A 70,848-nucleotide genomic window follows, 5' to 3' on the forward strand; every position below is an offset into this window, starting at 1 on the left:
CCAGGAGCTCTGGGCTTGGATCTTCTTGCTGGGCCAGGTGTTCCCAGCTGTGGTTTCATCCTTCCTGAGGAGAGTGGGGTGTTCCAAAGGTATTTCACAAAAAGAGTAAGGCACAAGTGACTCCACATTCAACCTCCACATGTACCACTGCTGTACAAAGGGCAAATTATCCCTAAAACCTACTGGGAAGAGTTTTACACCCAGGCCCTCATTGGTGACCCTCTAGCTGCTTTTTCCAGCTTTTTGGAAGACCGATTCAGCCCTGAGTGCTCTCCAAGCATTGCCTGATACCAATTAAGTTCATTAAGAGACTGCCCTTAATTTCAGAGCTGCTTGGTTGAGCCTTCACAGAGAGATAAGGCATTTTATGGAGCAGCAAAGTGAAGCTGGGAGTGAGCAACCCTCACCCCCATGTAGGGCACATCTTTTCCCCAGTCCAGTTGTTGGGGTCATTTTTTCCAGCTGAAATGTCCATTCTGGACTGGGGAAACCTTACCAAGTATAGGTCTTCATCAGAGCCAACCCTACTCCACAAAACACACCACTTTCCCCAAAAGCACATTTTTAATAGAACCAAAACATTTTATCAACAGTTAGTAGCCAGCCTTCCCTGTGTGTTTAATGAAGAACCATAAATGCAGATTTAGGGTTTAATTTTCCCTGTATTGTTTTCATTGCCTGGCTTGGCTCTTTTTTTTTTTTTTTTTTTTTTTTTAATGGAGAATAATATTAAAAAGCACAAAAGGCCTGGAAGGTATTTACTGTTGTTCCAACCCATAGCCACTCACAAGTGCATCAAGCCCAGCACAAGGAAGCACGCAGCGCACAAATAAAACGAGGCACAAACAAAGGTAATAAAAGAGACAAGTATCTGTTTCAAAAGCACTGGGAGAGCAGCAGGAGTGTAACTACTTCATGTTCCAGATAATATAGCTGTCTGGAGTCATCCTCAGGAAGCTATACCAGGGAGCAGTTTATAGGTTCCCCTTGGAGAGCTCTTGTAAATATTTGCCTGCAGTGGCCGAGGGCTGCTGGAACGCCAGGGAGGTGTTGGGAACATCCCAGGCTGCCAGCCCCACAACACAGCCACTGCCTGGGGTGTCCAGAGAGCATCCCCAGCAGCCTGCAGGTGTGGATGAGCAGACAGGGCACCACAGCCCAGCTCAGGGTGTGCTGCCATACTCCACAGTGGCTTTTCCACGGCTGAGAGCTGCTGATGCAGAAGCACTGGGGTGTAACAGGTTGTTTCAGAGGCTTCCCTGCGTGTGGCTTTGTGTCAGCACAGTGTCCCCATCCCTGCTGCCTGTCCTGGCTCTCCAGCTGCCAATCCATTGTTTCCCACAGCCAGGGAGGGGTGGATGTCATTCCAGCCAATACAGGATGACACGATGCCTTTTCCTTTGATAAAAGCCAAGAGGAGAGCTGGCTCAGCACCCAGATCCCACAGTGCAGCTCCTTGAGCTCTCAGTGTAGTTCTCAGCCCCCAGGGCAGCACACAGAGCTCTCAATGCAGCACCCAGCTCCCTTTCCAGTAGCTCCAGACCTTCCCATGCAGTTGCTCTCCAGGCTCCCAGCCCTCTGCAGCCAAGCAAGTCCCACCAGTGCCCCATGGAGCCAGCCCAGCCTGCCTGGGGAAGGAGCTCTCTGCCCACTCCTGGGTGTACAGGGCACATCCACGGTGCAGAAAGCCTCCCTTATGTGCCCAGGATGGCTGCTTGTTTGCCTGTGGGGTATGTTGAGGCAGCTAACTTTGTGTTTCAGCTGTTTCATCTCCCAGATGTGGTGCCAGTCCCCTGAGGGCACTGCCTGCACTAAGTGCCTCTGCCTGAGGCCCATGGGCTGCTCCTCCTCTGGCTGGGCACCAGTGGTGGGCTGGGTGCCCTGGGGAGCTCCCTGCTCACCTGGTGGGCTGCAGAAGGAGCTAGGGTGAGCAGGCACCAGTGAGTATCACAGCCAGGCACCAAGACTGCCCTGCCTGGCTCTGCACGTGCCAGCCTGTCCCACCATCACAGCTGGGAGCTGTGGCTTCAGCCAAGATGGTCCTGCTGGCCCCAGGGTCCCCTCCAGCCTTTGGGAAGCACTGCAGCAGCTGCTGGTGTGGCAGGCTGAGCCATCCACGAGCTGACAGCAGGCTCTGCCCTCCTGCCCTCCTCCTGAGCAGGATGGCCACCTTGGGAAGGGCAGGAGCCCATTTCCAGCAGCCAGGCACCATGGCTGGCAGCATGGAGCTCCTGTCATGGCTCTGAGTCCCATTCAGTCTCCTCCTCTTTCTGGTTCTTATTAATTCATGCTCCTGATCCGAGGCCTCCCAGATGTCCTCATGGCTTGTGCCAGCTCTCTAATCAAGTTGGCCCAATCCCAGCTGGGCAGGAGGTATCAGAAACAAGGTGCATTCACTCAGTGCCATGGCCAGGCATCAGGTACAGAGATCTGTGGCCTCCAGCCCCAGCCAAAGCAGGACTCAGATTTCACCACCTTTCTGCTCACAGCTCTGCTTGCTTTTGGGCACAGGCATGGCAAATTATACAATAGACCAAGTAATTTTGTCAGGTCAAGAGAGCGCAGAATATAGTCTCTCCAAACTTTCACTTTTTTGTCTTTTTTCCTGGTCTACATGGTATTTCCTGTGAATACTTTTGTCCTTCCAAAAGAAAAAAATAATATCAAAACCCAAAGCAAAATCTCATCCCTATATTTTTAATGTCTCTGGCTCAATATTTCAAGATACCTTTTCAACAAAGTTGATGATCAGGTTTCCAACATCTCTCCATCACCTGTCCTGTCTGCTTGGACTCTGTTGATGCTCCATGGGGATGCAGCTCCTGTTCCCAGTGCCCTCATGGCCCTGCTGCTGCCCTGAACACCCTCAACATGTGCTGTGCCTAAGGAGGCCCTGCTGGCCCCTAACAGAAAGACCATGATTCCTTTTTTTAATAATTTGACAGTATTTGACTCTGCCAGGCTCTGGGCATCCACACATACTCTGCCCAAAAAATCTCAGTGGATTTGTGTCAGGAAAATTAATCCACAAACACCAGAGGTTTATGTCCAAAACGGAGACAGAGGAGTCCTTTTACTCTATTTGAATAAAGGGAGAGGCCATGGAGCATTCCCCTGGGATCTGTCAGATTTTTGGAGGACACAGCTTCCCTTTTTATCCTGATTTCCCTGCCACATTTCCCTCTCTCTTTCCCCATGGGTTGAGGTACTTCAGAGGCACAGACTTCCCAAACACCTGATACCTGAGATTCCCCTCCAATGTATAACCTTTCCTTTTCATTTTAAATTCTTATGGAATTCATGGTTTTCCCCATTGCTTCTTTCATCTTTCAGTATCCAGTTTCATTTATCAGCAAACCTACAGTTTGTCTGTAAAGGCAAACATCTTTTTCCATTCATCAATCAGTGCAATCAATCCCATTGTTTCTTTTATCTCTCAGTGCTGGTCTTACCTACCAGCAGACCCACAGCTTCTTTGTAAAGACAAATCCAACATTCTTCTCATGTGGAAGCTCCCTTGGGAGTGCTGGGACAAGGGCAGTAGCCAGGGTGCTCCTGCCACCACTGGGGACATCCTGGGGCACAGCAGCAGCTCCCCCCTGGCCTCTCAGGCTGCCCCAGCACACCTCAATGGCTCTCAGAACAATGCGTGTTCCTACAGTCTGAAGGGAAAAAGTCCTTGAACTTTCTGTCTGATTTCAAGGGGGGAAAGCCCAGGAGATTATTGAGATCAATAGAGGATTTGGGTAGAACAGGAGCTGTCATTGCCTCCTCCCTCTCCCCTGGCTCTCAGATCCTTGGCCACTGCTGGCCTGTCCCCATTAGCCATTGTTCCTATTCATTTTAGATGAAGGGGCTTTTGTTGTAGGAGCCTATGTGGGGTCACATCACCCCTGGGTTATCAATCTGTTTCACTCTGCTCTGTCCCATACTCCATCTCCCCAGTACAATGGGATGTTTTCTTCAGCAGCAGCTTCCTGACAGGCAGGGGTTCCCTTTCCCTTCAGACCTTATAATCACTTGTTAAGTTGTGCTAGCCTCGGGCTCCCGGTCCCTTTTCCACCATACTCCCAGTTTAACCCCTGATCCCATCTGTGCTACGGGTCACTGGGAAAGGGGGGAAAATACATCCATAAATACAGCCAAAAATACAGCCAAAATACAGCCATAAATACAGCCAAAAATACAGCCATAAATACAGCAAAAAAAATACATCCATAAATACAGCCAAAAATACAGCCATAAATACAGCCATAAATACAATCCCAGTGGGGCTGGCACGGGTTGTGTATGCACAAAGCATCCGGGGTGAAGCCTTCCCCTTTCCCAGTTGTATGAAAGCACCTGGAAATATCAGATGGTGGAAGAAAAGCCTTCTGCTCTGGTTTGCAGGGGCAGAAGATCTTGGTTGCTCAGTTAAAGCCTCACATGCCAAAGGTCTCTCCTGGTAAGCAGGTCTGTTTCTTCAGTGCCCCCTCGAAGGGCATCCCAAGTCAGCCCATTTGGAGTAGGAAACTTTGCTGCTGAAATGAGGATTTTGGTACCAGCCATGCCAGGAGAGGAGCCCCACTCACCCTCAACAGGAGCACCCAGAATGACTGGAGCAGTGGAGCATTCCTGGGGGGAGGCAGGAGTGCAGTGAGCAATAAAACTTTAAATAGATAAAAGGAGAAAGGAAGGGAGCAGAGGAAGGAGCAAGGGCAAACAGGAGCACAGAGGAGCCTGCCAGCAGCATCCCAGGGCTGAGCCCATGGCAGCAGGGCTGGTGCCAGGTCAGTCACAGCCATGGTGCTCAGCCCTGGGGGTGGCCACAGCGCCCTGCACCTGCCAGCACAGTGGGGACAGTGACAGAGACAGTGACAGTGACAGTGCCCATGGGCCCAGCATGGTGTGCAGAGTTGCCCTGGGCCCCCAGGGATCCAAGAACCCCTGCTGCTGCCAGGTTCCAGGAGATCCATGCTGGATCTGTGCTGGGTGAAATGAAAAGCTCTGGATGGGCAGACAGAAATTTAAGGGGAAAAGAAAGAGGCCGCACTGAAAATGTTAAGTCAGTTGTGCAAGAGACTGAGTAAAGTGAAAAAAGCAACTTTTGCTCCAAGCTCTAAGTCATTAAAAACCCCTTAAGTTATCCCTGAGAAGGGATATTTTTGCAGCAGGGCTTAAATAGATAACAGGAGTAAGTTCTCAGCACTTGATGCCATGATGTCAGCCACATAATTTTTCTGGCTTTATAGTACAGTGTTCATCAAATGGTCTCTGTAGCAAGAAAAACTCATCCAAAAATAAGGTCCAAACCAGTCTGCTGCTAATAAAGAATCTCAAATTTGCAGCTGTACTAACAGAGTCCACAGCAATATGGGTGAAACTATTTCTCTGTATTGCCCTTTCTAAAGCATTAAGACACCTTCCTTCTTGGAGAGCTGCTCCTGGCTCCAGAATTACTGGTGCCTTCAGCCCCAGGAGGCAGAAACCATGAGTCAGGGTCTGTAAAAATATCACAAGTTTGCCTTAAATATCATAGGGCTCTTTTAAATATAGATATATTTAGCTTATTGCTTTCTAGACACTGAAACTTTTTATACAGGCTCTGGTCATATTTTCCCTAGTTAGCTAGTGACTCTTTAAAGGAAAGCTGAGATTCACACAAATATTTCCAGGAAAAATGCTGCAAACATGTCTTGCAATGCAATCCCAGCAGATACAGAAAAGAGCAGATACAGAAAGAGCTCTACACTCTTTCGCACCAATTTCACTTTTCTGTCTTTCTCCACTTGAAACGATCATTTTTTTTTTCAAACAGAAAGTGTAGCACTGCTCTAAGTGTCCAGGAAAAAACTATCATAATGACAATAATAAGAAGTCAAACCACTTTTGCCCTTCTGCAGGGCCCAGTCCAAAGCCCTTTGATGTCAGCAAAGTCTTTTCATTGACTTCAATGAGCTGGATCAGAGCACAGATTTATAAAAGCATTTAGGTTCCTAATGATGTAAGTATTTGCCCAGAGGTGTTGGTGGCCTAACCTGCTTATAGCATTTTGTAAATCTACTTATATATTGGAGCATTGAAATACCTAAAACACTACAGTATCCTGAAGTCACCAAACACACCAAGATCTAGTAGAGTAATTCTATGCAAATAGCATTTGTTATTAATTTTGGTCCATTTACTATTTGGAAACACGTTTTTATTAGCCAGCCAGCTCTGCAGATGGCTGATTGTAATTCAGTGCAATTTTTCTCCCTCCTTTTCATTACATAATTTGTGGATACACCAGCTTTATTTCCAAATAGTAGTTGAAGTTTAAGTCCTCAGCTAGGTCCACACCAAACAGAAGGAAAAAAAAATGTAAGTCAAGTGTTTCATGCGCAAGTTTGTTTGAAAATTCTGTAATCTATGACAAACATTTCAAATTAAGAGGGCATTCCCACAGGCAATGAAATAACGAAGCCCTTACAATCAGGCAGCCGAGCCATGAAGCTGAGAGCTATTTCCACATTTTATGTACTCTCAAAGGACAAGAGCAAATTCCAAGAGCAATATCGTGTTGTGTTTGTAGATATTTCTTACCAACCGTGGGCCAGATTCTGCAGCCAGCCTAGGGGCAGCTTGTGCAAGTTAGAGGGGAAAAGTCAGGTTTTGGCAGTTTCTGAGCTGTGTTCAGCTCGGTGGAACTGTTGTTGTGATGCTGTGAGTGTGCTTTACACCCCTGCCAGGGGCTTCGCTGAGATTAAGGGGACTGTTCTTCCGTGCAAAGGCATTTGTATCTGTCAGGGTGGATTACTGGGCATATCAGGAATTTGTGCTCAGGTCCGGAGGGATGCGGGGGGGTTCAAAAACCTGAGTGCACGGGCAGGCAGGTGGACAGCGCAGTCAGACAAACACCAAAATCGCCCCGCACATGCTGGACATAAAAGTCCTGTGGAGTTGGGCTGCCAAGAGAGGCTCCCCGCGGACAACGGGATGTCCCACGGCGGCTGGACAGCTGTCAGCACCGAGAGAAAAGCTAGGAAAGTGTTCCCAGACCTCCTCCGTGCCCTGCGGGACAGACTCGGGGCATGCCTGCAACCTCCGCGACAGCTCCCGGGGCACCTCCGCACCTCCGGGCACAGCCTCGGGCATTCCCGCATCCTTCTGCTCCGGAACAACCTCCGGCTGCACAGCCCCCGGCGGGTTCCCGCACCTCGGGCACATCCCCGAGCATCCCCGGCACAGCCCCCGGGACAGCTTCCCGTACACCCCGCTCCCCCCGCAGAGCTCGGCAGAGGATCCCGGCTCCCCAGCGGGGTCCGCCCGCTCCGGGGGCGGCTTTGCCCCCCGCCCCCGCCGCGCCATTGGTCCCGCCGCCGCCAGCGCTCCGCCCCGCGCCCGGCGATGCCTCCGCCGAAGTTTTCCGCGGCGGGCTCCGCACGTGGGAGCCCCGCGTCGAGCCCCGGCTCCGCATCCCCTCCGAGCCCGCAGCGGCCGCGGGGGCGGCTCCCCGCTGCCCCCAGCCCTGCCCCCGTCCCCCGCGGGGGATGCCCCCCTGAAGCGCCGGGGATGCGGCAGCGCGCAGCCCCCCGGCACGGCGGAGCGCAGCGCGGAGGGGCCGCGCCGGGGGGCGGCCGCGGAGCATGGCCAGGGCGCCCGGCCGCGCTCTCGGGCTAGCATGGCCGTGAGCGCGGCGGCCGCCCCCGCCGCCGAGCCGCTGCCCCGCAGCATCTTCAAGAAGTTCCTGGTGATGCTCTGCTCCCTGCTCATGTCCCTCTACGTCTTCTACTGCCTGGCCGACCGCTGCCAGACGTTGCCCGGACCCATCATCGCCGCCGGCGCCGCATCCGAGGAGGACGAGGGTGGCGGCGGCGAGTTCCTGGGCGGCTCGGCCGAGCTGCCCCCCTGGCAGGCGGCGGCGGCGCGGCGCAAGCGGCTCCTGCAGCGGCTGAAGCAGCGGCGGCGGCGGCAGGAGGAGGCGCCGGCCGGGGGCGGCGGGAGCCGGGCCGGCGGCTCGGGCGGCGGGGGCGGCTCGGCGGGCACGGCCGGCACCCTGGCCCTGCTGCTGGGCGAGGGCAGCAAGCGGCTGCCGCAGGCCATCATCATCGGCGTGAAGAAGGGGGGCACGCGGGCGCTGCTGGAGTTCCTGCGGGTGCACCCCGACGTGCGCGCCGTCGGCGCCGAGCCCCACTTCTTCGACCGCAACTACGAGCGGGGACTCGCCTGGTACAGGTACGGGGACGGGGATGGGGACGGAGCGGTGCCGAGCCGCCAGTGCCCCCCGCTGGCCGCTGCTCCCCGTCCTGGCTGCCCGAAGCACCCTCCGAGCCTTTCCTCGCCCGCCCCGCCAGCCCTGCCTTCATCGAGCGCTCTGCCCCCAGCCCCTCGCTGCACCCGACCTTCCATCCCCGCTCGCAGCTCCTCCAGCCCTGCTCTCCCCGCTCCCCTCCTGGCTCTCCCGTCCCAGTCCCCGCAGCCCGTGTCCCCAGCGCTGCCCGCGCGGTCCCCAAGCGGTGCCGCCGCTGTCCCCGCGGGCGGGTGGCACACGGAGAGCCAGCGCTGCGTGCCCCGCTGGCCTGAGCGCTGCGCGGGGCTGCTGAGGCACAGCCGAACCCTGCCGTGACAACCCCAGGGCACAATGTCCCGATACTCCCCCAGCTCTTGGCAAAACCTGCGGCTGACCGCTGACTCTCAGCCGAGCTCCCCGCAGCCCCGGCTGCCTCCCCATCGGATATTCACCTCCCGCAGCTCCAGCCGGCGCTGCAGCCGCTAGAATCCACTTTTCCAGTGCGGACAAACCCCCCCAATTCACACCTAGATGTTCCAGCATCCCGGTAAATGACTAACTAAAAATGTCACTTACAGGGGCACACCCCGCGTGCTCACCTTGCCTACAAAATACTAACAAGAGGTCGATCGGGTGCTTCTTTTAATGAATTCGTGTTTTGTTAAGCCAGTAAACGTTAAAGCCGAGAGGGTTCTCGCTGAAGTTGTTCAGGTCTTTTTTCGTTGTGTGTTTTAAAGTTGGTACAGGAGCGCCTTTCCGGCAGATTCCTATAGGAGGGCTCGGTTAGGGCGAGAGTGAAACTGCTGGCTCGAGAATTGTGTCTTGTGTTTGTGGCTTTCTTGAATGAACAAGCAAACGGGAGAGGATTTTGGGTACCCCTGGAGCTTGTTTTAGCCCGGCTATTAGCAGAGAGAAGAGGATTTTGGCTCAGCTTGTGGTGACAGCATTGAAATGTGGAGTAGGGTAGTACTGACAGTCCGAGTGTTTATGTAAAAGTCTTAACACGTGGAAGGGATGAGCTTCCTTGTGTATCCGCCAATCTCAGAAACACGCTGGGTTTCTGCAGGCTGCAAAGTGTGGGTTCTCTTGAGAAGAACGATTTCCTTTTGTGTGGGCTGAAGCTGTCTACAAAATTGTATTTTTAGTCTGTGCTTATCCGATTTCCACATGCTGACCCTGTAGCAGAAAGGAAACGTTAAAAATGAATCTGAAAAACCTCAAGAACTCTAATCAAGTCTTGACTTTGAGAAATAAACACATGGCTGTGGGGTGGCATCTACTGAAATTTATGGTGGATATGCAGAAAAGCTCATTTATCAAAGATGCTCTCAAAGCTTTGAGGAGCAGATGGCAGTGGGATAGACCTGCTTCTGGAAGCAGTCCCTGAGCGAGGAGCGCAGACCTAGACAGAGGAGGAGCCACAGGCATTTAGGGCACGGTGCAGCCCTTGGTGTTGGGGATATAATTTTCCAGAGGTTTGGTCTTGCAGCTCCTACTCATTGGAGGCGCTGCCCTGTGCGCTGTTTGTGTATTCATTATGTTTTAGCAGTTGGCACACGAGCGCTCCCATTAATTGCTGCAGTTTGTTTGTTCTGTTATTTGATGTACTGAGTTGAGTTTCATCTTTTTTTCCTTTCCTTTTTTAAAAAAAAATTTATTAGCCCTGTGGAGACTGAGGTACAGTGAATTCTTTGTGTGGGATTATTCCTTTGAGACCTAATCTTGCTGGCTTTGCTTGTATGAGTAATCTTTAGCTAGCACACGGAGTCCCGGCGTGATGGCAGAGCTGCGGTGCCAGCGTGCTGGTCACCAGCTACCAGCCTGTTACAAATACTCATTTCACAAACTACCTGTCTCTCTGCACGCTTGGTTGTAATCTTTGGTGAGGGTTCGGTGCTGGGGAAATGGCCAGATGTTTGCCAGAGGTCCCGATTCCTTATCTTTGGCATCAGAGGGTTGGGTTTCACCGCTGCTGTTTCCCAGCAGTCAGACTAAACAGCGTCATTACAAGGTATAAACACTGGGGTTTGTTTTCAGTGCCCGCAGGAAGGCAGCACAGGCAGCCAGTGCCCTGGCCCCGGCTACAAAAAGCTGGTGGCAGAAATGGACGAGGCAGGCAGCCTTTGCAGCTGATGCTGCTGGCACTGGAGCACAGAGGGGGGCTGTCACAGGGACAGGGTGGCTGTGGGGTTTGGGGCGTGAGGAGAGCCCTGGTTCCCTCTGGAAACACAGGAGTTCTCCCCTGGCAGCGTGGCTGAGCTGTGGCTGCAGCAGTGGGGTGATGCTCCTGGAGCAGCCAGGCTTGGTGGCATGCAGGTCATGGGCATGGAAACATCATCCAGGAAATCAGATGGAATAATGGTGTAGCTCTTGCAGCCCCTGGGTAAGGGACAGCTGTCCCCCCGAGAAGCTGACTTTGTAAAACCCGTCCGTGGGATTCAATTTGGTGAGTGTGACACCTCTGGTGGGCCTGTGTGTGGGTTGAGTATCAAGGGGAGTTGTGTGCCCAAAGGAGCTTTTTCTGTTTTGGGTTGGAGTCCCCTCATCCAGTGGGGACAAAAGGAGGGAGGGGGCAGCCCACAATGCTCGCATTGACTTCAGTGCTGGGATTGCTGCTCCAGCCCTGAACAAGGCTATTGAGCCAACAGAGTTCAATAGCAGGTGAGCATGGGCTTTGATAGAGTTCAACTGCCAACCCCCACCCAGAAACGGCTGTACAGCCTGGGGAAAACTCCCAAGAACAGGGGCTGAGCTAGTCATGTAAAAAAAAAAAAGGCCTGGGTTAAAAGAAAATATCTGTGTTTGCGGGTGATACTGCGGATCTGCCTCTTTCCCTCTGATCTTTTGTTAGTCTCGCACTGATTGAGCTGCCTGTTGGAATTCCATTATACTGTCAGTCACCCCAGGAACATTTATTTCATATGTTTTAATCTCCCTGCCTCTGTAGCACCAGTGCCACTTTCACTAGAGTGAAGCCACGTTAATGTCATTAGATTACATCTGATCCAGGGGAAGATGAAAGATAATTCAAAGTTCCTCCGTCAGCTTGGGAGTTTAAGTATGGCTCCTCCTCGGTGCTTCCAGAGCTGGGGAGTTCAGACTCCTAATTAATGTCCTCTTGGGATTTCTTTCCAAGGTTTGTTTTCTTTTTTTTTGTTTTTTTTTTTTTCTCCTTTGTAATCTAGGCAACCACTGATATTTCTGAGTGAAAGGGAAGAGAGAAATCTCAGATGCTGGAGAGGTCTGGGATGGAGGAAAAGCAGGATTGTTGGGAGGGGATGTGCTCACAGCAGCTGTGAGCAGCTGCACCCCGCCTCGAGCTGTGTCCCATCCTGTGTGCCTCGAGCAGGGTGAAATCAGAGCCTGGAGGAGGCAGGCTGCTCCTGCAGCAGGGCTTTGAGGTGTTTGAATCCAGCAGTGCATGCTGTGAGTGAGGGTGGGAGGCAGGCTGGGAGTGTGTGGATGATGTCAGGGGACATCAGGGCACTGAATACAATTTATAGAAGGTGGAGCAGGACTGGGGTGGCCTTTAGGAGCACAGACCTTGTTGCAAACCCTCCTGCATGAGGGAGATGCTGTAGTAGTAGTTGCCCACTTTTCTTCAGCCACCCTTGCTGCTTCTACAACAAACACCAGCTCTTTGACTGAGTTCAGGGTGTGCCCAGCCCAGAGCATGGCTTGTTATTGGGCACTGAGTTTAGTTGGGTTTTCCACTCCCTGCTGCATGTGGGAAGGGCTGGTTTAGCAGTACCTTCTTCTTGTCCTGGGAACATCTCGTCTCCCAAACACATTTGAATCACTAATAGCATCAAGCACAGCCTACAGCAGTTTCTCTGGTAATTGCAGCCTTGGACAGCCACATGCTGAAGAGATCAAGGTCCTTGTTTATTTATTAGCTGTGTAATCAAACACCTCCTGTACTGAGCTCACAGGCCAGGTACTGCATAAAAAGGGAACAAAAGGTGGTCTTGGCCCCAACGTGCAGCAAATGCACTGTAAACAACAGGTGGAGATGGGCTGAGCCTGGCTCAGACAGTGCCTGTGGTGGCTGGGCAGTGAGCAGTCCCTGCAGATGGAGGATGAGGAGGGTCTGTGGCTGGCTGAAGGGACCTTTCTTTACTGGGGAAAAGGAAAGCAAGGGGGGAAAGGAGCTGCAATTGCTGGGGAAATCAGGGCTGGAGTCATTGAATCTCTATAAGACAGTAACTGGTTCTGGTGCTCTGATGTTTTGCCACTGCCTGGGCTTGGATACTCCAAGGATTTTCAGTAGAGATGTGAAACAGTCTGGGAGTTGGCACTGACTGCTGGGGAGATGTCATGGTGTGCCTCAGTTTGCCCATGTGCAAAGGGGAAGTCACTGCCCTGTGCAGCAGGGATGGACCCAGCAGGGCTGGGGAGTGACACCTCTGTCCAGCACAGACACCAGGGGTTACATGGAGTCTGGGGGGTTAAATACCACCCCAAGAAGGTGAACCCCAGAGAGTTGCTGGCAGAGCAGCTGTAGCCTTGACACAGCTTTGACTGGCTGCTGTTTCTCACATCTTGCACCTGGATGGACTGTCCAGGGATGGCACTGGACAAACACTCCACGAGATCTCCCTGCAGAGAACCAGGGCTGGACTCTTTCCACTCTTACTCCTCAAATAGTCCTCAAAGGGTTATTACTTTTTGGTGGTTTTTTTTCCCAAGCATTTTATATCTCTACATATCCCTTCTGTTTTCTGTTAATGGAGAAGTTCATGTCTGGGGTTTGTGTCTGTTCCTCATGATAGAGTGAGCTCCTGAGCTGGCATATTAGGAGAAATCAACCACATACCTATCAGAAAGCATCAAAATAAATACCTAAGATTTTACCGGACTCTTCTTTCCATATGCTGTGGTCTGCATAGGGATAAACTGGGGAGGTTCAGAAGTCTGTAGACCCATTCTTCTCTTCAGTACTGCTTCACACCTCAGTTCTGGAGAGAACAGCACCTTTCTCACCCACCTTGTGGCTCTGTCTCAGCCTGAGATGCTTGGAAAGAGAGCTCCCCTGGCCCTGTCTGCTGGTGCTGAGCAACTGTGAAAATATGGCCTTGGCTGTCCAAGATGTTGTCAGTAAAATTCTCAGAGCCAGCTCTCGTGGAGAGCAGCACAAAGCTGCAGCTGGCTGGGGTGAGAGCTCATTTATGGCAAAAATTGGGATAAACTTTAGAGAAGCAGCAGATTGACCTGCTTTAAGCACTCTGGTTGGATTCAGTGAGTCTCCCTCTCTGCACATAGCCTGTCCTGCTGCCTGAGGGGGCTCCTGGAGTCATTCCATCGAGTCTGGGTCCAGGGCCATGCTCTGGCCACCCCATCACCACCAGGATGTCTTTACCACAGCCCAGCTTGGGTTTCACCCTGACCTTTTGAAGTTTATAATAGGAGCAGTGAGGGCTGGGGAGGGGGAAGGGAGCTGGTGCATTTCCAAAGAATTCAGAGCAAACAAGCAGTGATCAGAAAACCTGAGAATAACCCCCCAGGAGCCCCCTGTGTGACGCAGGCATTGAAACTCCTGAGCTGCTAATTATGCTTTTTCCCTGGAGGATTCTGAGGTAACCCAAACTGCTTTCACAGGGAAACAGCAGATGCTGGCCAGGGGCAGCAGGGGCGGGCGTTGTAGCCATAAATCTTTGCAAATTCTCATTACATGCAGGTATTGTGGGAGGGAAGTGAATTAGGTTGCAGTTCAGTCTGTGTTGCTGGGCTTGGATAGTGGGATTTACCCCGTTACAAACCCCAGGTGGGGCAGTGAGGGTGTTCAGGCAAGGTCTGGGGTCATCCCAGGGATTGTGACAGTGGCTGGTGTTTCTGCCTTTCTCCTGCATTACCCACCTCCCAGGAAATTCACTTTTTCATGGTTTGGGGTTAAACGTGTTCAGCTCCCACCTGAGCCCCGTGCCAGGAGCTACATGAGCAGGACAGTGCCCGCAGTGAGAGTATAAATAGAGTTGCTTGAGGAAGTGAATTATTCCTGGCATTTCTTCCATTGAATAATGTGATTCTGCAGGAGGAAATCTTTCAGCAGAAGAAATTGCCGGTTCCCTTCGTGCGTGACAAGACCATCCTTCTTGCTTCCTGGAAGTGAGGAGACTTGTTATGGGCTCTTTCTCTTGCAACACCATCTGTTGCAGGATATGAAGATCCCTGCTCAAACTCCCCCAGGCTGCTGAGTGCGTCTCTGGTGGGAGATGGAGGAGGAACTTCTCTTGCTGCCCCAGGGGAGCTTTGGAAGCCTCGTGTGGTTGCTTTCCCCATGGCCAAGCAGCTGTGCCCAAATGTCCCGTAAGAAACTCCCACTGGGGCAATTTCAGGCATCTGGAGACCTTTCTTGCACCAAACTCCTGCAGATTCAGTGAGATCCTGCCTGGCTCCCAGCTCTAGCCCTGGACTCCAGTTCCTGAGCACAGCTGGTGGCTGCAAGCTGGGATATTAGCAGTTGGATCATTTCTTTCCACAGCCACCCTTCTCATATCATCCCCTGGGGAGAGATGTTCAGGTTCAAGTGCAACACTGTGATGGGAAGCTGGCTATTTATTGATTTAATTATTTATTTCTCTTTCAAGTGAGGTCTTTTTTTGTTAAAAATTGCAAAAAGCCAGGGTGACTTGTTCTGCCATTGCCCGTTGGAAGAGGGCTCCCTGCCATAAACCGAGCTGTCTGGGGAAGCCTTTTATGGAAAATCACCCTATCAATAGTTTTGCCTTCTGTGTTTTTCCATGTGTGGCTCTGTGTGTTCATATCTGCTCTCAGTGTTGCATTTTGTCATTACTATCATTGCATTTCTGCCTTCATGGTCTTGTATTGTAACATAGAGCATCTTTTGACATCGTTTAAACACTTCTGCACAGTCTGAACTGGACTTTATGGGAAGCCTAATTACAGGGAGAAATCTCAAGCATTGGCTCAGTAGAAGAAGTGATGAAACATCTGGATTTTCCCCCTGGGTGATGCTCTGTGTCCTGACTCCTCCAGCACAGAGTTAGTGAATGGAAGGCTGGGGCTGTGATGCCCAGGACAGGTGTTGTGCCAAGGAGGTGCCTGGCTCAGCTGGGACACCCAAAACACCGTGCAGGTCAGTGACCCCACAGTGCTGACATGCTTCAAGCCCCTGTAGCCAGCAGGACATGTTGCTTTTCGCATTTTGGAGCTGCACTTTGGCTCCAGAACTGTTCCCTCTGCTGGAAACTTGCTCCTTAAATCCCATTGGTTTCCAGCATCGCTGGACTCCAGGTTGTACCTTGCCAAGTTTTGGGCTGGGGGAGGTCCCTGGATCTCCAGGTGCAGCAAGGCACAGCTTTCCCTGGCTCCTGGGGAACCTGAGGCCATGGCAGGGTCCCCATGCCTGGATGGGGGAAGCAATTAGTGGGTGCAGTTAGTATGGTGCCATTAACGTGCTGTGACTTGCACAGGTAACAGTGATGGCAGGAGGAGCATGGGTGATGTGCCAGCGCCACAGGTGAGGGGGATCTCCCTTCTGTGAGACACAAGCACTGGGTCCAGTGGCTTCATCTGGGGCGTTTTTCACCTGCCCAAACCTTGCTGGTAGAAAATATTGGCAAAGCCACAGCTCATCCCATCCCAAATCCCATCCCATCCCCTGTGGTTGGCAGATTGGTGCCATACCATGCCCATCAGCAGCACTGGTGGAGTGGAGGATGAGGAAATTTCTCCCCTCTGCCCATGGGGAGAGAGGCAGGAAAGCACCCAGAGCCTCTGGCAGAGTAAGGCTGAGCACATGGGACCTCTTGGCACGTGTTCCCTGATGTCCCCTGGCCATGGTGGGAGGGGAGTTTGGCTGGGACAGGCATCACCCATGGGTGTTCAGCATGTGCTGAGCTTCCCTCGGCACCAGCCACATCCTCCAGGCTGCTTCTCAAGCTGCTGCTTGTGCTCAAGGTCAGGAAAAGTTCCCCTGATACCTCTCACAAAGGTTTAGGGTGCTAATCCCTACGTCTGGGCTAACTTCCATCTTGGGTAATTCTGGTCTCTGCCCCTAAAAATGAACTCTGCTATTTCAGTTGGCTCCAGTTGCCTTTGTTCCCTGTGCATGGACCTGTTGGGCAGAGCCCCACCAGAGGGCTTGGGGTGTTTGGCTTTTAACTGCTGCAAAGTAGTTGTTCTAAAGGACAAAATGGGTTTTTCTGCATGCAAAAGCTGCGTGTCACAGCAAGGCATAAAGTGAATATTGTGCAATAATCCTGTCCTCTTGCACTGAGCTCTGCTGTGTGAATATGAATATTTGTAAATATTTGCCTGGTATTCAGCATTCTTGTAAGTGTGTGGCAAAGGTTGTTACAGCCTTCATCACCTCTAAAGGAGGATAAAGACACAAAAGGGAAATCCCATTGCCTGCAGCAAGCAGAGCTCAGGCAGTGACATGCAGAGCTGGGCCAGAGGAGCCTGGTTTGGGGTTGACAGCTGGGACAGCCACGTCCTGTGCAGGGCTTGGGGAGTGATGGTCATTCCAGGGGTCCCGAAGCCTCTGCGAGGAGATTTCATGGCGTGGTTACTGAGGCAGTGGCTGTCCCTCCTCCCCCTCTCGTGTCTCCATCTGTGCTATCAGCAACAGGTTGGAAAGAAGCAGAATTAGAGACTTTCTCAAACAGTGTGAGATTAAGCTGTGAAATTGGCTGCCACAGGAGGTTTTTAGCTCAGAGTTTAAAAAGGGTTCTGGAAGTGCTTGGCAAAGAACAATGCACCAAGAGCTGCTAAGTGTGATGGACCAGAAACAAAGTCCAGCTGAGAGGGTTGCCAAATCTCATCTGGGAGGGACTCAGGGCTCTGCTCCTGCTGCTGGCACAGGAATTATCTTGTGGATCCCAGGGTGATCCAGGGAGGCTCATCTTCCCATGACTGCCACTGGAGGGGGATTATTGTTGGTGTAGTTTTGTTAAAAATCCAGCTGGTGTGCAGGGATGAATTTTCCGGTTGGCATCACGTGATTGGTAGCAGAGAGGGGAGCATTTGCACTTTGCACCATGGTCTGGGTAATTTGGGTAGACATGACCATCAAACCCCTGCTCCCTGTCAGCTCTTGGGCTGCCTGGAGGTCATTAGCCCAACTCCTCTGCCCTGTGCAGACCTGCCTGGGCTTAAGGGCTGCCAGAGGTTTCTGAGCAGGCACAAAAACCCCAAAACAGTCTGTGGGTGGGTGTGAATGGCTGAGAGTCAATGAGTGTCCTGCAGAGCACCAAATGTTTCTTGTCCAGCTGCTCGGTTGGACCCTCCTGGGGACCAGGGATGGGGTTTTGTTGGGCACCTGCAGGGAGAGAGGTCCAGGGGCCGGCAGGGGCATTGCCATGGCATGGACAGCACATTCTGTGTCATGTCCAGAGCAGCTGAGGAGGCTTTGGGACGCTCTCAGCTGGCTGGTGCTGAGCAAGGGCGTGATGGACTCACAAAACACTGAGCTCATTGCTGAAGGCCCAGCTGGGAGGGCTTGGACTGGGTTTCCTGCAGCCAGTGAGCATGGAACAGAGCCATGATCTGTCCCTCCAGCATTGCCCTGCCCGGCTGTGTTTGCTCTGACCATAGGCAGGCACAGAAAATGCCCAGAGGCTCGGACACAGGCATCACCCTGAGCTGAAACCTTGTTTTTATGTGCCCAGGGTGTGATCCCTGCTCAGCCCAGCACAGGCTGGGGGCTGCCTTTGTCACAAGAGATGCTCTCTGCCTGCTCCTGGCCCTGCACCCTTCCTCCAGGCCGAGCAGGGCAGGCAGGGCTGCCCCAGATGCAGCTCACTCAGCTAATTGAGTTTGACCATTGCCGGTGCCCGGGTCGGGGTCAGGCCCAGCCGGCCCCGCAGCCCCAGCTGTTTGTTGGGTGTGGGACAGGTTGAGCTCTGCCCTGCCTGCACGGGGGGTCGTGGCCCCTGTCACATCCTGGGGACCTGCTGTCCCCACGGGGTGGTGTGACAGGGTCAGGGAGCTGTGAGCTGTGCCCACAGGGGCTGGAATGGAGCTCACAGCTCCATCTGTTCCAGCCCTCCCAGTTGCACTGCAGGGGTTTGGCCCAGTGGCAGCACACCCCTGGCTCACAGCTGGTGCCTGGCTGTGTCCCGTTCTGGTGCTCCCATCCCTGCTGTCAGGCTGTGGGGGATGCAATTTGGAGTTGTTTGTCCCCTCAGCTTCCCCAGGTGCATCAGCCAAGATGTGCAGAGGAAGCTCTGTCCTGGCTGCTCTCCCAGGCACACACTGGGAGGAGGGTGCTCTGTGCACTGGAAGCCATCCCGTGCTCTGTGCACTGGAAGCCATCCCATTCCTGTGCTGTCATCAGGGACAGGGCACTTGCCACCCCTCCAGATGTGGGAGTGGAACCCTGAGATGATCTCACTCCTGCCCTGACCTGCTTTTCCAGCCCACTCCAGCCCAGAGCTGTAAAACAGATTGCAGCAGGGTGCTGGAGATGAGGAGCAGGGAGAGGCCTGGGCACTGTCCTGCTCTGCTCCCCTGGCAGCACCAGTGTGGCAGTGCCAGAGGCTCCGGGCACATCCCGTGCTGGGAGTTACAAGCCATGGTACCTGGGGAAAAGGGCCAGGAGGGAACTTTGGGGAGTGAAAAACAGCCTCAGCTGAGGCAGGGCTGTGGTCAGAGAGGCCGAGTTATTTCCTGGTGGTATTCCTGCTGAGGGACATGGCAGATACAGCTCTACCTGCTCCCCCAGCTGGGGAGCAGAGCAAGGACAGTGGGGACATCCCTGAGCCCTGCTCTGCAGAAGCACTTTCAGGCACAAGCCCGTGGGTCACCCTGACATTGCTGACTCAGCCACGGGCCCTTCCCTCAGCAGAGACTTCCAGGAATGCCGTCCTTAACATCTCCCACTAGGCAAATCATAGCCAGCATATGGTTAGGGAGAAATTTGATTTACCCTGCAATCTAATCAATGTTAAATAACAGTAATTCCAACTCCAAGCTCCGTGTTTAAAGTGCTGTTGGTCTCTGGGGTTCATTGGAGTTATTTAATCTAATGAAATCCCATTACTGTCTCATGAGGGTGCACCACAGGGATGCCTTTCCTAGGAAGGAAAGCAATGGTTAAAGAATTGGCAGCCAGGGACAAATATCCAGTAGGGGAAGGGAGCTGAGTGCAGTATGTTGGGAGTTTCTCCTGGCAGGACCTCAGAGCATTTTGGCTGCATCATTCCAGGGGTGGCTGCCATTGCTCAGGACATGTGGTGGTGGGAAGTACATCACAGTTCCTCCTGTCACCTCCTTGGGCAGGCTGTACCATCTGGGGCCACCTTCTCCTGTTTCCTGGCCCAAACAGGAGTTGTGTTTCTGAACCCATCTCAATACCCAGCATCACCCTTGCTGTGGTTCCTGCAGTGGGTTGTTCTCAGCACTGCCTCTCCCTGTGCTGGTCCTGGCTGTGCTGGCTGCTGGGGTTCCACAGAGTCAGAGAATCACCCATGGTTTGCCTTGGAAGGGGCCTTACAGAGCAGCTCATTCCAAGCCCCCTGCTGTAGCAGGCACTCCTTCCACTAGCCCAGGTTACTGCAACCCCATCCAACCTAACCTTGAACACTTCCAGGGATTTAAGATGGTTTCCCCTAAACCTGCTGTACTTTTCCTGTTTGCATTAAGCAGTTTTTCCTAATCTGCTTTACAGAGGGAGATAGGAACTCTTCCGGGTCGCATTTCCTTCGCTGACTTTGTGACAATTTCTAAACCTTCAATCAATCACATCACAACAGAATCAAGCTGAGCCTATTGCACCAGTTGCTTTCCTACATGCTGAGCATATTGTATTCAAATATCTTGGAATTCTGTCAGCAGAAGGCAGAGACTCTGCTGCTGTCAAATACCAGCAGGGCAGCATCCTGTGTACTGGGGGAGTGTTCCTTCCCCTGGAGTGTGTGCTCCAGTTTCCCATTATTACTTCTTTAATAAGACTGATACTCTGCATCACTCATTTGCTGCTAAAATTGGAACCATTACAGCAGTAAGTGACAATTACCTTTTGAGCAGTGTGGGGTGGGAGCCCAGTGTGGTGCTGCCCCAAAGGAGAGGGATCAAACGTGCCTTTCAGGTGTGAATTCCTGGCTCACACTGGACCAGTTTTCTTGGGACAGTTGGGATGACTGTCAGGGGTGCCCAGCATCCTCTAGAGGAAGGACTGCACCCATAGGTGCTGGGAGAGAGCACATCTGGCTCAATGTCTGTGGATGTGATGGGAGTGAGGGCTTGTGGCTCTGCTGCTGAGTTATCTTGGGACATCTCTGAGCTGCCCATCCCCAAGGAGCAGCTTCTTTCCTCAAAAACCATCTCGGTGCTGAAAAAAACCCAAAACAAACATTAAAAAGGAGTATGTCTGGTAATTTAATCATGTTAAGTGCTCCTAAAATCACGTTTGTGCTGCACAGCAGCACGCCAGAGCTCTCTGGAGGAGCAGATGTGGAAAGGTTAGGTGCAGAGAGATGGGGCAAAGGAGAGATTTCTGCAGGAGGGAGGGCAAGACATGCCTGGTCAAAAACTGCAGGGCCAGCCCTTGCCCCCTGAGGGGTGGCAGTGTGTCCTGAGCAGGCCTGGGTGATGCTGGCAGGGTCCCTGGGTGGCAGTGAGAGCAGGGCTGGGTGATGCTGACAGTCCCTGGGGTGGCAGTGAGAGCAGGGCTGGGTGATGCTAGCAGCCCCTGGGTGCTGTGGAGCAGGGCTGGGTGAGGCTGGCAGGGTCCCTGGGCAGGGCTGGGTGATGCTGGCAGCCCCTGGGGTGGCAGTGGGAGCAGGGCTGGGTGATGCTGGCAGTCCCTGGGCAGGGCTGGGTGAGGCTGGCAGGATCTCTGGGGTGGCAGTGTGTCCTGGGCAGGGCTGGATGATGCTGACAGACCTTGGGTGCCATGGAAGCAGGGCTGGGCAGGCTGGCAGCCCCTGGGGTGGCAGTGGGAGCAGCGCTGGGTGATGCTGGCAGCCCCTGGGTGCTGTGGAGCAGGGCTGGGTGAGGCTGGCAGGCTCCCTGGGCAGGGCTGGGTGGGCTGGCCGCCCCTCAGTGCTGTGGGAGCAGGGCTGATGCTGGCTGTGCTAACGAGAGCCTGCTCATTATGCACGTCCCTTTCACACCGCCTTCATTATTCCCCGGCTATCTAGTGTCATTAAGATATCAAGTTCATTTAGGTACATCCACATTGGCAGTTTAATTATGTCTGGGTACTACTCTGTATTTTATTCATGGACTATCTGGGGGCGGTTGTCAAACACAAGACCGGGAGATAAAGGTTGGGTGGCTGCAGAATGCTAATGTCCTGCTGGCTCCCTTTTGGCAAGTGCACATGCCAGTTATTACCAAACTGATTATTTCATTCATTAACACAACATACATCAGCTCCCTTCACCCACTATTATTGTGAACATTCATCTTTTCATAAACAATTACCTGACAAAGTTGAGAAAGGCAAGTATTGGGAATTAATGCTCTGCTGGGAAGTTGCTGGTGTGGGTTAGTCACAAGGTGCTGGGGGTGTGTAGAACGCTCTGTTAGTGTGATGGCTTCATTAATCACATTAGGGACAATAGCGTGTCACATGTGTGCTGTGGCTCCCAACAACACTGGTGCTGTGCTGGGGCTCGGTGGCTGGGGCTGCCTGGCCACTCTGTGGGGACATGAAATCCAGGGGACCCTGTGGGAAGGCTTGGGAAGCAGCCAGGCCATGATCTCATTCCTCTTTATTATTGTTTTTAGTATTATTATCATTATTATGATGAGGAATATTTGCGTGAAGTCAGGTTCTTTCTGTGCTGTTTCTGTCTTTTTTGCAGCTTGCTCACACTGCTTTTCCCAAGTTGGAACCCAGTGCAATAGGATTAGAAGTGGTGGTAGCAATGATTAGGAGATCACTCATGTAACAGAGGCCCCACCTGTTCTTTTCTACCAGTTTTGACTGTAAAAGCTGGTGATGGAGGGAAAAAAAAAAAAAAAACAGCAGGGAGATGTGAGAAGTGAAGAGTAACCAAAATCATGAAATAAGTGATTCCTGCAGCTTTTCTCGAGATGGTGGTGAGAGCCAGCAGGAAGGACTGGGATGCTGCTTGCCCAGAGGGAGATCATTCTTTGCATTCTCCACACAAACCCCAACACAAACCCCTGTGGAAGGGATCAGAGCTGGGGCTGCTCCCAGCCATCCCCTGCAACGCACAGCCCACGTGTGGTGTCTGGTTTTGTTTCTGCAGGTACTTTGTACCCTCAGCTGTTTCCCCAGGCAGACTCTCCCTGGGATGTGGAGAAGGAGCAGCTGCAGGAGGCCACCAGGACAGCCAGAATCAATTCAGCTTTTCACTCAAGCAGACACACTCCAAAAGTAATGCTTCAGGGGTCACACTGCTGCACTGCTCCAGTGCAGGATTTGCAAACTAAATAAAGGAGCTGAGTGAGTTTTAAGTGCCTAACTCCCTTAGGCCCCTTTGGAAAAAACCTCACTGGAATAACTAAGAAGCTTTCACTGTGCCTTTGCAGAAACATTAATCCTCCTTGCTATGTCAAGTTCTCTTTGATCACACTTCAAAATCTTCATCTCCAGGGGTCCTGCCTGGGCTTTCCAAAGTGGCTTAAGAGCAGAAGACCCAAGACTCAGAATCCTTTTCCAAATCCCTCTGTGGCTCTCCATGTTAGCATGGAGAGATGACACCATGCCAGGGGTCCCTGGTCCCACTCACCATGGGTGAGGGTGACTGTTGTGGTGGGATTTAAATCCCTGCTGCTCTAAAGAGTGTCAGCCTGGGCTTAGCCAGTTCTTCCTGTGGTTCCTTATGTGTTCCCAGGGAATTGTGGTGAAAGAGGAATCACATTGAGCCTGGGTTTTCTCCTCAGGGATGCTGAGAAATGAATGGTGAAGGAGGGTTGGTATTGCTAAGGAAGGCAGCCCTAGCAATGGAGAGGCTGGGAGTCATCATCTGAAGCCTCCAGCCCTTGCTAGTTCAGTGCTGAGTGAGGAAGAGCAGTGTTTATTGACCTGGATCTAAATTACTCAAGTTGACTTATGAACCTGAGGGTTTTTTCCATCCATCCATATTCTGGAGAACAGTTCATCTTTCCTTTTTTTTCTTTTTTTTTTTTCTTTTTTCCCCACGTTATTGAGCTGTATTCACTCTGAACAAGCTCAGTGTCACACTAATGCCCAAGCCCCAGCCTCCACATCCCTTCCCTGTGACCTGGAGGTGAGCATGGCACAAACCTAGAGACCAGCCAGAGCTGAGCAGGCTGCTGTGTCATTTACCCATGAAATACAGACCTGCTGAAAACTAAAACTCCCTGAAATATGTCAGGTACTGGATTAGACAGTGCTGCATTCCCTGGGAGAAGGTGGAATTGCTGAGCACAGGGAAGAGCTCTTGTGAGCAGGGCTAAACTCCCTGCCTTGATGGAGTGTCCATCACTGTGGAGCTCCCTCTGCACTGGCCCTTGCCTTGCCCAGAACTTGCAAATTAGGCCAGGAAGAATCTTTTTCAGCTTTCTGTTTTCTGGAGACTTTTGCACACTTTGCACTTGACTGCTTTGCTCTGGGAATGAAAGTACTGAGCCCTTTCCCAGCCATTAAAGTTTCATTTAACAAAAGGGCAAAGAATTGCCACAGGAAGGATGAAGAAGCACTGCAAGAGTAAACCTGTGTGACTCTATATATTTTAGATCATAGCCTGAGGTCAGGCTTCCTTTTTTGTAATACAGATGGAAGATTTTTTGGCCATGCAGCAGGAGATGTGTAGTGATACATAAAGAAGTCACTTCTCAGCATAATTTAAGGAACAACCTCTGTTCTCAACAGTGAGGGCCTTTGAGGTGTCTGGGGCTTTCATAAAACTCTGCATGCACACATACACACACCAGTGTGCACACACCATCTCCAGCAGTACTGGGATGCCACAGGAATTCCCAAAACTTTATCATAATCTCTGATGAACTGTTTAGGACTCCACAAACAGATCCTTTTACCTCTGCAGATAAGGGAGAAAATCCATCTCCTTGCTCCCAAAACCCTGGCAGCCAGTTCATAATCTCCAGAGACACAAAGGTGTCCAGAACTCCCCAGGTGTGGCTGTAGAGCCCAGTGGGTCCCAGGCTGCCACATCCACTGCCCATTTCCAGTACTGCTCCCTACCTCCAGCTTCAGCTGCCTTAATTTAGCTGATTTTCAGTCTCTGAGATTTGGTGGCAGAGGGAAGGAGAATGGAGGAACACTGTTGGATTTTTTGGTTGGTTTTGTTGTTTGTTTGTTGGTTTTTTGGGTGGTTTTTTTTTTGTTGTTTCACAAATCACCTCCATTCAGTGTTTTTTTCTGTGTCCTTCCAATTTTCAGACAAAATTTTCTTCCTCTTTGTGTTGTCTGCAGCTTCCCCTCTGTCCAGCTGCAGTTCCCATCCTAACTCCTCTCCCATCCTTCTCTTCCCCAGGAGGAGCACATGCACTGCAGTGAGTGTGCATGGCCTTGCACCAGGGGAAAATGAGGCAGCCATGGAAAACGAGCAAATTGCATTATGTATTGCAGGCAATAATGGAGCTCCCAGGAGACAGAGATAATGTAGTGAGAGACAAAGGAACAATAGTTTTTGCTGGCCTGAGCACTCACTTGATTGTGGCCTTTCAGGAATTAGTCCTGATTTCTGTGTGATTGTTTGTGTCACTTTTGACTTTTCACTTTTGTCTGGCTTCTGAATTGAGCCTCAGATCAGGATGTGGGCAGAGGGATCCCCAGCACCAGGGATGGGGATTATGTTCAAGCTGGCTGTGATTTTTGGGGTTTGTCTGTCTGGGGGACTTTATCAGTAGAACTGATGGTTTGGGTTCCCATTTTCCGGTGGGGGTGGATGTGCCATTGGCAGTGGGAGGCAAGCAGGGGAGATTCCCTGAGTTTCAGGTGCAGAAAGAGGCACTAGGATGAAACTGCTGGCAGAGTGTGTGCCCCAGGCCACATCAGGATTTGGGGCTCCTGCAGGAACAAGGGGCTGGTGATCCATGGATTTGCAGGACACTGAACTGTCCCTGGGATGGGGATGGATTTCCTCAGCAGCCTAGGTGGTGAGAAGCTGTCCAAATCAAAGCTCCACCAGCTTTTGGAAAACTCCCACCTGGGATGTTTGCCTGGGGGCTCCCCACGGTCCCTCTAGAGAGACAGACAAGGCTCTAAGATGTGCTTTGGATTCTCTTCTCTCCTCCTCTTCTCTTCTCTCCTCCTCTTCTCTTCTCTTCTCTTCTCTTCTCTTCTCTTCTCTTCTCTTCTCTTCTCTTCTCTTCTCTTCTCTTCTCTTCTCTTCTCTTCTCTTCTCTTCTCTTCTCTTCTCTTCTCTTCTCTTCTCTTCTCTTCTCTTCTCTTCTCTTCTCTTCTCTTCTCTTCTCTTCTCTTCTCTTCTCTTCTCTTCTCTTCTCTTCTCTTCTCTTCTCTTCTCTTCTCTTCTCTTCTCTTCCCTTCCCTTCCCTTCCCTTCCCTTCCCTTCCCTTCCCTTCCCTCCTCTCCTCTCCTCTCCTCTCCTCTCCTCTCCTCTCCTCTCCTCTCCTCTCCTCTCCTCTCCTCTCCTCTCCTCTCCTCTCCTCTCCTCTCCTCTCCTCTCCTCTCCTCTCCTCTCCTCTCCTCTCCCTCTGTCTCATTTTCTTTCTCTCTTCTGCTTTTCCTGTCTTTTCTCTCCATCTTTCTGAGACGTAAGCAAATTCCAGGAAGGCATCAGTTGTCTTTAACACCCAGAGGAAAAATCGAAGGGAAGGGTTCAATTACTCCCATGAAAAATGAGTCTCCTAACGGAGGTCTATCCATTTGCTAGTTGTGCTTGTTTTAAAACTGAATTATAGAGACTGCACATTTTTCCAGAGACAAATGCATTAATTTTTCTCCAAACAGACAAGAGAGAAGCAGAGGGAAAATAAGATAATAAGAGTTTCCACAGTGATTTATATGCCTTTGTGAAAAATAATGGGGGCAGACAGCAGTGTGCTCCAGCAGCTGGAGGAAGGGGCAGGGGGGTGGCAGGGACAACTGCAAGGAAAACTGCCAGAAGTCCAAGTCTGCTTGTTGGTTTTAGATGATATAAGATCACTTTATGTCTCTGACTGGCTTGAAAAATCTCTTTCTCTCTCTCTCTCTATATACACATATAAAATATAGACCATATGATGCACTTAAAACCAGCACAGACTGTGGTGTTTATACAGGAAAGGATTGTGTTTCTGGCCGACCTCTCCCCAGCCCTGCTTCTTCTGACGAAGGATAAACTGGGACCTTTAGAAAACAAAGTGGTGGCTGCAGTTTTTAACAGATTTGCTCTTGTATATATTTATACAGGGCAGGCAAGCCCTTCCCCAGGGCTGTCTGCTTGTGCCTGTGGGCAGAAACCAGGGGGGTTAAGTTTATTTTTTTTTAATCTGTTCACTTTGGTTTGATTTATATGGTAAAAGAGATATTTTTATTATAGTGCATAGTAAATTGGGTTTCTTTATTGCTCATGAGAGCTGTTGCCCAAAATTGGACTATTTATATAGTACACTGATTGCAGTGTATTTCTGATCTTGATGTCTAACTGTAGAAAATAAAAAAAAATTACAGAAAATCAGATGTTTTTTAAGAAAACTTGCAACTTCTCTTGAAATAAGATGGAATGGGTAACTTTTTCTCAAGATGATGATGTGACACTCAGCAGCTCCTAGGAAATCATCTTGGTTTGGTGACTAAAGACTTTTGGTGGGAATTGGAGGCTCTGGGAGGTTTTGAAGCAGTTTTGTGGTTTGTCCATTGATGTAATCCACAGGAAACACATCCGTGGGGCCAAAGGCCACCAGGGCTGTGCTACCTACACTGATGTTTCTCTCCAATTATGGGAATCATTCAATGAATTAATTCCCAGTTGGTTTCCCAGCAGAAAATCCTGCAGGATTCAGATGGATGTGAGAGTGGAGGGAGGCTGGAAGTGATGCTTTAAAGCAAAACTTAAATCTGTTCCAGGGCAGATGGTTAATTGTGTAGTAAAATTTATTTGCCTAATGCAAATCACGTCCCATTTGCCCATGGCACCAGGAGAAGCAGATTCCTGTTTGTTTTGCTAAAAGCTGATGTTTCAGGGGATGTTGTGCAGCTCCCTCCTGCCTGTGCTCCCAGAGGAGGATGCCTTGCACACAGGACAGAAGTGGTTCCCATGGAAAGGTGCTGGCATGGGGACAAACTGCTAACACCACGTTGCTTTGCAGGATACAACCTCTCATGGCTCCAGACCTGAGGTGCTTTAGCATCCTCTTTTCCCCTTCCCAAACACCAGGAAGTGTCTGTGGGGCTGGATTCCTGCCTTGGGCCAGGAGGGTGTTTCTCAGGGACCTTCCCAACTTCCCAAAAGGGCCTAATTGAAGCCTGTAGAGATTTTTCACAGATTCATGGCTTTTCAAAGGAGGAATTTGCATATTAATAAGAAGCTGTTCAGACTGATTGGCTTAATGTGTTTGGGGTAAGTATAATTAAATGTCAAGGGAAATATATCATGAAGTAATGACGCTGGAGTTAATTTATCAAAAAACGAATCCTAAAGAGGGAGACACTTCCAATAACAAACAGTTCTTTAACCCTCCTTAAGATGATTTGCTTAGTCAGGGCTAAAATGTGTGGTCTTGAAGATCCTCGAGTGAGAGAGACATGAGGTTTGGGGATGGAGGTTTTTCCATATTTCCATGTTATAGACCCTTGTGTCCTGGCTGAGCCCATCAGGAGGGTTCCCCCAGGTCCAGGTGGGGAAGGAGCAGTCCTGCTCCCTCCAAGACCAGCAGCAGTTTCTGGGAGGGTTTCTGGGAGGATGTACCCATGTAAGACCTCAGGGATGCCCTTAGGGAGAAAGAATGAGATTGAGATTTATTTGTATCAGGTGCTGGGCCATTTGTGCCCATTATTTTCTCATCCCTCAGTCTTTACTCTTTGAACTTTTCAGAACATTTCCTGCTCTGTTCACATCCTAGCATAAACCCCAGCCCACACAGGCCCATCTTTAAAACAAACAAAAACTGCAATGCAGGTGTTGAAACTGGATGGTTTAAGATGGTAGTTGAGGAAGGTGAGGTCCAGGCTGAAGGCTGTGCTGATCCCTGTCAAGGCTGTGGCTCCTGGCTTCCTTCTGAGGTTGGGAGCCTCCTTTCCTTGGTGCAGAGTGGACACACAGGCCAGGACTTCCAGCAAAACTGTGCTTTAGGTGAGTGCTGGGTTCTGGGGATTCGTGTCCAGCTGTGTGCTCTGCTGTCCTCTTCCAGCAGTGACTGACCCTGTGTGCAGGGATGGCAAGAGGGAGCTCGTGGTTTGCACGTGCAGGGGAGAAGGGCAGGGTGCAGGGATGTGAAGGGATCATGTCCATTGTCTCAGCTGGAAAATCCTCCATTGGCATTAGTGACATAGAGGGGAGTCAGCAGGTTGTAATAAAGAATCGCTTTTCATTTGGGAACTACAATGGAAATAGGAAGAAATCACTGTCAGCCCGATTTTCTCTCTTGTAAGAACCAGCTGGTGCTGCAGGAATTTGGCACAAGGCTCACACCTAACGTGTGGAGCTCTGCTCACTGCTGGGGTCAGGCTGTCACTGGAGAGGTACCTGGTGCTGGGGAGCAGAGGTGATGAGTGCTGGGTCCAGGTCCGTGGGGACAGGAGGAGTTTGTCCTTCCCAGTGCATGGCTTACCCCTCTCACTGGAGCTGCTGGGAGAGGGGCTCTGGGGCTGGGTTAGAGAGCTCATGGCCAGCCCAGCACTGCAGAGATGGCTGATGAACCCAGCCCTTCAGAAGATGCCTAGTGGTGTCTCCATTCCCATACAAAGGATGGACACATGTTGAAGGGGCTGTGACCAAGAGCCCTGGGGCTCTTCATCTGTTCCTGGTAGGCAGAGGGCTGGGATTTACCAGCAATTAGCCATTGGAAAAACAGCTCGGAAACACCCCTTTCCAAAGCCCAGCTGGACAGCCCAGAGGAGGTGGCAGTGCCACCTGTGATTGCCTCAGCTCCAATGAGTTCCTTGTTCCAGCAGAGAAAATCAATGGCTTGCAGAGCTAATGACATCAGGGAGTTTCTACCTGTCAATAGCACTTAGGCACTGCTGGTCTCCAGATGTGCTTTCCAGCCCAGTGGATTTTTGGGAACCCCTTGGCACAGTTTCCTCTCCCAGACTGGTCACAGGATGCTGGGGCATGGGGATCACTGCTGAGCACAAAGGGCCAGGAGGGCCCTGGGCACCTGTGTGAGCACAGTGCTCCCCACGCCCTGCTGCCCTCCCAGCAGCAGCTCAGCCCGTCAATAATTAATCAGAGCAATTAGACAGAGGGTTTGCGTGCTGTAATTAGCTCTGATCCACACAATCTCCATCCCAGGAGAGCAGTGGGACAGGAGCTGAGCACGGGAAGCACAGCAGGGGCATGGGGCTGGTGAGCAGAGCCCCTCTTTGCGTGCAGATGCTCCCCTCACCCTCCCTCTGCTGCCAGGGGGACTGGCAGGAGGGGGGCTGAGATGAAGTCACACTGTGCTGCTCTGACTGGGGGCTCTCCTGGGGGTGTGTGACCCCCTTACCTGGGGACACTGCTGCTTCCTGAGCTCACCTTGGCTTGGCTGCCCTGCCTTCAGCCCAGGATTGGGGCTGCTCCTCCTGAGATCACAGCCTGAGGTCCAGGAAGGGTCTTCACCTCTGGAGTTTTCCAGGACATTCCTTAGATGGGTTTCCCAGCTCCTCAGGAAGGGACGAGGCTTCCTGGCTGTGACCTTGGGCCAGGGTGATTCCAGCTGTGACCTCCACAGTGCTGCACTGGAGCTTGGTGTCCCAGCCCATTTTGGAGTCAGGGAGATTCCTGGAGTGGCTTTTTCTTTAATGCTGAGGTGGTGAAGGGAGCACAGGGTGCCCGTGGCACTGGAGGCTCTGCTGAGATCCCCTGGCACAGCCCTGGGTGGACACACGGACACCAGGATGGGATGGGCACGGATGGGCATGGCTGCCTGCCCTGGCCCCTGTCAGGGTTTGGGGCTGGGTTTGGGGCTGGCACCGTGGCTGTGGTCAGTGCTGGAGGTTTGGATGGGGCAGAGGAGACGCCTCAGGAGCCGTGGGGGCTGTGTTTGAGGTGGAGGATTGCACCCACGTCAGTCAGACTTAAACTTCAGAGGGAGCTTAACTGGCAGGAGAGGAGGGAGGGCCAGGAATGCATTTCTGCTGAGATGCTGCTTGACAGACTGGGTGTGGAGACAGCTGCTGCTGGCTGGAGACGTAATGAGATCCATAAATACTGAGAGTGCTCAAGCCAGCACCGGTTTGCTCCGTCAGGACGAGCTCTGGGGCTGCTCCCGAGTGCCAGCAGCCCCCACAGAGCTGCAGAGCTGGGGCTGGCCAGGACAGCTCTGCCTCTTGGAGAGCTCTGCTTGGGAAGGTGGCACAGAATGGGTGCTGTATTTGTCAACAGTGGCTGTGAGCAGGGCAGGGACTGGCCCTGCTGCCTGGGCTCTGGCACAGGGGAGGTGGCTGCTTGCCACCAGGCCTGGTTTTTGGGGTACTTTGGTGAGTTCCTGCAAGTGTCAGTGTGTCCCATTTCTGTGAGAACTGTCCCTTCCATCCCAGCACCTCATTCACAGAAGCCCAGAACTGTTTGGGTTGCAAGGGGCACTAAAGCTCCTCTCATTCCAAGCCCCACTGCCATGGGCAGGGACACCTTTCACTAGCCCAGGTTGCTCCAGGCCCTGTAAAAAATTATTTTAAAATAATTTTTAACATGCTAATCTTTCATTATGTCTGTGGGTCTCTACCTGCCAATGAAAATAATGTTCTTCTCAATAATGTACAGTAAAAACAAGAAAAAAAACTTCCTTTGAGATTTCAGTGATTAAGATTTATTCTACTTTCTAACATTTTTCAGTAAAGTTTTCTCTTTGCTTACTTGGACTTAATTGAGATCAACAATCAGATATTTCCCATGTTCAGGTCTACCTTGGATATTCACCTTTAATGTGAAGTTTTATCCCCTTGACCTGTCATAGTTGACTGAAGACATCACTGCCTTTGAACCCTTCCCTGGGCAACCTGTGACAGGACCTCACCACTCATAGCAAAGAATTTCTTCTTAATACCTGATCTCTTTTCTTCACACTGCAACTCTTCTGGAATACTGGAGATGTAAAAACCTGTGTGCTGGGAGGGACCTCACTGCACTGGGCACAGGGGCCATGCCATGGGGGCAGGACAGCCACCCCAGCACGTCCTGTGCTGCAAAATACTGCAGGGATGGTTTCCTGCTGCTGGGAATGAAGCAGTCCTGCCAGACACCTTTCTGACCACAGCCAGGGGAGGGAACCACCAGTACTTCAGCAGGTGATACACTCATCCTGCATGGTCTGCACTGCTTCCCTGGGGATGGAAGAGTGAGACAAAGGAAATTCCAAGCCCCCTGACTTGTTTTATCGTCTGAGAGATGACAGTTGTATCACAGATTTCTCCAATAGCACCAGAATTTCCCTGAGCATTATCTTTCTGCAGAGAGAATGCCTCTACAGCAGGATGGGTAAGGGTAGGACAGACCCAGGGCTCCTTGTCCTCTCCTAGGACTATTCCTGCCTCTTATTTTGCTCCAAGCTCAGCTTAATGCGTCCTCATTAAAATCAGTGGCAAGGGTGTCCTTTTGCTGTTAATGCCAGTTGGGTTTGATTTTACATCCAACAACACAATGAGTGATTTTCTTTTTTTCCTTGCAGACCTCTCTGATCTTTTGCCTCTCTCTTTTCAGCTTCCTCAGTCTCACAGCTTTTCTTGGAGGTTGTTTTTTTTCCAGTTTTTCTCAGTTTCCTGAAATGCATCTTTCCATGTATCGATTTCACCTGAGATCTAAAGGAAGGCAGAGCAGGAGGCTCAGCTAACTCCCATGTACACTCACAGCTCATCAAAGCAAACACAGAGCCTTGTGAGAGCTGCTGGGGCAGCACAGCCCCTGGGCTTAGCAGCTGGCCTCATGGGAGGGAGGAATTAATCTCTTTAGGCAGCATTTTTGAATTTATATATCCATGCACGCTCCTGGTTACATCAAGTTATCACTCTTGCTCTAGAGCATCTTTCTTTTCAATCATCTCCTGCACATGCTGTAATGGTACTTCTGGGAGTGTGGGCTGCAGCTGGGGGAAGGGAGTGCTGCTGAGAGCGAGTTTTGGGCTTTTTATAAATTCCTGTTGCAGAGTCACGGCTTGAAACGATTTGGAGCAAAAAGAGAGATGGTGGGGGAAGAAGGAGAAGAAGAGGGGTGGCAGCAGTGATCAGGGAGCAGCACACACCCCCCTGGGGTGTGAGGCTCACCTGGCCATGATGCTGGCTGTGCCTCAGTTTCTCTGTCCTTGTTTGGTAGCTGCATGGTGCAGAAGGCTCTGTGCTTCCCCAGCTCTGTCCCATGCCTGTCACCACGCTCTGGCTCCTTGCTGGACACAGGAATGCTGCCACTGTTTCTGTGGAGAAGTCAGAGATGAAGTAAACCCCCTCAGACTGTTCATTTTCCCTCTCTGCCCTGCTGCTCCACCCTGTCTAGAGGGTCCCATCCACCCTGGGACCGTGTTGCATTTCTGGGAGCAGATTTGGCCCTTCCTGACCCTTTTCCACTGGACCCAAGCTGACTGCAGTGCTGTGGGGCTCTTTCAGACAGAGCACTTTTCCCTGCAAGGATGCCTTCAGTGACACTTCCTCAAAAACAGCCCTTGCCACCACACAGGCTTCCTTTCCCACCACTGCCTCAGGCTGGGGTGTCCAAATCCCAGCCAGACCCTGGACACTTCTTAAGTCAAGCTGGAGCAAAGCTGCTGAGCAGGGAAAAGCTAACAGGGGACAGCTCTCCCCTTTGCAGTTTGCTTTGAGGTGTTTTTTACCACATCCATTGACAGCTCATCCCCAGGCAGGAAAGCAGGGAGGGTCCTTGGATGCTCTAACTCCTACCAGGGGTTTTTCCTTCCCCACCATTTCTTTGTGTGTATCTCACTGGTTGGACCAGTACCTCAGGCTAGTGGCAAAGATGGAGAAAGCAGCTGGAGCAAGGTGCCCCCAGCCCAAAGTGTTTGGGGTGCAGGGTTGGGGTCAGCAGTGCCTGCCTGCTTCTGCCGTGTCTCATAACCCTCACAGGAAGATCCTGATTGCCAAAGTCACCACCAGCACCTCTGGGAAAGCCCAGCACTGTGTCCACAGGCTCTCTGGGACTTCTTTATCCCACAGGTGGAAAGACCTGACACCCTTTTGGGGCTGCAGCCAGGGCCGTGGGAATGCAGCCAAAGGACACAAACAAGTCTGTGCCATTCTCCTGCCCTTCTCCTGGTTGTTCAGTGTCTCCTGCTCTTGCTCAGCAGTGGAAGGTTGTTCCAGGGGCAGGACCAGAGGGGATGGAGCTGGCAGGCAGTGGGGAAGGGGGTATGAATTGGTTTCTTCACCTTTCCAAGGGTTCAGGTGCTCCCAGATGTCTCAGTAGCTGCAGGGCAGCACCCTCACATCAGAGAAATGTGGGCTTGGTGCCCAAGGGGGAAAAGGGTAATTCCTAGAATAACCAGAGACTGGTTTGGATTAGAAGGGTCCTTAAAGCCCATCCTATTCCAATCCCCTGCCATGGCAGGGACACCTCCCACTGTCCCAGGCTGCTCCAAGCCCCAGAGTCCAACCTGGCCTTGGGCACTGCCAGGGATCCAGGGGCAGCCACAGCTGCTCTGGGCACCCTGTGCCAGCCCTGCCCACCCTCACAGGGAACAATTTCTTCCTAACAGCCAATCTAAATCTGCCCTCTTTCAGCTTAAAGCTATCATCCCCTGTCTCTGCCTGCCATTGTCAAAAGTGACTGCCCTGAGCAGAACCCACAGAACCAGCTGCACTGGTCCAGAGCAAAGAGAGGTCCAGCCCAGTACCTCCTTCCAGATGGTATCAGGCACATCACACCCACAGAGAAATGTCTAAAAGCTGGGGATTGTGGGTGTCCTCCTGTTACCTCCCCCTAGCTGAGGGCAGTCAGGTTTGGGGGCTTCCCACAGCTGAAGGGGCACTGGGTCTCTGGTGCTTCATTGCCACCCCTTTATTTCAGCCACCATGAATTTGGCCGGTTTCTAAACCATTTACACTTTTGTCTTTTGCAGCATCAGGTAAATTGGCAAAAAAACCTGGGAAGTTCCACTGTAGAATTATGTGCCTGCTCAGCAAATGCCACATTTATTGTCAGCAGTGATTCCCTTCATCTTCACGTCCTTCAGGATGCTGAGGGCTCTTTCACACTCCTCAGCCTGCTTATTCCCCAAATGAATATCCAAATTCTGGAGACAGAAACCCTCAGCTAAGGTTTGCCTTCTCTGGGACCATGTCTTTGCTCAGCCTCTGTGTAAGGTGGTTGCAAAGGGAATTGTTTTAGGAAGGGCCATTCCTTGCTCTGTCATTTGTAACATAACAGCCTGGGGTTTGGTTATTATTGCTGTTTTTAGCTGCTGTTGGCTTTCCATTGTTGCTTTTTTGATAGATGAGTTCAATTTTGCTGGCATATTGCACAGGTTTGCAAGCCAGATGTTGCTGCTGCAGGAGGGGAGCAGCTCACCTCAGCCAGGGGTCGGAGCCAGGGGCTCAGGGTGTGGGGCTGCCCTCAGAGCTGTGCTGGCAGGGTGCTGAACCTCACCAGCCATCCCATCCATCCCCCATTCCCTGGGGGACAGGGCTGTGGGAAGAGCAGGGGAGCTGCTGAGGGCTGGGAGGCAGGATGGATTTGTGTGTAAGCAAATGATGGGGCTGGGAACCTGGCTTTTTGTGGGTGCTCCTGTCTGGGTGTGGTAGGAGTGGTGTGTGTGAGGGCTGGGATGTGGGGTGGCATCAAAGCGGGATCAGGAGGAGAGGGAGAGGAGCTGGGAGTCACCTGTGGCTCCTGAACCTTCCTGGTGTGCCTGGTTTAACATCGAGGAGCTCAGGGTACCCAGACACCAAACCCTGGGGCTCTTCAGCAAATCACAGCCAGTGCTAGCCCAGGAGGGATCTGAACTCTCAAGAGGAGCAGGATGAGCCCTGGCCCCAAGCCCCTTCCCCCTGCACTGAGAGAGCTTCCCCAGCAGCAGTGTGGGGGATGTCTGTGGGTGAAAGAAGGAAATTGCTGAGGTCAGGGGGCTGATGTTCTGCATTTTTATTTGCTGCCTCCTACCAAAAAATAAAGTCTTGCCTCCTGGCCCTTGAAAATTCCTGTGTCCTCCAGGAAGGGAGTGTTGTTACGGCAGGAATTCGCTGTTATTCCAGGGAGTTGAAGCCTCTGTGCAGGAAACCCCAATGTGGGCAGGAGGAATTTAAAAGCATTGGGCATTAGGGTGGTTGGGATGTGCTGTGTTCCTACCATTGCAAGGATCTGGTGGGATCCCACCCCGAGGGCAGGGCTTGAACAGGCAAAATGAATTCAGGTCCAATTCCAGGTTAATGGGAAGAAAAAAGAAATTAAAAAAAAAAAAGAGGAAGTGGGAAGTCAAGGATGAGTTCAGAATCAGAGCTTTAGGGACCTCCTGACAATAAATGCAGGGAGGGAGGGGCTGGGCCGGGGCAGGTGTGGCCGGTGGTGTCTCTGTTGAACCTGAGCCGACCACCTGTGTGTGTTTTAGAGTCTCTGTGTTCCAGCCTGAGCACCGGAGAGAGAGTCAGGAGACTCTTCTGTTGTTTCCAGAGTTGTTTATTTTATCTCATCTAAAAGTTCTTTTCCTGCCCAGCCCAGGTCCGTTCAGCAGCTCAGCCCCAGGCACACTGCCCACCCTGGGGTGGGATTATCTTTTTGTACTATAAACTATGTAAACATTATTTACAATTATCTTCCAATACCTATCACTTATATTGTACAGTCTGGTTCTGCTCTAAACCAATCTAAAAGTGACAACATCACCTAAAAGATGGATGCTAGGAGGAAGGAGAAAGAAGGACAGAACACACCCAGGTTCCTCCATCTTGACCCCAGACCCTTATTATAAACAATCTTAAAAACCTACTTTTCACCTTATAATAATCTAACTTACACTCTACTTATTTTTTGTGACTTGTAATTCTTCAAGTAAGGGTGGTAGTTTTTCCCAGGGAGAGAACTCAAAGGCACAGGGGTTTTGGGCACTGTGCCAAGGTTGCTGAGCCCCCTGACTGGGTCTCAAACCATCCAGGGAAGCCAGAGGGATGTGCTGGGTTCCCACAGGAGAGAGGCTCAGGACCACCTGCCCTTGGTCCCCAGGCCATCCCCAGAGCCCTGCCCCTCCAGGGGATGCTGGCACTAACGTGTCCCTCGTTCCCCCTCGGCAGGGAGCTGATGCCCAAGACGCTGGAGGGACAGATCACCATGGAGAAGACCCCCAGCTACTTCGTCACTAAGGAGGCCCCAGCCCGCATCTCCTCCATGTCCAAGGGCACCAAGCTCATCGTGGTGGTGCGAGACCCTGTGACCAGAGCCATCTCGGACTACACCCAGACGCTCTCCAAGAAGCCTGACATCCCCACCTTTGAGAGCCTGACCTTCAAAAACAGGACTACAGGTCTGATCGACACCTCCTGGAGCGCCATCCAGATTGGCATCTACGCCAAGCACCTGGAGAACTGGCTCCTCTACTTCCCTATCGGGCAGATCCTCTTTGTCAGTGGGGAGAGGCTCATCAGTGATCCTGCAGGGGAGCTAGGCAGGGTCCAGGACTTTCTGGGCCTCAAGAGGATCATCACTGACAAACACTTCTATTTTAACAAAACCAAGGGCTTCCCATGCCTGAAGAAGGCTGAGGGCAGCAGCAAACCCCACTGCCTGGGGAAGACAAAAGGCAGGACCCACCCTGACATCGACCAGGAGGTGGTGCAGAGGCTGCGGGACTTCTACCGGCCCTTCAACATGAAGTTCTACCAGATGACAGGCCAGGACTTTGGCTGGGACTGAGGCTGAAAGAAATAATTTAAGAAAAGGAAAATATAATATAATATATATATTTTTTTTACGTATCAGTAGAGAGGGGGAAAATACAGAAAAAAATAATAGCTGTGCTGAAACATGATTTGCTCTGATTTGTTTTTTTTCTTTTTTCACACTGCTTTGTTTCCTTTCTTCTCTCAGAGAAGAGGTGCTGTGCACATCCAGGAAAGGGGGCTGGGAGCAGCAGCCTGGTCCTATTGATACGAGCAGCTTCCCTCAATGGGCCCAAGGTTGAGCACTGCCTCTGTAAAAAAACACAGGTGCAAAGTTTTTCAAGTGGCAGGGGTGCTTGGGGTAGCTCAGAGTCTTCCTGAAAGTTAGCCAGGTTTTGGCTTGCAAGTGCCATTTTGGCCAGATCTCACCACTTTTGACAATAAAACAAAGGTGGCTTAGTACCTAATTTGGCTTGTCAAATGTTACCTTAGGGGATTTTTTTATTGCATGAAACATTTGGTGAATTTTGCTTCCACTTATCCAATTTTTTGTTTAACTTTTACCCCCCTTAAATCAAGCTCTTTTCATCAGCCAAACTTATTTTTCCTCTTAAGGCAGCCAAAACCAATAATCCTTTGTTTTGTTTTGAGACAAAACAATTTCGGTAGCCAAAAGTGAAAGAACACAAATGATTCTTTTGACTCTATAATGAAAATTGCCAGGTAGTCAAAAGGCCTCATTCACAGGAGCTGGCTCGAAACCAGAGTTCCCTCTTGCATCCCTTTTGCTACTCTGACACCAAAATGGTTTTCTAAGGGTTTTTTTCTCAGGTGGCCCATCTGAAGGGATTTTGGGGGTTGGAAGGGAAGTCCACACTGAGGTGATGCTTGTGGCACACCCTGAAGGTGTTGGGGGATCCACCATCCCTGCAGGAATGTGCAGGAAACTTCTCAGTGTCCAGTGGGCATGGTTTGAGCCTTAATGATGGATGGTTCAAGTTGGGTCAATCTTAAATGGACTGGAGGGAGGGTTGGTTGTGAAAAAGTGAGCAATGATCATGTCCAGAAAGAGGAATGAGAAAACAATAGTTCTTTCCTGAAGGTGAACTGAGGGGGAAGCTGGAAGGTTGTGAAGAGCTTTAAAAACTGTCAGGCAAAACAAATCTCCTTTACCACGTTTTTTAGCTGGTGGAAATGTTTCAGTGACAGAAGTTTGTTAATGAAGCAGAGTCTTTTATTACCATGGGCTCATTTATCTGCTGGCTGTTGATCTTCAGCATTTCTGAGCCATGGGAGTACCCAGGTATTCCTGCTGCTGCATAAACAGTGTGGTAGGGCTCCCTCTCCTGAGCACAACTTTGAAGAGTACCTGAGGGGTCAAACAGCCCAAGCGAGCATCCCCAGCAGTGTGGTGAGGAAGAAGCCTGGGGATGGTCACTGGCTGTCTGCAAAGGATCTGAATAAAATCCCAGCAGAGCAGAGATTGCAGAGCCCAAAGAGAATTGTATCAGAAGTTACAATTTCACCTGAGAGGGAGGCATTTCCACCTTGGGAGGTTAGGAAAGGAGTTTGGTGACCCCCTGAGGCTCATGGCACTGAGTTCCTCTGCTGGTGGTGAGCCACACCTTCTCCTGGTGCCCTAAACCTTTCCACTCAACCCTCCACACCTCCTTGTCCCCAAAGACGCTGACTCCTGGAACCTTCCTATCCCCTGAAAACACAAACCCTCGGGGTTTTGCATGCCAGGCCCATTTCCCAAGGGAATGAAAATAGCTTTGTTCAACTCATGATTCCCCAGGAGCTTCTCCCACAATTCTCACTGCAAAGCTCTGCCTGAGCCCAGCTTTCCATGCCCCAGCTGGGAAGTGCTGATGGGTTGGTGGCACCAAAGGCAGCCTGAGCTCAGCACTCTGTCCTGGTGTGGCACCAGTGCCATGTTCACTGCTCCACTGATGCTCTCACCCCTTCCCCCATTTATGTCCCATTGTAAGGCCTTTTTTGGCAATGTCCCATGCCAGATCTGCACAAACACTTTACAGCAGAAAGGAGGCACCACACAGACCCCCAGCAGTCCCTTCTCCTGCCTCACCTCAGCCCCTCAATATTCATGCAAGACAGGACTTGAGAAGATCAGAGATGGGCACAGAGACCATGGTCCCTCCCAGCCCCTGCAGTTCACATCAGGAGCTGGGAGAATGAATGCTGGGCTCTCTGGTCTCTTCAGTGTGTCACAGGAGCAATCTTTTTGGGGCAGGAATGGGGGATGGACACTCTTCCATGGCATCAGTCACTCACAGGCACAACCAAACAGCAAAGCAAAGCACCCACAGGCGTAACCAGCACCAACAGGGCACAAAATCTGAGGTCTTCCCAGCTGAAGAGGAGATTTAAGCGTGCCATTTCTTTGGTACTTCAAGGAGAGTTAAGGTTGGGATAATACAGACATGCCTTTGACAAATCCTTGTGGTTTAAGCCCTGCTGGGATCTCAGCCCCACTCACTCACTCCCCAGGTAGGACTGGGGAGAAAACTGGAAGAGTAAATCTAAGGAAACCTGTAAGTAAAGCAAAAGCTACACATACAAGCAGAGCAAACCAAGTAATTAATTCCAGACTTCCCATGAGTGTTCAGATGCTCATCCCCAGGATGAGCTCATCCCTCACATTTGGAATGGTGACTTGAGAGGATAAACACCATCACTCCAAAAATTTCCTGCTTCCTTCTTTCCCCGCTTTTACATGTTGATCATGATGCTGTATGCTCTGGAATATCCCTTGCAGTAGTCAGGGTCCTGGCTGTGTCCCCTCCCAGCTCCTTGTGCATCCCCAGCCTCCTCACTGGAGGAGCAGGAAAAGCCTTGGTGCTGTGTCAGAACTGCTCAGCCACAATGAAAACATCCCTGGGTTATCAACACTGTTCCCAGCACAAATCCAAACCACAGTCCTATGAACAAAATAAACTCTACCCCAGCCAAAACCAGCAGACAGGTATAAATACCCCTCATGAGTATGATGTTTTAAAAAACCAATATAGTTATATTGCCATTTTCTCCCATACAATCACATTTAGACTACTATAAAGCAGCTTTATAGGGCCACAGGCTGGTCTCCCCATTTGGACAAGCACAGCAATACCAAGCATTTCTTAGAGCTGAGTGTCTGCACCTGCCACCAAATGCCTGCCATTAAATCAGCAGAGCCTTGATGTGTACACAGCCCATCTCATGTGCCTTTAAAAACTCTTCCCAGCACATCAAGCTCAGCCACTTAGGAATACTTTCCCCTAAAAACTTCAGTGTTTTATTCCCCCTCATTTCCAAGGGTTTGAATACCTTGTTGCACACCTTGTAAAGCTATTTAGGGATCTGAGGCTGTGATTGATTGGTTTTGATCTGGGCCATAAGTAGTTTTGAAAATCCCTCCACATGTGAACAATGGCTTTTAAAAAGAGGTCATGCAACCAAATTGCTTTGAACTCTAATAGCATTTAAGCCTCTAAACTCTTCAGGCTTATTTGAAAATCCAGTCATGAAGTTTAGATTATTTTAACCTAAGAAGAACTGGAGGTAAACTATTGAAAACCGCATCTCTCCTGGGCCTGCAGTGCTGAGCACGTGTACTGGAGGGAAATCAGAAGTAGCTATAAATAAAAAAGTGACCTGTATAGAATTTTTCTTTAAAAAAAAAAAAAAGGCAGAAAAATCAAAACATTAACCATGAGAAAATAATTAGCTAATTAAAATGCTTCTGGTCTCAATGATCAAATCTGCCATTAGGCACTGATGAAGCTTAGGCTTATATGCAATGCAACATTTGGGTTTTAGAACAAATCCAAATTTTGGATCTGTTTTAAGAACAAAGAAACCAACCCACACCAACTTTTACAAGGCATCCTATCAGCATCAAGCACCAGATTGATCACAGGGAGGTTCTGCACAATGAGGGTGGTGAGGCCTGGGTTGCCCAGAGTGGGTGGATTCCCCATCCCTAGGAGTGTCCAAGGGCAGATTGGACTTGCAGCAACCTGGGATGGTGGAAGGGAATGGAGTGGGATGAGTTTTAGGGTCCCTTCCAACCCAAACCACTCCCTGGTTCCATGATCTTGGAGGAGACAGACACTCCCACAAATGGCACCACAGTGTGGGCTCAGGTGTGCCGAGCACAAGGATTGCCCCAAAGTCCTCAAACATTATTTTTCCCACTGCTGCTGCCATGCTTTGGCACAGGCTCGTGGAGCCCAGTTCAGAAAGGTCACTGAAAGTGAGAGCTCCCTTTAACCCAGAGCAGCAGCAGCCTTCACCAAACCTGCGTGTGGGGAAGCTCTCTGCTGTCTGTCTCAGCTGAGAAACTCAGGGACATGGGGATTTCTTCAGCAGTGCAGTTAGGCAAGGCAGTACCAGCTCTGTCTGCTGTGAAATCCATCACTGCCATTCCTGGAAGGGCAAGGATGGGGCTGCTGTGCCCATGGTACCCTTGGTGCTGATTTTGTGCCACAGGGAATTTGATCAGCTCCCGTGGGAATGCTGGCACTGATCTACACAGTTAAAAGGAGTTCATGGAGATCAGTGTGAGACTCCTCTGCCTGATGTCAGGGTCGCCTTTGGGTGCAGCACTAAGTCAAATTTCCAGCAATAATTTGGCCTTTCCTACCCTGGTTTTGACTTGCACTGATTCTCAGTTCTCCCACATACACACTTCACACACAGCAGTGAGTCTCCCGATGAAGGGGGAAAATTGCCCATTTTCCTCACCATTAAAAAATGCCTTGATTGTGTACAACAGTTTCTGGGTTTTCTCTCCTCCCTCCCCTTCACTTGGTGATACTGTCATCCTTCTCCCTTTGGTGCTATTTCAGTATGAAAAAAAACTGATTTTAATTTAATTTAAGAGTGAAAAAGCACACATTTAATAAAGTTTACGGGTACTGGGAGGCTGTGCTCTCGTTTTGCTGTGGCAGCAAACTGCAAAAAGGGGGCAGGTTTATGAAAAAAGGGGGAAAACCACAAAATTACCCATTTGTGTCTGATTTTAGTCTCCTATCCCTGACTGACTCCATGGCTGTGCCTTCTGTGAACTCCCCAGTGGCATCACTGGCATTGTTCCCATGATCTCTTGTCTTCCACCACATCAAGGTTAATGCCATACTCCTGTCTTTAAATTGCAAAAATCCTCAAACAGCCAAGTCTCCCTGTGTCTCCCTTTGCTGTCCCTGGCCCTGCCACAGCCGCAGCATTTCTCCACCAAGATGGATGAATTCCTGCTTCCCCTGACCTGGGTAGTTCAGGAATGGTCCCAGTTCACAGTGTGAAACCTGAGGGGAAAGGAATTCCTCAAGAAATAAATACAGTGGAGAAGCCCCCCTGAACCAGGTTTGCTGTGTGGTCAAGTAAAGTGATATTCTATTTACTTTTTTAGATGTATAAACAGATTAAGTCCCAGGGAAAATACGCTCCCAAACTTCATAATATTTTATTAAACCACTGAAGTTTAATATAATCTTTTGGCTTCCACAGAAAAATTTTCCATTTCTTTTCTGAGCACCTTTGATTTTATTTTCTTTTAATTAGCGTTATCCGGAGTTAACGATCTGGGGTTTGCACTCCACCCAGAAAGGACTATCCAGATTAGAAGTGGGGAATTTTGCTGAAACACAGAAATATCAATGAGGTGGTGAGAAGTCAACGACACCTGGGCAGAAAACTGGAGAAGCCAATGTGCAGAATTAATTCCACTCACCAGGCAGTAACAAGGCTGCATTCCTCAGCTCACAGCTTTTATTTCCTGCGACATTGGCCAGCCATGGCTCTGTAAAGAGTCACAGCTCCTTCATCTCCTTCCTGGCTCCATCCTGGAGAGCTGCATGGGGAAAGCTCTCCTTGAGCCAGCCCAGCACTGCCCTGGGGCTGGCACTGCTCCATGGACACAGCTCTGCATCCTCATCCAGGGGCTGGGAGCTGCAGGACAAAGCCAACAGCGCCTGAGCCTCCAGCACAGGGCTTGGCCCCTGCTCTCCCCGTCCTGCTGGCCCAGGAGTGCCCTGCAGCCATCTGGGGAAAGCTACTGGAGCCAAGCAAGCCCCTCAGGAAAGACCCAGTGCCTGCATTCCAGCATCATTAATTAGGATTAATAATGGCCATCATCGTGTCATGGTTCTTAAGGGAACTTCGTGATTTCTGGAGGCCAAATTCACTGGTGGGAGCATTTCCTGAGGTTCTCAGCACAGGAACTTCAAATATTGCTTATCAGCCCCACAGACATCTCCCTGCAGCTCAGGTCTGTCCTGGAAGTGGAAGGTCCTTTGTCACAGACACACAGCCTGAGTTTCTCCACTGATGCTGAGGCAGTGGTGAGGTTGCAGGTTAGGCTTGCTTGGCCAGAGTTTCTCCAGCTCATTCCTTTTGTTCTTCCACCAGCTGCTGTGATTTAGGGCAAGTGAGCAACAATCTGAAGGAAATGACTGAGAGGTGTTGGCTGGGAGCACTGACCTTCCCTTGTCAGGCCTTTTGGAGGAGGATCAATGGATGTTCTACCCAGCTCACTGCTGGGGACCCCATCGCTGGGCACGGAGGAGATGGTAACAGTGAAAACATTCTCTGGAGAAGGACAGGTTTGAGAGCACAGAGGAAAGAGAAAAAATGCATCCTATTGACAGGGAAACGCAGTCACCAATCTAATTACCTCTAATTACTCACCTTTCTGCACACTCACAGCCCTGCAGGGCTCTGCCAGTGCTCAGTGACCACCAGTGGTTTCCTGGGATCTGCTTTGGGATGTGCAGGGCTGTCTGTGCCCTGAGCACAGCCCTGCAGTTTGGCTCCAGAGGGGAGCAGGGCTGGTGGAGGCACAGGGAACATCCCAGCTGGGCATCACCACATCTCGTGGGATGCCAGGGGCCATTTCCCTACTGGGTTTTAATCAGCTCTGTTAATTCAGGGAGGGTCTGTTGGCCAAAGTGAAGCTCCAGGCCAAGGACTGCAATTCAAGGGCACATCCTGTCCCCCAGGCACATTCTACCCACTGCCAAGGGGATTAAAAGACAAAACCAATGGCAATGATACACCGCCACTTAAACCCCCTCACTGTTACCCTTTCCTTTGACTCAAACCTCTCAGTGTTGTCCTGAGACCAAACTCCTTCACTTTCCGCAATGGGAAGATTCAGGGTTAAATGAAGAAATTATTTGTATGACTTCTCCTGGGAGCTGCTGGGGCTCAGGGCATGGCCAGCCCTGCCTGTATAAATTGGATATTAACCCTGTGCATCTGAGTGAGCAAGATGTGAGCTCTCCCTGACCTGCAGTGACCCTGGTGTCTGGAACATGCTGCTGATGCAGTGAAGGACTGCACATACACGTCTGGGATCACAGCTGGGCTCTCACCAGCTTAGAAAAGCTTGTAAATAACAGAATTGACCTTTTTCCAGCAGAGCCTGCTCCTGGATGCAGCACTGCACACCAGATCCCAGAATGGTTTGGGCTGGAAGGGACCTCAAAGCTCATCTCATTCCACCCTCCTGCCATGGGCAGGGACATTTTCCACTGTCCCAGGTTGCTCCAAGTCCTGTCCAACATGGCCTTGGACACTTCCAGGGATGGGGCAGCCACAGCTTCTCTGGGATCCCAAGGAATGGGCATCCAGTCAGAGTTTTATGTTGGAGCCACCTGAACCCCTCTCAGACACGATGTGCCCTGGATGGGGAGGGCGTGGGGACAGGGAGGGGTCCGTGGTGCCCTGACCATTGTCACTGCACAGGGCAATGCCACCGAGGAGCCTGCAACCACTGCCTGGACAGCCAAACTACCCCCTATCCTGGGAAATTCATCCTGCTTTGACACCCCATATTTTACCAGCTTTACTGAAGAGAAAATTGTCATATGCTTCCACTTTTCGAGGAGCTGAGCTGTCCTTTTGATAGCAGCTGCCAGCATAAATATACATGAGAAACAGGTTTTCAGTTCCTGAGAAATGTCTAAAAATTGTAAACAATCCTCAAGTCATATGGGGATAAACAGTCAGAATTTCAATATTGTTTATAGTTTAAAAAAGCAACAGTTGTCTGAGTCGAGTCAAGCCAAGTCCTTCTGAATAGATAATTTTCAAACATTTGGTTTCAATTCTCCCAAACCTTCAGCAGAGAAGTCCCATTCATGGAATATTTAGCTTACAATTCAAAATGAAAAGTATTACGGAGTAGAAAACTGGATCTTTCTATTTCAAAAAATAAATGGCCCCAGATACTGAACCATCTTGAAAACCCTTTTTAGAAAAAAAAAGGAGAAACAAACCCACTCAGCCAAGAAGTTTATCCAGGCTGTTCTCCTGCTGAAAATTCCAGTTTTGCTGAGTTAGTTGTTTGTTTCATTTAACAAACAAGAATATTCCATCAAAAATACAGCCCTGCTTGTCAGGCTGAGAGCAGACATGTCCCTCCCTGCCCCCCCCAGCTTTCCCCCACTTCAGCCCCCACTCCAGCACAGAGGTTCTGCAACCAGGGAGAGTGGAAAAGAGAGTTCTTTAATTTCCTCTTTGCATTAAGAGTTCATTAGGAAAAATCCAGAGGCCCCTCATTGTGCCTGCATTTGCATGTCTTCTGTGGATGTTTAAATTATATTTTCCTGTGGTTTTTTTCCCCCCTTTTCATGTGTCTTTCCTGGATCATTGACACTGGATTGCTTTCCTGCTCACAATTAATTCCTGAAATAATTTATTTCACTTCTGTCACTGTTACTCAGCTGGATGGCTCACACAAACAGGATTTGCTAGTTCTGTTGGTAGGAAATTATTTATTTAAGCTATTTGTTGGTATTAGGGAGTAATCAGTCAAGTTACATGGCAGGACTTCTTTTCCCAGGCTGGATAAGACATCTCTCAGGAAGAAAGGAAAAGTTACTAAAAAGCTTTACTGGATGCATTTTGGATGCTTCCCCTCCTAAAATCATAGAATAACTAAGTTTGGAAAAGCCCTCTAGGATCATCAAATCCAACCATTAACCCAGAACTGCCAGGTCCACCACTAAACCATGTCCCCCAGGGGCCACATTTGCACATTTTTAACACTTCCAGGGATGGTGATTCCACCACTTCCCTGGGCAAAAACGCACCAGATTTGATTTTTTTTTAAACCAGAATTTAGTTCTTTACTCTGAGGGTGGGCAGGCCCTGGCACAGGGTGCCCAGAGCAGCTGTGGCTGCCCCTGGATCCTGGCAGTGTCCAAGGCCAGGCTGGACACTGGGGCTTGGAGCAGCCTGGGACAGGGGAAGGTGTCCCTGCCATGGAGGGGTGGCACTGGATGGGCTTTAAGGACCCTTGCAACAAAACCCATTCTGTGATTCTATAAATCAATTGACATTTTGGCTTGGATTATTGTTGCTGCCCTCTGACCCAGATTTCCTAGATGGACATGGGTGTGAGTTTATTGCTGTGGGACACGGGAGCATTTGGAGCTCTGGCAAACCCTCTGTGCAGAGGACCAGAGAGTTCCTGCCCTGAAACACAGTGGAGGCAGCAGAAAATAAAAATGAAAAGGGCTCCCAGATGTTTCACTTGACTTTCTATCAGGCTCTTTGCTACCTGTGTGGCCTTGGCAGAGCCCTGGGGTTTGCTGGATGTGAGCTCCCCTCTCCTGCTGGATCCATCCCAAGGTGGGAGCTGGCTGGTGGTCAGAGAGGAGAGCCAAGCTGCAGCTATTTCCTCCTTCCTCTCCCAACCCGTAGGCTGTGCTCCAGTATCTCTGCTGAGGGAAGAAGTTTTTTGTTAATCAAATGAAATCAAGGTTGGAGGGATGAAAGGGAAGGTTCCAGGGAGCTGCAGGTGGGGAGACCTCACATGACTGGAGTGCAGCAGCTGCCTCTGTAGGACTCAGTCTTGTACAAGTGTCATTTGTGCTTCACCCCCCTGCTCTATTCCATCTATTCCATCTCCACCTGGCCTTGGAGCAGTGAGGCTTTTCCACCTCTCCCCTCCCCAGCCCTCCTCCCCCTCACACACACAGACCCTGGCTGTGGTTTGGGCACTGGCTAGCAGCTGGGCACTGCTCACCCACACACCACTTGCAGAAAACACTGACTAGTTCTGTCAGACACAGGCTTTGAGGATTGCCATGGTAGCCCTTGGCCCTCATCCTTTCACATGCCAACCACCTGAACCCAGAATGCAACAGATGAATGAGCCCCAGGGTGTAAAAATTACTCTTTGCCTTAGTAATCTCAGTTCCAATTCATTGGCATATAAACTACTGGTTTCCTTTGGTTACTCCCTGTTGGAAACTCCTTTCCCAAGCTCTCCTTCCTTTCCAACAGCACCGCACCCATGTCCACCCAGACATGACACCAAGAGCTCCTGCAGCTCTCCGTACACACAGGGTGCAGCTCCATCCTCAGGCTTAGATTCAGGCACTGTGCCCCATTGGAAGCAGAGACACTCAATCATCCTCCTTTCCTTTTATACAACATCCTGCAAGCCCTGAAATCCAGCCAGGTTTGGGAGGTTTTGGTAGATGGGTGGACAGCTGATCTCTGCAAAGTGATCTGTGAGCCAGCTCAGGAGGATTTTGTATTCCAAGACTACTGGAGAAAATTTCTGCTTTGACATCAAATTCCTGGCTACCTTCTGGCAGGAGGCTCCCACTCCTAAGGAGCGTGTGCATAAGGTTCTTGTTTGAGGATTCCTGCACCTGGCATCCTTGCAGTCAGCTTAGGTGCTGCAGAGCTCCTCCAGCTCTCACATCCAGCCCAGAAGGTCCTGGTCCTTCTGACTCCCTCTCTCCATGCTGCCAATCAGGAGGTGAGCTGGTGTCCTGCAGCTGGTTTAAGCTGCAAAGCTCAGACTCCAAAGAGCCAGAGAGACTGTGCATGGAGCTGGCTGGGACTTGGAGGAGGGAAGCTCTCCTGCCAGGGCCCTGAGCTGTGTTTCCACATGAAGTCAGCTCTAATGGGAAATGACAGCTCATGAAAGCTGCCATTCATGGCCCTCTAAAGAGTTCATTACCCCCTACTCATCCCAGCCCTTCTATGAGATCCACTCTGGCTTGGCTCCAGCCCGGAGACAGAAGTGTCTGGAGAATCCGTGGCAGCCCCAGGAGCACAGCCATGAGCTGGGCCCTGCCCCAGAGCAGAGGCCAGGCCCATCCCAGCTCTCTGTCCAGCTCATGATGTGTTTTTGGTGAGACTGATGGTCACAAGGCCTGTCTGTGCAGGTATTTGGGTACCTCCCCAAATCACTCCAGATGTGTTTGTGTCTTGGGGCACACATAGAGCAGGCACAACCACTCTGCTGTTTATCTCTAGCTAGACACTTTTGTCCCTCCAAACCCTGAATGCCTTCTCCAAACCCAGGGGCTCCTAGACATCCCCCTTTTCTCAACTTTGCCAGCTCTAAAAAAACTTTTATTTAAAAGACTTCTCATTTCAAATTCTTGCAGTTTTCACTGTTGGGGTGGCTGGATCTGGAATTTAGGTAGGATCCTGTCTGTAAGGTCCTGGGCAGCTGCACACCTGCAGGTGTAGGCTGAGAAGCTGGAGAAGGATTCAGAGAGAAGACCCATGAGAATGGGTGAAGCTCTGGAAAACCCTGGAAATCCTGCCCTGAATGAAGGAGCCAAGCAAAATCTATCTTGCTTAAAGGCAACCTTTTCTCAGTCTGTAAGAGGAGAGATCCAAGACCTATAACAACCTGAGCTTGGACCAGGACTTTGGCCACTCATTTTGGTGCTAAGTTGGATCATCTAGGTCTGGATTTAATTGTCCTCTGCTGCAAGCTGGCCAGTTGTGCTATGTAGTGGGAATTAATTCTTTTATTTATACCTCCCAGTTCTGAGACTTAGTGGATGTAAATTATTTTACTCTGCAGAAACCCACCATGTAACTACCAGGAAAATAATCCCTACCCACAGGCCCTGAGACTGTGAGACAGGCAGTCAAGTGAGAGGGTAAATAAAGCTTTTTGAAAAGAAACTCAAAGAGATCAACTCTCACCTCCAAAGGCCCGACTGTGGCATCATTTTATAAGGAAGGGGTTCCTGCACAGGACACTGACAGAGGCATTTCAGCAGGGATGTGTTGGTGGATAATGAGATGGTGGCAGGGGCCAGGCTGAGCTGCCAGGGCCTTTCCTCACAGAGTGCTGGCATGGTGCCACAGCTGTGAGCAGCAGGAAAGGACAGAACTCCTTCATCACAATCGAATGTTTCTCCTGGGACGAGCCCTCCCGTCCCCAGCTTTGCACTCCCTGGAATTGCTGCCCAGAAGGGGCTCCCAGAGCTCTGCATGGTCCATGCCAGCAGCACAGACACACAGGTGCTGTCTGCAGGAGTGCTCCTGCTCCTGCAGCTGCCAAAGCCAAGGGGGTGACCTGAGATGGACCAAACGAGTGTCAGCAGCTTCCTAAAGCCAGCTGCCAAAACTCAGCCACCACCCTGAGGAGGAGCAGGAGTGTTTAAAGGTGCCTTGGGATAACATTCATGGGACAGCATCAATTCCATCCCTGATATCCTGGAACCCAACAAAGCTGCTTTTTGTGTCTGGCTGTCGAACAAGTCCATTCCAGCACTTCTGGCACACAATAACACTCTGTCTTCCATTGTGGGGGGAGAGGAAGGGTTTCCAAAGAGCCCTCACTAATGTATTTAGCCAAATACTACCTCACTGTTTTTGTGCCTGCCCATATCCAGCACCTACTCATCTTCCCTGTAGCTTTTTGCTAAGGACCCACAGCAAGCAGATTTCAGCCATCCCTCTTTGGTGCTGTCACAGTGGAAACCTTCACACCCAGAGGAGCTCAGTGTTCAGCTTCTCCATCAGAGTGGGACTCTCTGTGGCTGGGATTTGGGGAAACCAGAGGGGCTGGGGGAACCTCAAGCTGCTGCTACTGACTCTGAAGAGGAAGGACCAAGGGATGTGTGTCTCCCTGGAAGGATTTACATTTCCACAGCAGACTTTCAACAGCATTAACAGCCAAAGCCTAAGAAGCAAAATGTCTATTTGTGGGTAATAAAGGCAGACAGATGCCCCCTGCATGCAAACTGCCAGTGCCTCTGAGACAGGAGGCTCTAAATAAATAATAACAAATCCTAAAGCTGGATGCACAGTTGCTATTTGCATCATAAATAAATGAGGAGGCTTTTATTTACTCATTCTGGGGGCAGAGCACAAACCAGAGGAAATCCTCAGAGCTCCCATACCAGAGATTTTCATTAGCTCAGCACAACTGCACAGTCTGCTTCAGCTGTTTGCCCCAGGAGATAGACCCAGTGCTCAGCAGTGAGAGGAGAAGCCACAGCAGGTCTCCATCACCACAGAGAGCTCGGGTCCTTGTTGGACAGCAGGAAAAGTGACCTGGGTGTCCTGGCCAGTGGCCATGGACATGAGCCAGCAGTGCCCTGGCAGCCAGAAGGGCCAACCCTGTCCTGGGGGCATCAGGGGCAGCACTGCTGGCCAGGAAAGGGAGGGGATTGTTCTGATTCCCACTCTGCTCTGCTCTGGGGCAGCCTCACCTCAGTGCTGGGGGCAGTTTGGGACACCACAATAAAATAAAGACATTAAGCTATTAGAAAGCATCCAAAGGAGGCCATGGAGATGCTGAAGGGCCTTGAGGAGAAGCCATGTGAGGAGTGGCTGAGGGCACTTGGTCTGTTCATCTGAAAAAGACTGAGGGGAAACCTCAGGCAGTTGCAGCTTCCTGGAGAACAGCTACCATGGGGATGGGTGACAGCTCAGCCAAAGCCCACTGGGTTGGTTTCCCAGTAAAACATTCCTGTTTAGCTCAAACAAAGGTTGGTTCACCTTCTGGGACATGCACATTAGTGTATGGCCTCTTGCTGTAGAAGGAGGGTAGGTTTCCTCTGGGCTCCAGTGGGTCATTTATTCACAGAATTGCAGAATGATTTGGTTTGAAAAGAATAGAATAATTCCACTCCCCAGCCAAGGGCAGGGACACCTTCCACTGTCCCAGGCTGCCCCAAGCCCTGTCCAGCCTGCCCTTGGGCAGCCACAGCTGCTCTGGGCACCCTGTGCCAGGGCCTGCCCGCCTTCCAAGTCAGGAATTTCTTCATAAAATCCTGAATCTGTCCTCCTGCATAAGTTCAGGCCCTCTTATCCCCATTACTGCATGCTATTGTCCCCAGTCCCTCTCCAGCTCTCCTGGAGCCCCTTTAGGCACTGGAAGGGGTTTTAAGGTTCCCCTGGAACCTTCTCTTCCCCAGCCTGGCACAAGGGCTGCTCAGGCAGGAGGAATGCTGGCTTGAACTTCTCCAGGGCACAAGACTTCGTAGCTTTACTGTTTGCTATATTTAAACAGTTGGGGTCTGGGCAGCACCCTAGGTCATAACAAAATTAAGAAAAATAAAACTGCCCCTGTTGGCACTGCCTGTGTCATGGGCAGCACATGGGTGATGCATTTCAACTGAAAAGATTAAAGTTTTGCTGTCCTATAAACAGCTGGAAAGAAGCTCAGATAATAGGAAATGTCAGAATTCTTCCTAAGAGCAGAATTAGTGCCTGCTTGTAGCACATCGTGCTGCCTTCAGCCAGCTTTTTAAATGTCATGTCAGCAGCTACAGACAAGCTGCAAATAGTTTCCTATCTCCTCTAGCCTCCAGTCTCCAGGAACTTGACTGACTGCCCTAGAGCTGTTTTGGATTTACACTGGCTGTGCTGCAACCAGGATTGAGCAGCCAGGACAGACTGAGGCAAGGCAGCTCCAAAACCCGAGGAGACAGGTTTTTTATACAACAGGAGCATGGAGGAAATGCCCTGTGGAGCCCTCCCTGTCCTAGGCAGAAATCTGCATCCCTCTTCCAGCTGGAGTGGAGCTGGGGGGCATTGAGTCCTCTGCCCCTGGTGAGAGCAGAGCCCTGTCCCAGTTCTGACCCCAGCAAGAATTCACTGCCCACTTCCAGAAAGCATCAGGCAGGTTATTCCAGTCTGGATGGAAGGTGAGCACACCACAGGTGATGCCTGGAGAGGCTCCCTGGAGCAGAGGTGGGCAGTGCTAAAGGAATAAAGCAGGGATTTATTCCAAGCCCTTCCAAGGATTCACCTTGGGCACTGCAAGAGCCCGGCCGTGGCTCCAGCCAAGATGGAGCCCAGATGGATCCGAGTCACGAGTTCTCACACTTTGATCACTTTGGGGCCATTTCCAGCTTGGCCTTCATTGTCCAATTCCAGCTGCAGCTTCTGCACTCCCATCCTCCCAGATTCTCTCCTCAATTCGCTGCTGTTTGCACTTTTTGGGGCTGGAGCTGGAGCGGTGTCCTTGGTTCTGGGCTGGAAAAGGATTGTTTTGTGTGCCTGAGCTGGGAGGAGAACTTGTGACACTTTGTATGGAGTTCAGAGTCACACACCAGTGCAGTGCAGAGTCTGGAAATATGAAAAGTAAAACTTAAGGCATCACAGGACAGACTGGGAGCAGCCTCTGCTAACACCCTGCCCATCCCCACCACTCCCTAACTCTGTCCCCATCCCAGTGACAGCAGGGCAGGTGCACAAACCCCAACTGCATCACTGCCCCTTCCCCTCCCCACCAACCACACATCTCACCCCTGCCCTTGCCTCCTGAGCCCAGCTCTCCCCATCAGATGCAGCATTCCTGAAGGCTTCTCAGGCCACTCCCCAATCTCTGCTAATGGATGGGATTTTGTCATGATCATCCCCTTAATGTCCTCAAAATCATCTTCCAGGGTGTTTAGGGTCTATTAGAGATACTGTGTGCAAAAACTGCTCTTTGGCACACATCTCTAAAAATACACCAAGAAATGAAAGAAATTAGCTCCCCACATTTTTTAAACCAGAAAAATAAATGATTTGATTAATTATTGTGAAAAAGAGTGTTTGTAGTTCGGACTCTATAAAATAGAATGCCTGATTAATTGAACTATCCAAGAATGTGTTGTTTTTCATTTCAGCACAATCAAGACCTAAATCTGTGTCTCACTCTCCCTCCTCTGAGCTGGAAATGGTTTTATGTTCCCTCTTGCCTTAAATTATGCACATCAAATTTATAATAAGACACAGTCTATTTTGTTGCCAAAACCTGCTCCATAAGATCACCAATTAAACTGTATTTCTTTTTTTATGACAAACAAGAAAAATGACAAAACAGCTACTGAGCACCTGCTAATGAGGACCAAATGACTCCCAAGCACCGTTTCTGTTGTTCAGGGCTGTGTTATTGCCCCCCACTTACCAGATACTCAAAGGAAGAACTCCCTAAAAAGAGATTCATAAAACCCAATGTCAGCCCCTGAGAGGTCACAGCTCTTGCTGGGTAGGAGATCCTGGTCAGGAGTTGTATCCTGCTGGGGTCCAAGCAGAGAAATTCAGCCCTTACATGAAACAAGGTGATGGGAGAGACCCTGGCTGCTGTTCAGCCTCTAGCCTGGGATGAGGGTGTGGGAAAGCAAGGCTGGTGTGAGAGGGATTAAAGCTGAGCTTTGGAGCTGTCAGGAGGGAGAGGAGAGGAGATCCTCAGGCAGTTCCACCCTCCTGCCAGCACCTCCAGCCCTGGGGAGGAGACTCCTCCTAGTCCTGAGGGATGCTCAGCTGGAACAAGCCATGAATCCTGACTCCCCTAGGAAAGACTGGCCTAAAAAAAATAATTTTAAGGAATCCGCTAAGTTTGTAGGTGAGCACAGGGCATAGAAAAATTTCCTTCACTGCCTGGAGCCACTCCAAAGTCTTCCAGCACCACAGACTGTAGAAAACACCTTCTGCTACCCCACAAGGCCACCCAGGCTGGGTGGAACTCATATGTACCTCAGGATGTAGATAACCCCCAGGATCCACAGGTAATGGAGACAGGAGAGCAGTGTCCAACCTGCCCCAGGGCCTGAGGAGCAGCTTTAGAAACCAGGGCCCAGGCAGTGATGGGGGAGCACCTCTGGTCTGGGGGGACCCCACCCTGGCCCAGCCCCTGAGGGCTCCCCTCTGCCAGCAGCACCACCCCAGGAATGCCAGGAATGCAGCCCAGCAATGGCAAGCCATCTGAGCCAGGAGGGGCATAGACAGCCCGCTGGGAAACTACAGAATTTCAAGGTCTGGGGCTTTGTCAGAATTCTGGAGCTTTCCTGGGGCTGTGCAGGGCTGTGCTGGGCCATGGATCACTCTTTCCTCTGACACACCACATCATCCCTTCTCCTAACTCCCCATGCTCAAAAGTGGTTTTATTTTTCTGCTTAGCAGAGGAGATGCACCACGGTCCCTCTGTACCCACCCACCCCTCCTCTGTGCCAGCTCCCCCTGCCCAGCCCCACAGCTGCTCCCAGAGCATGGCAGGGCCAGGACCACCCCAGGATATTCCCCCCTTCCTTGGGAAAAGGAAAGAAAAAGCAGGGAGATGCTGTAAATGCAAAGCAGTCTCCATCAGCTGCTCCTGCTCTAACCCTGCTCCCCCTGACCCTGGGTCTGAACCAGCCAGGACTGGGGCAGGCTGGGGCACATCCATTGCTGCTGCCCACGTTTCACCCCTGGGAATGGTGGCAAGGGGAGAGCCTCCAGTGACCAATTCAAACTGGCAGTGTGGGCTGTGCTGTATGGGTGACAAGCTTTTCAGCTTCAGAGGGAGAAAGCCAACACTGTGGAGAGTGGGAGAGCTCTCACAGAAATCCCTTCAGCCTGGTGTTTCTTGTACTCTGCCAGACACCAAAACAGCCCTGGGGTTTTCCTTATGAGCGTTGACTTTGGAGGTTTCCTTTAGCTGAATCATTACTGATTATGGCACTGAACCACAGCTCTGCCTGGCTCTGTGCCCCCACCATGGCAGTGGCCACATTCTGTAATGCTTTGGGTTTCCCCATTAGAGGAGAGCAAGCCTGCCCACGTTTCCTTGGCAGAAAAGCAGGCTATGACAGGAGAGCTGTGGCCAAAAATCACCATAAAGGCAATGCTATTTCATTTGAAATGACAGCTCCATTTACACTGCGGTGGGAATGAAGAAAGGCCTTCCCCTACAATCCTATTTGTTTATTTTTCCATGCTCATTACTAACGAGCACAACAGTAAGTTTTTAACACTGGGCATGTCAGCCCATCCCATTACAATAAACTCTTTCTGTACTGCATGAGTAGCTAGACACATGAATAATTTAACCATGGTTTAATCAACATTAAACTAAAAGTTTAATCAAGAGCAACTATGACATCGTTCCCTGTAAGAATTACAGACCAAGGCTCTGGGTCTGGTTTCACTGCACTGGAAGTACCTCACACATCCTCAAGGTTTCAAACAAACCAGGAACATCACCTGGCTGCAGCAGGAAGAGCAAGGGGAGAGCCAGGCAGGAGCTTGGTGCTCCTGTGCTGTGCTTGCTACAAAGATGGAAATACCATGGGAAATGCAAGGAAAAGGGGCAGAGCCACTCAGCCAGTGGATATGAAAAGAGTATAAACACTTGGGCTAAGCAGAGACCACTGGGAGGAGCAACCCTGTGCAGGAGGCAGGAAAATCACAGCCCTGGGTAATTCCCCAGCTAGGGGAAGAAAACAGTGCAGAAAGGATCATCCATGAACAAACACACAAAAGATCATCCATGAAGAAAACACAGAGAGGGCCCTCCATGAACAATCACACAAAGGACCATCCATGAACACCTGCTGGTCTCACAAAAGGACCAGAGACCTTCCATTCTCTGCTGGAGCCCTCAGACACTGGCAGAGCTCTGGCTGCTGCTCAGCCCATGGGAGCTGGTCCTGGTGGTTTTGGGGCAGGTCCCTCCTGTCCCTCTGAGCCATGGCAAGGGCGTTCTGGTGCTCAGCCTGCACTCCCCAGGCACACAGCTGGGGACTCAGGAGGCTCCTTTCACTGACAGGGAACATTTCTGGCCTCAGCCAGAGCATCTGGGATAACACCATGAAGCTGCAATATTTTGTGTTTCCATTTTCAGAGAGGAACTAGAAGTCACCACACTGATAAATTTTCATCTTTTACCATTGCACTTCCAACACCTGAGGTGCAATGGGGCACACACTGGCACATTTCTAATGCCATCAACAGCAGGGAAAGCAGATGCTGACATCCAGCTCCCCTCAAGCAGCATCAGCCTCTTCAGCATCCACATTTCACCAGAGGATTTTGAAGGAGAAAATTCACTAGTTACAAGCTGAAAGTCAATGGCAGCCAGGCAAATCCTCCCTCTCTGGACCTTTCAAACACTTTCTGAAGCCCTTGTCCAGCCCAGGCCTCACTCTGCCCACGACCTCTGATTTATTAACTGTTTTAAAGGACTTTATGGCTGTTTCTGCAGTGGGAGATCACCACAAAGGCCCAGGCCACACTGCTGGCTCAGGGTTGCATGTTTGTTCCTCTCCAAAATTCACAGCCACGCTGATTTTATTCCAAGCAGCCAGGGCATCTTACAGTCCAAATGGTTCATTATCTCTGGCTTTCTTTAAAAGGTCAAGAAATACTCTCTTCTTGGCAAATGGACTAGGGCAGGAGTCGTGGAGTCTCAGGATTTGTAACATAACAAGGTTATTAAATTGCAAACCCTGAGGAGAGGCAACAGCAAAAATTTGCCTGAAGATTTTAAAGAAAGAAAAAAAGTGGTATTTTAAGAAAATTATTTTCCCCCTTTTTTACCAAAATAATAATAATAATTTTAAAAAGTTGTCTCTCAAAGCAAGTAACTGCTTTCCAAAAAACTTCACTTCTCATTCTTTATTTATTTTATACCTGTTGCCTCCAGGCCCTTCTTCCCTTTTCCTATATTTTTTTCCCTGCTGCAGCTACTGAAGGAAAGAAGGAAAAGACAAGAAAAGAGCAGGAACTCCCTCTTCCAAAAGTTACATATTCAACAGCTCCCACTGCCTCTGTGTCAGGTTGAGAAGTTCAAGGCTCATAAGGACCAAGTACAGGCATCAGCTGCAGGTGCAGGAGAAGCTCCAGGTGCTGCAAGTGAGCATCTTTGGGTCCATGGCTATTTTGGGATGGATTGGCATCCACACCCTGCCCTAATGTCCCCCCTGGGCACCAGGAATGGGAGCCCAAAACCAGAAATAACAGCCCAGCATTAAAAACCCGCATCCCCTCTTCACCTCTTTGCTACTGAGTCTTGCTGACTGTTTAAGCTAGAAGAGACCAAATGAAGACAGATGCACTTAATAATGATGAGTCCCCAAAACAGAAAACCCCAGGGAGTTCGTGGTGCTTTCACAAAGCACGGATCTGGCTGCTGTGAAATCCAGCAACAAAACTCCTTGGCTGGCAAACAAACAGTTTGGCTCCAGCTCTCACGGGCTGGGATGCTCAGGAGCTGTTCCCGTACAACCCCGAGTCCTCATTACCCTTTGTACCCCCACAGCTCTCCATGGAGTATTGGACAGGAGTCATGAATGCCAGCCCCAAATTCCCAGCCTGGCAACACTCAGCAGAACTCAGACTTTAACCTCTACAGAGCTTTATGGAGCCCAAACTGAGTTTTATTGACTCCAGTAGCTGCTTGGACAAAGCATTCTTTGTAAACCCCATTAAGTTCCTGCTTTCAGCAAACACTTTTCCCTTCCACATTGGAATTATCTGCCAACAAAGCAGAAACCGCTAGACTGACAGGATCCACTCCCAGGGCTTGTAACACCCATTTCTCTGTCACAGGTACCAGTCACACTGGCACAACTGTTCTATTTTTGCAGTCATGGGAGGAGGAGCAGAGGGAAGGTGGGTGCAGGGGGAGGTTGCAAGCTGGAGGAAGAGGCAAAAGGGAAGAGAAGATCTCTGGGATGTTCTTGCCCAGATTCTCTGCTTCACCTGCTGCTGAAGTAGCACAAAGGGTGAAGATGGTGGCTGCAGATCCAGAGGTGCTGCTGCAGGAGGGAAGGAGAGCTGGGTTTTCCAGCCTGGGCTGTGCAGCCTTAGCAGCCCTGTGCCTGTCTGCAAAGAGCTCTCCTGCCACAGGCCCAGCTGCAATCTCAGCTGGGCTATTCAACCTCAGGCTTCCAGCTCCCAAAATGGCGAGAGTTGCTCAGGGACAATACCCACAGCTGGTGAATCTGCACAGCAGGAATGCACGTCAAGCTCCAGGCATCCTGGGCTTCAGGGGGCTCCAGGAGTGGGAGTTTCTTCCTGAATGAAAAAGTGATGCTCCAGAGGATCCCCAGGCCCCACTGATCCTCCCCACATCCTGACACACTGTGCCTCATACAGACTGTATGGTCCCAGGAGCAGACACACACACAGACCTGTACTATTCCTTGAGGGAAAAACCCCATGGGATGGATCCTAATGGATCCCAGCTGCCAGGGTGTCTGGGGCATGCAGAGGTGGCAGCAGATCTCTCCAGGTTTTACCTGTCCTGGGGGCTGAAGTCTGACCATGAGTACAAATTTCAGCACCTGACTTCCCTTCTTTTCAGCTGAGTCAGGACCTCTGAGGTGACAGGTGTTAGTCTTCCACAACTCAAAACCTCAGCTGTCCTCAAACTCAGTGGTGTCCTCAAGGCTCCTGCCTTGCTGTCAGGGCTTGGGCAGGGCCACACAAGGCTCTCAACCCTGCACACACCACTTTGCTGTTGTAGGATTTTCCAAGGCATGGTGTTGTTCTCTACCCACATCAAGAGAGCACTTCCCCTCCTCCAGCTGAGGTGTCCATCCTTCCTCTGCCTGAATCCCAGGGGAGATCTGATCTCAGCACTCCATCACCTCCAAAAGGCCACTGTAATGGTTTGAAAGCAAAACCAGGGAGAGATTCCAAGTCAGAAATACAATTTAATAGGAACAAAAAAGAAAAAAGAAAAAAAGAGAGAAAAATAAAATACATGCAATAGTACAAAAGAAAACCACTGACAGAATCAGAATACAACCTGACATCCCACTAGTAGGGGGGTGGTAGCAGTCCAGATGAAGTAGTCCTGTTGAAGTAGTGATCCTGTAGAAAGATCTGACAGCTCTTATCCTCTGGAAACCAGTGGGTAAGGGCTACTTTGATGTTCCAAATCTCAGTTTTTATCTAGGTGGGAAATATTTGGCTCCTCCCCCTGGCTGGAGCATCTCCCAATGGGATGATGGGATTTTATCAGTCATGCACTGGGACTCAATGGCCATTAACAGGAGATATCACCTGGAGGAAGGATGGGAAAGATAAAGAGCACTGCCCCAGCTGGTTTAACAGCTGGCCCATTAACAGGAGATATCTCCCAGGGAGATAGGGAACACTGCCCCTCCTGGTTTAACAGATGGTGATAGAATAGAACTTTTGGGCACATTTTTACATCGTAACCTAGGACAGCCATGCAGCTCCATCACTCAGAGCAATATTGCCCCAAGAATTTATTTACAGGCGGCACAAATACCTTTACACACTTCAGAGCAGTTGCCCTGGGAGCTGACATCCTTGTTCCCATGACCCTGTGGAATTTACCCTCTTGTATCTGCCCCTCAGATTCCCTGGCACCCACACATTGCCCAGCAGACCCCAGTGCTGGCTGGACGGGATGTGCATCCCCACCCTGAACCAAATGTACTTGTGCCTTTTCCATTGCACTCATTCCTCTCCAAGATGGGTGTCTGTGCTCCCCATCAGCTCAGAGAACACTTTCCCCTGGGAGCAAGGGCTGGTGGAATCCAGGGAAGCAGCCCTGGGAACATCCAACCTTGCTCAGGGTGTTCCTGGCTCCTTTAACTTGTGGCCCAACCTAAACAGCTCTTAAATACCATCTTCTTGCTCCCTGCTCACTTTCTTTTTGTCACCTGCAAATTTAGATTAACAAGGAGGTTTGACAAAGTGCTACTGTATATGTTAATAAACCCATTAGTGTCGGCCTGCCTGACATATAACCTGCAGAGCCTCCAGTGTTTACTAATATGATTGTCAAAGCAGAGGAACATTACTTTTTAATGACATTTCATATCACTTCAGTTGAAGTAATATCCTGGGACACGATAATCAGAAAGCCATTTAGCCACAAAACTATGTGCTGGATCGAGGCTGGTGCATGAAAAAATGCTCATTTTGTCAGAATTAAAACATTTGTGTTTGCTTCATAAGTTGTAAGTGCACTTGTGGAGGAGAAACATGTTGTGAAATATTTATTGGAAGCAGCCAGGCTCAGGTAAATGGGGCTTCAAAATGAAATGCTGGGAGAGGTTATTATTCTAGTCGCTGTCTCTTTTGCATGTGATACATCAACTGACAATCCAAATGTATGAAATGCTTAATAAAGCAACAAGATTTCAGGACTTCTCTTTAAAGAACAGTTCTGAAGTGGTGTGAGTGGCCATAACCAGCCCAGCTGAATTTATTGCTGCTTTCAGAGTCAGGGAATGGCTGCAAGACAGACTGAGAGGGAGTTTGATTTTATGGTGCACCTCACATGCTCCAGGTGATTCCAAAATGCTTTATAAAGCAATGAGTGTGGTACAAAGACAGCAGTGGCACAGGGACTGCAGTCCTGCTGCTCTAAATAATGATTCTCTCCCCAGCTTGGCTGTCCAGGGCCATCTCTGAGCTTTGCACTGAGCTTCAGATGCAGCAGATTGTGGAGCAAAGAATGCTCATCCAGGGGAAAGCGAACTGGGAAACTCCCTGAAACATCTTCAGAGCTGCACTGGAGTAATTGAATAAAACAAAGAAATTATCCTGGTTTAGATAAACATATGTAAATTAATGATAAATTAAGAATTTCTCTTTTCTTTTTTTTCTTTTTTTTTTAATAAAGAACCAAGGGGATCCCTCTTCCAATCTGGTCAGAACAACCCTTGTGATAGAAATCAGCAATTGATTTAGTTGAAGCCTCCTGTTAGATGGTGGAGAGAGCTGATTAAAGCTATGCATGTATTCCTAATAGGAGCAGGATGCCTTTCTGTCATTATTATTAATTATGCTACTGTGATTACTGTCTGTTCATCCATCCCAGCACTGGCCACATATGTATGGATACAAATCCTTACTATCTTTTTGTTCCAGGTTTTCCAGGGAGGGGAAAAAAAAAAAAAAAGGACAACAAACCAGACCAAATCCCTGAATTTACAGGATTTCTTAATAGAATGTATGAGAGTGTGAGTGTGTCTGTGTGTGAGAAAGTGGTGGGAGATGTGTGGGTGTGATGTACGTGGGAGCCTTCGGCTGAGACAAATGCACAAAGGGAAGGTTAAGCCAAAAAAAAGAGACTTTGTGTTTCATGTTGGACCCACTGGGCTCTTACAACCTCCCCCAGCCACAGAAGCATCTGGGTCTGAGCCCTGGGAACCCCTCTCCCATGCTCACAAGCACATCCCTACCTGGAGTCAGGTTTTCTGGAACTCTTGGCCACTGGCCCCAAGATAGAAATTTTCCTTCTCTAAATAATTAGACTGTGATAAGAGGAAACAAAGGGCCCTCGGAGCAGTGAGGGCTGCAATAAGAGATGAATTATTGGGCCAAGATGGAAATCTCTGTTGATAAATGACTGGCCCCAAGCAAGGAAGGACTCAGCAAAACACAACATCCTTGTTGTGACACAAGGAAAGGGAAGGAGCATTGTAAGGCACAACAAACACCCTGTGCTGCCACCTCCACCAGCTGATTAATCAAGTGATATCAATATTTTTCCCTGTTTCTTTGCATCAGTTACAGTGTGGTGAGCAGGATGTTGTGTCCATTTCTGGACCTGGTTTGAAACCATGGAGAGGACCCTGACAAATACCACCATGGGGAAGGAGGGCAGAGTGAAGCTGCCAACACATCCCAAGGATGGGCGCCAAAATCCAGTGGATCCTCACTGCACTTCAAAGTTAAAGCTCCAGCACTGAGCCACAGCAGTCTGGGAACAAAAAAAGGAGAGAAAAAACAGGTTCTTCCCTTTCTCCCCTTCTGTGGGAGTCTGGCTCAGTAGGGTGGGCAATGCCTCAGCCTCCAAGTGGAAGAGCTGCCATTTATTAATGCCCAGTTCCTGGGATTTTTAAATCCTGGTTCAGAGAGGGGGAAACATCCACTGATGTCACTGGAAATAAACCTGGCAATGAGGCATTGGGTAAAGCACTGAAACCAGCAGGTTTTAACACTGCAGCTCCTCCTGGGCTTTGGGAGTGGAGGGTCAGAATTTTTAATGTCAACAAGGTGCAAGAAGAGCCCTGAGTCCTCTGTGGATTTGTACCCAGCCAATGACACTGTTGGGGTTCCCTAGCCTGGAATGCAGTTATCCCTGGGGGCTGGCACTTGGGGCCTCTGGTACCACTATTTTTTAGTGGAAGAATTAAGTAGAAACAACTAGCAGGATGTACATATATGTTGTGAATATCTATGTACGCACACCTTTAAAAAACTGAAATGGCTTGATCTGGAATTGCTAAACTTTCCTTTCTTTCTTTCTTTCTTTCTTTCTTTCTTTCTTTCTTTCTTTCTTTCTTTCTTTCTTTCTTTCTTTCTTTCTTTCTTTCTTTCTTTCTTTCTTTCTTTCTTTCTTTCTTTCTTTCTTCCTTTCTTCCTTTCTTCCTTTCTTCCTTTCTTCCTTTCCTTCTTTCCTTCTTTCCTTCTTTCCTTCTTTCCTTCCTTTCTTTTTCCTCCAGCAACCCCTACCCAAACATACCCCTCCATCTAATGAGATTAGCAAGGTACCACGCTAGATCTTTATTAGTTAAAGCTGACCATACTGCCAAACTTAGCCTGAATTGTAATGAGCTGACTGCCAGAGTGAGGAGTGCAGCCAGCAAGCAGATTTATTCCAAATGGGTCTCTGCCTTCGGGAATATGCTTCTTTCTCTTTAACTCCCTGAAAGCTGGTAGCCCAAGTGCAGCTCTCCTTGCCTGTGGTGCCACTGCTTGCTGCTCACACGGGCCTTACAAGGGCTTGGTTCCACTGCTTTGCTGATTTGCATGAACACAAGGTAACAGAGTAATGAATTTATTTGCTCTGGTGGCTCACATTGAGGACAACTATTCATGGCAAATCCTGCCTTCTCTGCTTTACTTGACTGGCAGATTGGAGAGACCAAAACATCAAATATTAATACTGTTGGGTGTTGATATCAGCAGTACTTATTTTTACAGCCATCTTCTGCCCTCAAACAAGTTAGATTTGATCCCAATGTTTTATTTTGTAAAATGGGGGCAGGGAGGAACAAGAGAGAGAGAGACGCTCTGCTATCAAATAGACGATGCTGGCCTGTCCTTACGGGTTGATGTGGCCCATCAGAAACCTCTCAGATCACATGGCTTTCCCAGGTCATGCCCAGAACTTCCTTTAAAGGTCTCAGGAGGACCAGCACGTGCCCTGGGGAGGGAGCAGAGGCCAAAGCATGGCCAGGGATGAGCGTTTCACTGCAAACGAGTTTCTTGCTTTGGAGCAGAAATGGCAAGCACATGCAGAAGAGATCTGGTTTCCATCAGCCTGTTATTTATAGCACAGCTTTCACACCATGGATTATATCCATTCATGCTTGTTCTTTGGGGCTCTCTCAGTGCTCTGCTGCACTTCCTCCTCACCTGAGCCATGAATCTGAGCGTTTCACCCTGCCACCATCAGGCTGTTCACGTCTCATTTAGCTCTGTGTTCACTAAATGCAGAGCTTGGCTGCTCCTGGAAAGGAGGTTTGCAAGCAGAGTATCTCCAAAACATCCCTCTGAGCCTTGGACCAGGGTGGGGAAGACAGACTGGTTTATCAGCTGTGCACAAGGGAGAGATCTGCTGGAGCCTTTGGCTCATGGGCCCAGAGGACAAACCCCCTCTCTGCAGCTGGATCACCTGAAAATTGGCATGGAGGAGAACCCAGTCTGGTGGAACAGCCAGGCACCCTGCTCTGCTGCTGCACTCTGACAGCAAGGACTTCACATCAGGTCCCACCCAACTTGTTGGACACTGAAAAACCTCCTGTGCTCAAACCATTCCAGACAGCAGAACTCTCTAGCTGGGCCTGAAACCAGCTCCTACCCAGCACAACTGGTGAGGGAATCTGCAGCCCATCCACGTGCTGGTTGCTCACATCGAGCAGAGGGAGGGTGGTAGGTCCCATCTGGCATGCCTGGAGTCATCCAACACTGCTCTAAGCATTGAGGTTCAACAATGGCTGTTTGGTCTCTGCTGTTGATTGAATGCGATTTGTTGTCCATAATAAAACTCCTGGCACATGATCAGTCACTCTATATAAAACCAAATTACACTACAAACAGCCATGGTACTGTAAAACAGCTCTAAAACACCATGAAAACAGGGGCCATCCCAAGTCCAGGCATTCTGAAGAGCCATGAGAAATCTGGCAGTGCTCTTTAGGGCCTCCCCAGTTAAAGGTGGAGAACATGACTGATGATTGTCCTTCAAAGTTCCTGGCCAAAGTCTGAATCCCAGCACAAAGGCCAGGACAATTTCTTAGGAACCTGGAAAGAAGGTGACACAACGCTCTGTCGTTGAGGCCACAATAAACAGCAGCACACAGTTTAACTCTGCTGGATTTTACTGGCAAAGCAAGGCATGGGTCTGCATCAGCAGCATGTCTTGCTCCCAAACCCAGAGAGAAAAAGCTGACAGAAGCCCAAACCTCTCAGCCATACCAGTGGCTCCATAAGCACAACAGATGTGTCAGTCACCTTCTGAACACTGGCACCTTAAATCAATGTTGACTTCATTACCAAAAAACCACTTCAGAGCTTTGACTGAGCAAGATGTCCTCGGGAGAGGAGGTGAAGGGTTTGCTCCAGTGCTGCACTGTTGGTGGTTCAGTCTGGGGGAGATGGATCTTACATCCTTTTCCTGGAATCTGAGGGCTTGATTCAGGTGCCTAAATGCAGATAGCTGCATCTGGTGCCTGTGCAGATGGGACAGTTCTGCCAGTTCCACACAGAGGTCTCATGATGGCATGATGGCTTATTGGGCAACCAAAGAGTATCCAAGCAGGAATTCAGGAGGAAAATGAAGGTCCAGACTGGGGGCTGTGGGGTGGAGCAGAGCTGCTCACACTGAGATACTGAAGGTGATCAAAAGGAGAGGAAGGAGTATCCTATTAAAGATGAAGAGCACCTACTAAAGATGAGATCTCTTATAACAGAACTCTCTTTATCCTAACAGACAAAGCCATATCAATATCCAGTGGCTGGAACAAAAATTAGACAAATTCAGAGTGCAAGTAAAGTGCCAGTTTGTAATTGAAAGAGTAATGAGCCATTGGAATTACTCACCCTGGGCTGTGATGAATTCCCCACCATCTGAGGGATGCTGTTCTGAAAAGCACCACACTGCAGACACATATTTCTGTGTTTGGGAAATAATGGTAAAACCTTTCCAGCTTGCATGAGTTTTTTTGTGCAGTAAAACACAAACAAAAGAAGCAGCAGACTGCTCAGTTACAGATGGAGAAGGAAAGCAGAGTGAATGTGAGTGGACTTTCTGTTGGCCCTGGGAAAGAGGTAAACCCTGGAAGTAGATGAATAAATCAAAGATCAATTCACCCCACTCAAAGTAAAAATAAATTTTAAAGATGCATAGAAAACAAATAAAATATTTCACCAGTTTTGTCTAGTTTCTTTTGGGGGCTGTGAAAAGGCTCTTGGGAAATGAAATGTAGAAATTAAATTCTAAGACATCTGCTTTGAAATAACCAAGGCAAGTATGGCAGCTTGGGAATGACAAAATGAAGCTGTTTGAGGTAGAGCCATTAGAGATAGAGATTGGGGGGTAAATTTTTTAAACCCCTGTAAGTTTTTATAAACCCCTGTAGAAGCACAGGTAAGATTTTACATAGACCAAAACCAGGACAGACTCTGACACAGCAGCTTGGAAGAGCCCAGACAAACTCTGTTCCTCCTGCTTTCCCCAGCCTTTGATGGCAAACACATCACTGCAATTAAAACAAAACACCACTCATGACAGGCAGGATCCAGGAGCACAAAGTTGCCTCTTACACCAAGGCTGGGATCAGAATGGAACCAAAACCTTAAAAAGCAAGCATGAAATAGGGAGCCCTCTGAAAGTTCAGACAGAAAGAAATATTTCTGCTTCTCAGGCAAATAGAACAACATTATAAAAGTATTTTTAGCTTTATTCACTTGAATTTATTCATTCACCAGCAGAGTGGCTCAAGGCAGAATTCAGCCCTTGGTGGTGATATTTTGGGTTCATATGACCACATTCAGGCTCATTCTGACTTTTGTTTTGGGAAGCAAGTCTTTGGTTCAGAGCTTTCCTTCCTGACGTTCATATGGGTCTCCTGACCATCTACAGGGCTCCTAGACGTATTCCAAAACCTCAGTGTATTTTCAGGAGTAGTTATGGCTCCAAGTGAACAGCTTCCAGAAGCTGCTGGAAATGCCCAGATCTTTGTTGAGAAATTGCATAGCTACAATTTACCCAGGTTGCTGTGGACATGAGAAGGATTGTTATTACAGTAATCTCATTTTTCAGGTGGAAACCTGACACAGAAAGATTGAAACCACCATGCAAAGGCACACAGGATGTCAATACATCCTGTGAAAAAGGAAAATTCACACAAGTTGGTTTCTTGAGTACTTGGAAAAAAAAAAAAAAAAAAAAAAAAAGATTTATTTTGAATTCTCTGTTAAGAAGAGCAGCAAGGCTACTGAGAATTACCTCCTGAACGGGTCAATCCCAATCAATGGGATTCATGAAGAAACAAACTAAAAATAAAACATCAGAAAGTTTTAATCACTAGTCTGTGCATCCTGCCTGCTCCCAAACTTCAGACCTGACTGCTTTCTGAAATGATTGCCCAGGTTTGGATCAGCTGTGAGGTTTGAGGAAGCTGGATACACTCACTCCTTTCCTTGGAGCAGTGGGTACAACACTGCCTGAACCACAGGAAACACAGGATGCAGGAGTAATTCTTCCCTCACTTTGGGAAGTACAGCAGTCAGGATACCAAGAGGGTGGTCTGCCTGTTGATTCAGGATACAGAATTCAAACTGAAAGCTCCATGTGGAGCAAATTAGCAAAAACTAATTCTAATCCATCCCACATTGGCAGAGAGGCATGTCAGCTCTGCTTAAAATTGCACCTCCCTTCAGATCATGGAGAAAAAAAGGATGGGGAGAAGCTGCCTGGCAGTGGGAGTGGAGATGGTGTGTGCCACTGAGCCTCGGGAGGATCAGCCACTGCCCCAGGATAAATCACAGCCACTCCCAGAGTGCCCAGGGAAGAGCAGTGCTCTCCCAGACTCTGGTAGGGTTTAGAGACTGACTGGGCAAGGAGATGTAAATACTGAGCCCCTATCAGCCTGTGATCACCATCACCATCATCATCTTCACCATCAACATCATCATCATCGTCCTGTTTAGGGAGCTACTCACATCTTTGAGCAGTTACTCCATGTCTCCTCCACCTGTGATGCCTTAAGTTTTAGCTTTCATATTTCCAGACTCTGCACTGCACTGGTGTGTGACTCTGAACTCCATACAAAGTGTCACAAGCTCTCCTCCCAGCTCAGGCACACAAAACAATCCTTTTCCAGCCCAGAACCAAGGACACCGCTGCAGCTCCAGCCCCAAAAAGTGCAAACAGCAGCGAATTGAGGAGAGAATCTGGGAGGATGGGAGTGCAGAAGCTGCAGCTGGAATTGGACAATGAAGGCCAAGCTGGAAATGGCCCCAAAGTGATCAAAGTGTGAGAACTCGTGACTCGGATCCATCTGGGCTCCATCTTGGCTGGAGCCACGGCCGGGCTCTTGCAGTGCCCAAGGTGAATCCTTGGAAGGGCTTGGAATAAATCCCTGCTTTATTCCTTTAGCACTGCCCACCTCTGCTCCAGGGAGCCTCTCCAGGCATCACCTGAGGAGAAAGTCTGGAGCCCATTTCCAGCAGCCAGCAGAGCCCTGGTTTTCTTTAGTTGACACAGAGTTTGTCAGCTTGTGCATTCTTGATTTTGGCCTGGTTTAAAGTTGCTGCTGATCCTTGGGAGCAGCTCAGCAACTGGGAACGGAGAACTGGCAACCCTCAGCACAAAAGTGCTCATTGAGCTGCCCCAGGTCCTGCCCAACAAGAGCATCCTCTGTGCAGTGGCTCTCAGGACACGTCCTCAGTCCCTGCTTGCCGGGGGGAGGTGACACTTGTGGTGACTCTTGTGCAAGGCAGAGCCAAAATGCGTGCACCCACTTTCTTCTGCAGACAGAAAACTGAAGAAACACCCAGCCAGGCCAAAATAAATATGTTTGGCATCTTTCCTGCTTCTGCACTGGCACGTTTGTGGTGCTGGAACTGAAAACAGGCCTGAGCCTTATTTACACTAAAGTCTCTTTCCATCACTTTGGCAGTAGAAAGAGGCTTAGTCGTGGTACATATTATATTTTCTTTTCAACATGTGTAAATGAGGATCAGGCTTTTACATGGCTTAAAATAGATGTAAATGACCCTTTAGGCTGTCAAAACAGTGTTGAGAGGCCTTTGTGCAATTAAGAAATCAGCCCCTTTATGCTTTTCTATCATGCTCCATTCATATGGCTTTAGTATCCCAGCCCTGAGCAAGTCCCCTTGACCTTGGCAACCTGTTCTGAGATTTTACACACTTTGGGACTAAAATCAGGGGGCTGAGGAAGGTGCATGAGCTCAGACAGAACCACATCAAAACCTTCAATTTAAACTGAGCTTGAAGACCCACCTGGAAGACTCCCTGTCCCCAAAGGCCATCTGAGATAGGTTCAATGTCTATTAGTTGCTCTGATGACTCCTTTTAAAAATGTGTATATTTTACACATCTTTATAAAACCACGAAAGGAGAAAAAGAGGCAGAGAGAGAATAACAAGACCTGCTAGGTTGCCATCAGGGTTGAGAGGGTTCACAGATGGACTTGGCATGCCTCCTGTTCAGACCCAGGAGAATCCCCCAGCACAGGCTTGGGCAGACTCTGGTTTTGCCCAGTGACCAGTTTGTCTGTGCACATCAAAAGATGGGCACCCTGATGGCAAAGGAACTGGCTTCCTTGGACCTCTGCTATTAGAAGCTTTGATTTTCCTTGTAGAGGTGTTCTGTGAACACTGAGCACCCAGGCCAATACACAAACAGCAGTCTGAGCTACTTGAGGCTTTGGTGGCTAAGATCAGTGATACAACACCCATCCCTCCTGTCTGATAAATGCAGAGGAAATCCAGCAGGCAGCAGGAGCTGCCCAAGGAGCAGACCCCAGACAGCCTGGCAGCCAGGGCAGCATCTCTGTGGCTAGGGCAGCTCGTGTCCTTAGGCACAGTGCTGTAGGGAGTGTCCCCAGGTACCTCAGGGATGCAGAACTCGACTTTTCCTACTTTTTGTCACACTGTATAGCAAGTAAATTACCAGGGACCTTAAAACAAGGCGACCTATGTCCATATTGGTGTCTTTTGGCTGTGAGAAACTCTGGAGCCAGGAAGGGGATGGCTTTGCACTGACTGATTTCTGTGGGTACTCCTTGCTGACCAAAATGCCTTCAGCGTGAACCCTTTCAGCTCCTGCTGCTGGTGTGGACTCCTGAAAGAGAAAGGGTTTTCATTCTGCTTTCTGGACTATTAAATCCAGCTGCTATCCACCTTACTGCTCCACCAGATCATGTCTGTGGGTAGACTGGTCTGTTCCTTTGGCATGGCCATCACATGCAGGGACAGCCTGGCAGGTCACCAGAGCCATCACCCCTGAGAGCAGGAGCAAGTGGTGCTCAACCCAGCTGCAAAGGAATTTGGGATTTGCTGAGGCTGTGTCAGCCTCTTCCATCCCCAAACCAGAGCCACTCTGGGCACTGCCCCCTCTGGATAACTTAGCTGAAGGGCAGAACTTTTACAGGAACTATCATTTTATTTTCCTTTCAGGAGAATGCATGAGGGATTGTCAATGCTTCTCTTACCCCCTCCTCTTCTCCTCCATTAAATAACCCTCTCTCCAGCTTTGCCTCTGAATGCTGCTTTGTAGCTTTGCTCCAGGAGCAGTTGGAAACACCCAGACAAATCTTATCCAAGAGTTTATGAGGCATAGCTCAGAGGCACCCTGAAAACTGTAGCATGCTACCTAGAGTGCTGCAGATTATTATTACTTTTTTAATCTTGGTATAGTTCTGGGTAAGGTTTTAATTGGGCATAGTATTTCAAAGCCAAAGAGCAGGATCTGTGCAAAGCACTGGATGGTTTCTGTATTAATTGACCATCAAATCCTTCCCCTTTGCATCTGCATTTTATTATTAGAGAATGTAAAGCAGTTTATAGGGCTTTTAACCTCTTCAAGCAAACACTCCATGGAAGTTATGCTGCTGCAGGGACCATATTAGCTTTATAGACTTCATTTCTAATCCAAGGAGGGGGGAAAAGTGGAGAAGAGACAGAGCAAATGAATGATTTTTGACGGTATAAATTCAGCTGGTGTAAATCAGCACAACTCCATTAACTCTGGTAGAGTTATGCTGATTTATGCCAGTTTAAAGATCAGACATTTGATCTGCAATGAGGTCCTTGTTCCCAGAAGACCAAAATGGTATCAGACCAATCTTCACAGACCATTTATCAGCCTTCACAACTACATTCTTGCCTGCTGCATGGAAAAGCCCTGATCAGATGCCAGGGAGCCATCTGGCAAACTGGGTGCCAGGGCAGGTAAGCACTTGGAGGAAAATCACCTCCCAGCAGGGCACCTCCATCACCTGTGTGACCAGCAGCCTGCACCAGAGCTCCTGGGGTGGGGGTGGCAGAAAGAAGCAGAGCCATGCTGTGGAGCCCCAGTGAGCCCTGCAAGCTCTCAGTTCTGCTTTCCTCAGGGTCTCGTGGTTGAACTCCTCAGGGAATAAGAACCACCCCCAGGTCAAGAGATTTAGCATTTGGAGCCCAAACTGTGCGAGGGTGAAATCTGCCCTTACGAAACCAGGCAAGACAAGCCATGTTTGATCTCCCTTTTGAGTTCTGTGCAGCAGGATAAGAAGGAAAA

The 70,848-nt window shown here is 49.9% G+C and overlaps 1 protein-coding gene across 1 annotated transcript; it reads left to right on the forward strand.

Annotated features, from left to right (window-relative positions):
• The first annotated feature begins 7,645 nt into the window (after window positions 1-7,645).
• On the forward strand, window positions 7,646-41,985 carry LOC117005434 (heparan sulfate glucosamine 3-O-sulfotransferase 3A1-like). The gene is made up of 2 exons (XM_033077047.1): window positions 7,646-8,199; window positions 36,492-41,985. The coding sequence occupies exons 1-2, from the start codon at window positions 7,646-7,648 to the stop codon at window positions 37,108-37,110; spliced, it is 1,173 nt and encodes a 390-aa protein (XP_032932938.1). The 3' UTR covers window positions 37,111-41,985.
• The last annotated feature ends 28,863 nt before the right edge of the window (window positions 41,986-70,848 follow it).

This window comes from Catharus ustulatus, chromosome 20 (assembly GCF_009819885.2).
Source record: "Catharus ustulatus isolate bCatUst1 chromosome 20, bCatUst1.pri.v2, whole genome shotgun sequence".
NCBI lineage: Eukaryota > Metazoa > Chordata > Aves > Passeriformes > Turdidae > Catharus > Catharus ustulatus.

Excerpts from the sequence above, each read along its gene's own strand:
- LOC117005434 (XM_033077047.1), top strand. The coding sequence starts at position 7,646 with ATGGCCGTGAGCGCGGCGGCCGCCCCCGCCGCCGAGCCGCTGCCCCGC. Across the intron at positions 8,200-36,491 it reads CGGGGACTCGCCTGGTACAG|GGAGCTGATGCCCAAGACGC; the intron begins GTACGGGGACGG and ends CCCCCTCGGCAG.